At 34.7% G+C, this 64,054-nt stretch overlaps 3 protein-coding genes and 2 pseudogenes across 5 annotated transcripts; all 5 read right to left on the bottom strand.

Moving 5' to 3' along the window:
- Positions 1 to 5,726: 5,726 nt before the first annotated feature.
- Positions 5,727 to 10,434, bottom strand: LOC143550753 (WAT1-related protein At3g28050-like). The gene is made up of 8 exons (XM_077041348.1): positions 10,357 to 10,434; positions 9,015 to 9,228; positions 8,452 to 8,514; positions 8,242 to 8,358; positions 7,318 to 7,552; positions 7,082 to 7,240; positions 6,081 to 6,232; positions 5,727 to 5,982 (listed from the first exon to the last, which is right to left on the bottom strand). Exons 2-8 carry the CDS (start codon positions 9,212 to 9,214, stop codon positions 5,847 to 5,849), a joined length of 1,062 nt encoding a protein of 353 aa, XP_076897463.1. The 5' UTR covers positions 9,215 to 9,228; positions 10,357 to 10,434; the 3' UTR covers positions 5,727 to 5,846.
- A 10,869-nt stretch (positions 10,435 to 21,303) lies between these two features.
- Positions 21,304 to 28,186, bottom strand: LOC143550746 (WAT1-related protein At5g40240-like; annotated as a pseudogene). The gene is made up of 8 exons (XR_013138379.1): positions 27,764 to 28,186; positions 27,673 to 27,690; positions 24,318 to 24,368; positions 24,033 to 24,149; positions 22,761 to 22,995; positions 22,360 to 22,518; positions 21,963 to 22,114; positions 21,304 to 21,721 (listed from the first exon to the last, which is right to left on the bottom strand). The product of XR_013138379.1 is annotated as a WAT1-related protein At5g40240-like (transcript).
- Positions 28,187 to 32,144: 3,958 nt separating this feature from the next.
- LOC143550744 (WAT1-related protein At5g40240-like) lies at positions 32,145 to 34,723 on the bottom strand. The gene is made up of 7 exons (XM_077041342.1): positions 34,337 to 34,723; positions 34,193 to 34,258; positions 33,880 to 33,996; positions 33,186 to 33,420; positions 32,875 to 33,033; positions 32,635 to 32,786; positions 32,145 to 32,404 (listed from the first exon to the last, which is right to left on the bottom strand). Exons 1-7 carry the CDS (start codon positions 34,549 to 34,551, stop codon positions 32,230 to 32,232), a joined length of 1,119 nt encoding a protein of 372 aa, XP_076897457.1. The 5' UTR covers positions 34,552 to 34,723; the 3' UTR covers positions 32,145 to 32,229.
- Positions 34,724 to 39,786: 5,063 nt separating this feature from the next.
- LOC143550735 (uncharacterized) lies at positions 39,787 to 50,427 on the bottom strand. The gene is made up of 15 exons (XM_077041333.1): positions 50,000 to 50,427; positions 45,053 to 45,118; positions 44,774 to 44,890; positions 44,308 to 44,542; positions 43,711 to 43,869; positions 43,485 to 43,636; positions 43,187 to 43,347; positions 42,436 to 42,464; positions 42,110 to 42,327; positions 41,977 to 42,042; positions 41,764 to 41,880; positions 40,650 to 40,884; positions 40,391 to 40,549; positions 40,147 to 40,298; positions 39,787 to 40,060 (listed from the first exon to the last, which is right to left on the bottom strand). Exons 1-15 carry the CDS (start codon positions 50,200 to 50,202, stop codon positions 39,895 to 39,897), a joined length of 2,235 nt encoding a protein of 744 aa, XP_076897448.1. The 5' UTR covers positions 50,203 to 50,427; the 3' UTR covers positions 39,787 to 39,894.
- Positions 50,428 to 54,266: 3,839 nt separating this feature from the next.
- Positions 54,267 to 57,944, bottom strand: LOC143550743 (WAT1-related protein At5g40240-like; annotated as a pseudogene). The gene is made up of 7 exons (XR_013138378.1): positions 57,535 to 57,944; positions 57,225 to 57,290; positions 56,919 to 57,035; positions 55,273 to 55,508; positions 54,872 to 55,030; positions 54,647 to 54,798; positions 54,267 to 54,538 (listed from the first exon to the last, which is right to left on the bottom strand). The product of XR_013138378.1 is annotated as a WAT1-related protein At5g40240-like (transcript).
- Positions 57,945 to 64,054: the final 6,110 nt, after the last annotated feature.

Raw genomic sequence — 64,054 nt, 5'->3', positions numbered from 1 at the left:
TACGTTATAGAAACTCTTGAAAACTCATCTTGTATGATTATATATACCATCATCAATTTTGACTATTTTTTTTTAAGATTCTCTAAGAATGGAATTTTGGTGTTTATATATTAGTTCTTTTTTCTTAACTTCATGGACAATCAAATGATCAATCACTTTCCTTGTACATCTTTTATTTCTTTTAACAACAAACCTTTACAAACACATTTAAAAAAACATAAAAAAACAATTATATATATATACAAATATAGAGCATATATAGAATGAAAACTCATACGGGTAGAAACTCTTGAAAACTCATCAATTTTTGACTATTTTTTAAAGATTCTCTAAGAATGGCTTTTTGGTGTTTATATGTTAGTTTTTTTTCTTAACCTCCTGGACAATCAAATGATCAATCACTTTTCTTGTACATCTTTTATACATATATATATATAAAGGAAGGTTATCCTAAAAATAAGTAGTTTTCTAAGAAAACTAGTAATAAATCATAGTCACTGGATCATGTTAATCAATGGTTGAGATTTAAAATTACAAATAACCGATAGTTTCATATAATTACTCTTTCATCATTATAACCGACATAGTTTCCTAGAATTGTTCTTTCATCATCATTTGTAATGCCAAATGTCAAAATTTTGTTGGTTCTTACCATTTTTAGGAAACTCCTTATTCTTATTTGAACCCTTTCTATATATATACTAGTTTTAATCCCCCGTATTACGTGGGTTGTTTTATATTATTTGTTTTTAATATATTTATTTTTTTATTTTTATTTTTTTATTGTATGAAAGTTAATAATATACTTATGGTTTGATGATAAATTGTTTCACAAATAAATGAGACGTTATAACCCGGTTTAAAATCTATATGGGTTTGATGAGACCCAATACCCGTTTATTTTTTTTACTATAAAATTGGTTTTTTAATTATAAATTATATATATCTTTTTTTAAATAAATCATATATTAATTTTTAGTATATCCCTACTTTATAGGATTTTTATATCAAATATTTTGTGAGATTAGTTTTTAATTTAATGAGATGTTATAACATGTTTAAAAAATATCTGGGTTTGATAAGACCCATACTCGTGAATTCGGGTAAAATGCATGAGAAATCTCCATTTTAAAATCAAGCAAATCTGGTGACTCCAAAAAAAGAAGGAGCGACCACGTCGTGACACATAAGATTTTTATGTTTTCGTTTATATATATTATAGATTTTATGTGTTCATATGCATGCTATATTATAATAAAATATTTTCTACTTCATGTTCATCATGATGCACTACAATATCGTGAAGTAAAAGAAACATAGTTTTTAATATAACCAATATATATTACGTATTTATATATTTTCTATTAGTTTTTAAATCCATGTATTACATTAGATTTGTCAAACTATAAAAATAAATAAGTTCTGTCATTTGAAAAAGAAAATATACAAACGTATATATATTGATATCTATATTATGTGTATAAATGTTTTTTTTGTTAAATTATATAATTGGTCAATATTAACGGGAAAGCCTGCCAAAATGCACGTTTAATGTGTGAAATCTGTCAAATTGCTCCATCAAAATGTAAAATTATGATAATATAGTTTTAGTAATCAGATTTAACAAGTTAACCATTATATAAACTTTTCTATAGACTAAACATAAGGTTAAAACCGACCCGTGTTTCGAGTATCGAAGGAAAAAGAAAAAAAAAAGAATCCTGCATAGAAAATTGGTTAAAGGCTAGGCTTCCCAAAGTACCATATTTTGTGCCAAATTGCTCCATCAAAATGTTAAATTATGGCCATGATAATGTAGTTATTATAAACAAATGTAACACAATTATTAAATTGTGATACATTATGACAAATAATTGCCCAAACACCTCTTAAGGATTTCATTAAGAAAGAAAAATTTTTTTGATCTCCAACAATTGACTTCAAATACAAACCAGAAACAAATATTATGCAAGGTAGAAGTTATTGGCTTTATTTTTATTAATTGTAAGTTCAAACACACGAATTGAAGCATTGTCTCGTCGTTTTGGTGCACCATTTCAAACTAAGCTTTATATCAATCGACTCGTATCCTCCTTCCAATCAAAAGCTCAAAACATTAGTTAAAATTCGGAAAAAGTATAACACCGTTAAGTCCCTTTTAACAGGGGACCACTGGGGGCTAACTTTTTTAAATTTGGAGAGCCGGTGGCGATAAAATAAATAGGATAATAATTATTATCGACCAATACGATTCAATATGGATTATTAAAATAACCTTAATTTTTCTTATATGTTAATTTAATAAATTTATTTTTTTGCTTAATTCTAGTATTGTATTGTAACGAACACAACCGTTTCCAACCAAGTTCGCGTCGAATCATTGCAGGGAAAGAGGGACTTTCCCGCGCAATGGGGGGATGCTAGTAGTTGATGTTACTATTATTATTATTATTATTATTATTATTATTATTATTATCTTTATCTTTGTCAAAAATGGTATTTAAAAATGGACATAACATTGGAGAGGGAATGAGTATGATATATTGGTTGAAATCTGGTATGACAACTGATGTGGCACGTTGGATGCGTTTGAAAATGGCTTCGCTAGGGACGCTCTTGCACCGATAGAATTCAAACTATTACATAGGATAATCAGTACGAAGTTTGGATCTGACTTCTCTCTACGTACACATCATCCTCGTCTTTGTAATACTGCAACAATATTGGTGATCTTGGCATTGAAGATGAATCCGATTTCATAACTTCATCGTTTATTGCAACTTCTTTTGCTTTGCCCAACATAACTATGTAGAACCCAATTGATATTATTGTGCCTCCAATCGCACACTAAGTATATAAATGTAGAAGTTATGGCACACCTACAAATAATAACTATGATTAGTTATTGACCAAATGTTCATAATACCTTCCAAGATAGAGGTGTCTCCAAAGAACATAACACCCATGACAACTTCTATAGAATCGAAAATGGTTTAAACATGGCCACAAATAACGGCCATTTCAAGCACAATGCCCATGTGTGCACAACATTTTTCAAGCATGAACTAAGCACGCCCTAACCACTCGAGAAACCAAAACAAAACCTTGTTTGGATACCACGAGATCAATTTCATAACTATGGAAAATCGACTTCATTTGAGCACTCACTGAACACAAAATCGAGGCTAAGGCTCACTATTAAGAAGTAAAAGAATACCACTAACTCCTTCATGACTTGTGTCTACACGTTATATTAAAATTTTAACCGCCTTATTTACACCAAGATATGCACAAACCGGCCAAAACCCGAACATAACCCAAAAACCAAAACTTGAAACACTCATGTTAAATTATATTTGGTTATAGATGAGTATGGTATTAGGTGATACCCGAGTGACTACTTGAGACTGTCCGGTACTTGTTACTGTCATGGAAACCGCATATTATGATATATTAGATAATCTTAATAAATCTTTTAAGTTTATTTCAATATTTAATATTTTAAGTCGAGTGTTGAGGCTAGTTTAAGATCAGGTTTTAGGTAATGAAAATTGAACAGGTAATTTTTAACCACACAATATAGCAAACTGTGATACACTGATACCCGATACGCTTGTTTTAAGGCCACCGAGAGCCCGCTTTTGGTTGTGAAGTACCAAGGGAAAATGATGACGAATTGGACCGCGAAGACCATGGACCCCTAATAAGATAAAGTCTTTAAAAATTTGTTTTGAGAATAGTTACAGCTTACCTAAGGTGTGACACCTAGTTGCTTATGGGACAAACAAATATTGACAATAAAAGCATGTTGAGACAATGAGACTAATATATAGAACACTAAGTATGTTGTAAAATATAATGCTAAATGTGAAGAACTAGAACACATAATGTGATATCAAGCGGAGTGACAACATTGCCCTCATTAGAGTGAATCAAAGACGTCGAAAAACACCAAAAAAAGATAAGCAAGATTCAGACTCTAAATGATTTCAATTTTTTTGATCGTTGGGAACGATTACAAGAAAAGGAATGGATAATACCTCGTAACTAACAACTAACCACCATCAAGCACATAATTCATTTATACATATTGCTTCAAATGTAGTACAAAAGCAGTTATTTAACCGCCCATGTTCTCTCTTTCACTGCATTTAATTATCTTTCATGCATAATGTACAAGTGCAGTATGTGATCATCGCAGTATATTTATTGGTTCTAAAAAAGAATGCATCCCGACTGCATCCCAACATACGTTGTCGTGTGTACTTCCATTAACATTCGTCACTAATGAATCAACTCGTGTAAAGTAACCTAGCACGTATAGGAGTTTTACTTGATATCTTTATATTTAGAGTTTGAACAACAAACCATATAATAAAACTAAACTAATAATAAAAAAAAACACCTATTTTAATAAATATCTTTTTTCATCAACACATTTTTTTTTAATAAACTCATTTATTCCCTCACTGGTAACCCATGTGAAAGAATTAGATTGAGCAATTGGGCCAAACTTAAAAAAGTTATTTTCTTTTTTGATTGATATTTTTTTTGAACGGCCAACTAAGTAACGTCGTGTATCCCGTACGCAGCCCCATTCGCTAAAGGTAGCCTGAGCCGGCCACTAGTCCAGACGGACGGAGCCCCTAGCGGTCCACCTGTTGAGGGATTCACCGAATAAAACCCGACCCCCACGCCCGCCAAACGACACAACAGCGAGGAGCCGGTAAAACCGGGTGAGATCAGGACTCGAACCCTGGCAAGCCAGGGTCATCCCTCATATCTCCCATATAAGTTGGTGGTAGTGAGGTTTGATCCCCCTACCTCTCACTTGTAAAGTGAGTGCTCTACCATTGAGCCACAACCAACTTTTATATATATATATGTATTTGATATTGATAGGCATTATTGGAAAAGAATTGTGATTTTTTCAAAAAAAAAATATTCAATGTGATTGAGATTTGTGGGGTAACCTTCAAAGGACTATGAAATGGCGCAGTCAAAAAACTTGCGGCTCACTTGATAAAATCTCGAACAAAAGTAGTTAAAAAAACTTGATTTGAAACAACTTGAGTTGAGTTGGCTCATTTTGTAACCGAGCCAAACTCGTCCCAAACTCGGCTCGGGTCTTGGCTTGATCTTTGTTTAACTTCAAATAAAGCTCAAGCCTAGTTGAGCTGCCTCATTTAATTTCGAGCTTGAGCTCAAACTCACCCTGACTCAACTCGTGAACAGCCCTCGGCGTACATTAGATGGGGCATTTGATATTCGGACAACATGAGGATGTTAATGTATGCCTTTTTTTGCTACGTGAATTAGGGGTGTTCATCGGTTCAGATATTTGTTATCTAGCATGTTTGGATCATTGTTCCAGACATTAGTGTCTGATCAGACAGTAGTGTCTGATCAAATACTTTACAAATAATAAACTTACAAATATGGACATAATAACAAAAAAAAAGCATAGTTATTAGGTTAAACTGAACTATCCAAGTTCAAAACAAAAAAAAATGTATATACCAAATTCACAATCCAGTTTTTTTTTTTTTTTGTGGGGTTGGGGGGGGGGAGGTGGTGGTTATGGACACGGTTCGGTTTTTGGATTTTTTGCACACTGCACCACAGCCCTACCCCGGGTTAAAATGATTCGGCTTAGAAAAAAAAATGTACGCATCCGTTCTTAGACAGACGCACTCCGTTCCTAAAATAATATCAATCTTTTTTTCTTTACAAATCAATTAATACACAAATTTAAACTTCTGGATACATAAATATATTTTAAGGGTTTATTTCAGGAACTTATAAATATAGGAAGAAGGTAGTTTGACCAAAATCTTGACTCGAATTCACTTTCGAAGCAGAGGGGTGTTTTCAGTTAACGATTCGAGTCTCGAAACATCGTTTATCATCAAATTACTATCCTTGGATTGCCCATATAAAACTGTATAAACTCCTAGAGCAATTATGACCGCTCCGATCACACTGTAACAAAGTCAAGATCGAATCTTGGTCAACCTTGGTCAACGTTCATTAAGTCAAAGCGTTTAATATTTTATAAATAATTAAACTTTATAGTTTACCTGCCTAAATGAAGAACATCACCAAGAAACAAGATACCCATGATTACTGCAATCACCATTGAGATCGGTTTGAACATGGAGACGAAAACCGGGCCTTTTTTGCTTAGACACCATGTTATAAGACTGTTGCGGACCGCTGTGCCAAATACTGCCTACAATGTAGCTGAATGTTAAATAAGTGTTTAAGAAAAAAATATGAACTTTTATGACTATATCTAACTTTAATCAAATTTTTATTTTTCGATTATAAAATTTTGCAATAATCACATTTAGAGGTGTAAGCGAGTCGAGCCAGGCCGAGCCCGACTAGGCTTGTTTAACTTCTGAGAGCTCGAGCTCAGCTCGTGAGTAGTTTTTCAAGCTGGAGCCTGGAGCTCTACTGGTTTGTTATTTATTAATTAACATATATACATTTACAATTATATTTTAATATATTTTAATTATAATTTTTATACATAACGTAATGTAATATATATTATTTAGTTATTTTTAACATAATTTCATATATAATAATTATTATATGAATATACATCGAATAAGTCAGATAAATATTATACAGATAATAGACTTGTTTAGGCTCGCGAACCAGCTCAAGTTTGGCTCGTTTGTCATGTATTAATTGATATCTATAGATTTATAATAACCTTTATATATATAATAATATACATTTTAGTTATATATTATAATAATTATTATACAAATATATATTTAAGATATTTAATATGAATTATACAAATAATAGGCTCGTTATGCTCGCAAGCTAGCTCGAGCTTGGCTTGTTTGTTATATATGATATATCTAGAGATTTATAGTTAGATTTTACATATATTTTAAATTATATTTATATACTACATAATTCATAACATTTAGTTATGTTTAACATAGTTTTATATATAATGTTATAATAATTATTACAGATATATGCATTTAATAAAAAAATACAAATATTAGGCTCGTTTAGGCTCACGAGCCAGCTCTTTGTAAGTTCATGGTTTTCTTACCGCAAAAACAATGGATACCCACTCTGTGCGATCATCCAATATCCAAACGTCTAAATTCCGTTCATAAAGGAGAGTAAAAATTGCACATTGAACCGTCCCGAATAAGCAAAACAAGAAAACGACTGTAACTTTATCCGGATACTCCTTAACCGTTGCTGTCTGGATAAGAGAAACAATAAGATTTTATTTTATTTTATTTTTTTAAAAGGTGGTCACAAATTTAATAAAAACATTACCTGAAAAACATTCCATGATGAAGAGCAAATGCAAGTGATTGTAATAAGCAAACCGCCGAGTATCCAATTCGACTGCGGTGATGAAAGTAAATTCCTGCTTAAATCATGGTCAAGAATCTTATTGAATAGAGGTGGCCCTTGATAAAGAGTCATCACGAATGCTCCGGTTATAGCTACTATAGTTCCTAATGCCTTTGCTTGACTTGTTGACTTTCTTATGTCAAACTTCTCAATCCTAAATGCGTAAATTCACAGTCAGATAATATTGTCTTTTATAAAAGACTCACAAACGAACCCAACGTGCAGTGAGCAGTCTGTGAACCGTTCCGGGGGTATTCATTTACGTTCGTTTAAATAATAAACGAACGAACATGAACATAAATATTTGTTTATTAAGTTAAATGAATGGCCATGACACATGTCCCATTCGTTCATTTATGCTCGTGAACGTTCGTTTATGTTCGTTCATTTAAATTTATACATGCTCATTCGTTTGTGCTATTTATGATCGTTAGTTTACATTTGTTTATTTCGTCAGTTTACGTTTGTGTAAATTCATAATTTAAGTTCGTTTAAATTCGTCAGTTTACGTTTGCTAATATATTCATTTAAAATTTTATGGCCCGTTACAATTTAGTCTAGTTTTATAACCTTTTAGGCCCAATACATTGTTTTTTTCTCATTACTTTTAACTAGTTTTAGCTCAGTTATATTCATTCATCTATGATCAGTTATGTCCGTTCATTTATACTGTTAACGAACAGACGTAAACGAACACGAACATGTTCATTTTCTTAACGCAGAAACACAAACATGAAAAGTTTGATAACTTATTCGTGTTCGATCGTTTGTTCAGTTAACGACTTAACGTTAAACAAACGAACACGAACATCCTAGAACAAGTGTCTAAAAATAAATATTTACCTAAAGATGATAGCAAACAGGAATGTAAAAGCCGGAATCAAGTTTCCCAACGAAGCAGCTAACGTTGGAGAACTATAGTTGATACCGGCATATGCGCATACCTGCAAAACACAAATCCTGCACATCTATTATATGAATATAACACACTAGCATAATAACAATGTTTGTTATCAATATATATATATATCTACTAAAGAACTAATAACTTACCCTAAAAGCCCAAGGCCAAAGAATTTAGAAAGAACAGATAAAGTGAGAGCGGGTCGATTACTTCTGCAAAAACCGATAATGACAAAGTACTTAACATGTTGTGTGCAGGGACTAAAGTTGTAAACTATGAAGACATAATGGCAAAAGACGTCCTTTCTATTTAATCATTTTTTCAGTGGACGCCCTTTAGCAAAAGAAATGACAGAAAACATCCTTTGACCCTAACCCAGTTAACTTTTTCCGTTAAATATGGTCATGTGCCCCGCACATGGGGGTATTTTGGTCATTTTACTATTGCAAATTAAAATAATATTAACTCTGAACCATTCACTGACCTAAAGATGATTAATTTTCAAGAGTAAAATGACCAAAATACCCTCATGTGTCTGCACATGACCAGATGTAATGAGAAAAGTTAACTGGGTTAGGATCAAAGGACATAATGTGATAGAGTTATGTTTTCTGCCATTTCTATTGCTAAAGGACGTCCACTGAAAAAACGATTAAACATAAAGGACGTCTTTTGCCATTTTGTCCTATGATGATGTTTATAGATGATGAACCTGTAACTGTGAATGATGAAATTTGGAAGGAGAAGAACGGTGCCAAGGGCGTTATAGTAAACTACATAGACGAGATTGCTTAGCCCGTTGTTCATGGCGGCTTTGCCTAACGTAATCATCCCAACTTCACCACATTCTACCACCATCATTGCAGCAAATGGCAAAACTTTTTCTAAAAAAGAGTTCATACTCACTCCCATTTTTCCAGTTTAAACTGTTACAAAATAAAATTAAAAAAAATATATAAAAAAAACCACAAATGCAAGATTTGTTTATTTACTGAACACCAACTTATACGACCCATATGACCAGTTTAGGCATTTCATATAAATATGCGGCCCGTATGACAAATTAGTTGGCATGAATAATGTTCTAGTGGTGTTTCTTTAGGGGATCATGTGATCTTCATACACCACCCCCATGCTGACTGGACATGCCTATACGGGCCGTATAGGCTACGCATGACTGACAAGTGGACGGAGGGGAAAAAACAGTTTTTTGCAACCTATACGAACTGTATAGGTATTTACTTGCTCGTATAGCAGTATAGCACCTGGTAGTTGGTACACCATAAAACCTATACGGATCATATAGGGCTATACGACCGTATACAAATTACTTAGCCAAGAATGTTATGCAAATTTAAATTCAATTTATCCTATTATACTATTCAAACTTTCAATACTTTACTCTCATCTTCAAGTCTTTATGTAAATATATCCTCGAATGATAACTTTCAGAATAAAGATAACAAAACATATTATAAAAGTGTCTAAAAAATTTTAATTTTTTTTGTCTTTACGGCCCGTATAGAGAGGCACCAGAAACAATGACGGAGAACGTCTTACACAAACTAACACAACTCAGATGCTATATGGCCCGTATAGTCTTATACGAGCCGTATAGGCAAAAAGTGGTGTGTGAAGATCCGTACTGGTGTATGAGGATCCTAAGCCTTCTTTAGTTAAGCACATCTAAGAATCTAACCACTATGGGGATAATAATAATAATAATAATAATAATAATAATAACAACAACAACAACTAATTTAAAAAGAATGAAAAAGATAGTGATATCTTTTCTGGATAATAATAATAAATTCCACTGTAATTAAAAAATCCCAAAAAGAATACAGATTGAAACAATTAATTCTTTTCAAGATTCAGAAATCAAACTCTAATTCCAGCTACCAAGATCCAAACTTTATCATCAAATTGCTACACAAACAACTTAAAATCAATAAACAAAAACTACCCATGAAAAAAATTTGATCTTTATTGTTAAATATCATCAAGATTGATACATACAAGCAATATATATAGATATATATGTAATAAAGAACCTGCACAAGAATCCAGAGTGACTTTGATCTCCAAGAGTTTAACTTGGTATGTATGAACTGCAAAATTTGATTAATATATCACCAAAAGATGTGAGTGGTGATATAAACCACAGTTCTAAAGATAATATAGTACTTAGTACTGACCCAGTGACAGTTACAGCAAAATACATGTTCACAAACTGTGGGCCCCGTTTATGCTTTTCGGTGGGAGGTCACATGTTTAATCCTTGGTCATGCAGTGTTGTAAGAATCGCTAGTAGCTAGTCGAGTGGTGGGATGAGAACTAGCAATAAATTGGGATTAATCGGATCGTACTTTAATGTATAATTTTCAATTTTATATATACAGACACGCATTCTTATATGTAATTTTCAGTTTTATAAATACATAAAAACATTTTGGACAGAAATTTGCTTGAATCTCGCCGGAAACCGTTGGTTTTTTATTGAAACTTGTCGGAAACCGTTAATTGTGGTCGGAATCTTGCCGGAAACCGCTCATTTTTGTCAGAATCTCGCCGTAAACCGTCGATTTGGCCGGATTTGATCATTGACCGATTAATTTGTCAATTAGCCCAAAATTAATTAGTGAAGTGAGGACTAGCGATTAATCGGGGATTAATCGACTCATAGTTGGGATTTTTGCAACACTGGTTAGAGGTGTACAAAATCGTTTTTTTTTTTTCAAAACAAATCGGTTTGGAAACGGAACCGGTTTGGGTTTTGTATGTTCAAAACCGGTTTCACCCAAACCGGTTTAAGCAGAGAACTAGTCATACTGATCCGGACCGGTTCGGTTCGATTTTAAACCGGTTTTAGAAACGAACCGGTCTAGTTTCCGGTTAGCTGGTGTTTTGTGCACCTCTAGTCATGGTGTTAGTTAAGAAGAATCGTGTTTATGAGTAATGTGGTTTGTCATTAAAGAAAAGTAAACCGTACCCGTGTGATAATTTCTTTCTTTTTTAATAATGACAGTGTTTGAGAAAGTAACACGTAAAAATTGTGTCTAAAATCTAAATGTGCCATTCTCTCTTTCGTAGAGGAATGGTATTATTTTAATGAAGGTGGGCCCTCACAACTTTTGTTAAGAGAGTTGTGTTTAATACCTTAGTAGCACCCTTTAACTTAACTTTAGTTACAATTTAATACCTCAATTAATAAAATGACATTATTAGAACGATTTTTTTTCATGAGGAAGAGAGGATGTGATGCGAAGAAGAGATGGGAAGATTCGTGTCTTATGGAAGGATGATCTCGAAAGGAGGGGATAAATGTATTTTTGGAATGCTTTAGGAGGGACAGATGATGTGAACTCGTTTTTTAGTCCCTCTATCGTAGAAGCTCTAAGAGTAAATAACGAGTGTTATGCGCACATTTCTAAAACTATATGATGAATTGTTGCATCATAAGCATATTAAAACCCTAACTTCGTATGCACATTCGACATATGGTCAACTATAATAGGTCACCAACTAATTTGTCCTCTAATAATGTTTAGTAATCGGAGTAGAAGAAGATTGGACGCTCAGACCAAGCTAAAATCAATGAAATCGTAATACAAGAAGCGGGCAATCTTAAATGTGTAAAGTTAAATAGTAAGTACGTCGTGTGACTGAAAATGCCTGTGGTGTGATTGCGGCTAAATCGATGGCATGCAAATGACTACATGAGTTATGGAGTTGTAGACTTGTAGGTATTGCTAGAAGATAGATTAAAGAACATCTATTGTATAATACTTATTTAAAATCCTAAGGAAATTAAAGTATGATATTTATGTTTCTCACATGTCAAGCTAACATGTATTGGTTTCTATCAAAAGGACAATTGAAGTGACAAGACAGTTGTTTTCATCAATTACTTAAAGACAACGTACGACTTGAAAGGGACAATTATTTGACTTGATAATTAGTTTTGGAGTTAATGGCCATTTTCGTCCCTGTGGTTTTCTACTTTCGCCACTTCAGTCCAAAATTTGTATTTTTGTCAATTTAGTCCTCATAGTTTTAAATATTAGCCAATTACGTCCTATCCGTCTAACGACATCCAGATATGCCGTTAGTTTAAGGGTATTTTTGTCTTTCTCCCTTTTATTTTGAGTTATTGGTCATTTTCGTCCCCGTGGTTTGATACTTTTGCCAATTCAGTCCAAAGTTTGAAATTTTGTCAATTCAAGTCAGTTTTTTTTCTATAACCCTAGAGAGCGTTATCCAAGCCCAAAACAAGTCTGCATTTACTCTGTCGACAACAGTAATCATACCCCCTCCTCTCGTATTTAGTTTCTAGACGGTTCCTAAACTCTCCCCCATGGTGGAATTCAATGGTAAAGTGGTCAAAGCAATTCTGTGAAACCGAATTATACGGAAAAAACTAAAAATCGTTTCTTTGATGAATGCATAATATTTAGGGTTTAGAGATTAACATATCATAACGAAATCTGGGTCGTAATCAACTATTATACATTAATCAACAAAACAATTTTTAGTTTTTTCTATATAATTCGGTTTCAGGGAAACCTTGACCACTTTACCATTGAATTCCACCATGGAGAAGATTTTAGGAAATGTCTAAAAACTAAATATAGGGGGGGTATGAATACTGTTGTCACCAGAGTAAATGCATACCAGTATTTGAGGTTGCTCGATGGTTTTGGGCTTGAATTATGCTCTTCAGGGTTATAATCAAAAAACATAAAAAATAAAAAAAACTGAATTAAACTGAACATTAAATTGAAAAATTTTCAAACTTTGGACTGAATTGGCAAAGATATCAAACCACAGGGACTAAAATGACTATTAACTCAAAATTAAAAGGAGAAAGACAAAAATACCCTTAAACTAACGGCATAGCTGGATGCCGTTAGACGGATGGGACGTAATTGGCTAATATTTAAAACTATGAGGACTAAATTGACAAAATTAAAAATTTTGGACCGAAGTGGCGAAAGTAGCAAACTACAGGGACGAAAATGGCCATTAACTCTTAGTTTTGTGATCACAAGGTTATTAGTTTAAATATATTAAGGTAAAATATCCATCTCCAACCTAACACTATATACATATTTAATCGTTTACAAACACCAAATAAGCATACCATTTCTTAAATTCAGTAAAGACTTCTTGATTTTGAACCCAAAGATAAATACTGCTTAAGTTCTTGTCCGAATTCGGATACTTAGGTTGTACTCCTATGGAGTTAAACGTGGAGGTTACTTAAAAACAAAGTTGATTTATTAAAAATTGGTTGGACTTGGGAGATTGATGTTTTTACTTTAACTAGGCCATATATTTCACTTACTATATATGCATAGTCTAAACTCTAAAGTCAGTTTATATATGCATGCTTCTTTCAAATTTGTTTTTGCAAAGGTGTTGTGTTTAAACTTGGGGATTCGTTTGAGTTAAGAACATTTGTTGATGCTAATTGGGGTCGATGACATTCGGTTAGAAGATGTGTTTTCCTTGGAAATTTTTACGTTTCATGAAAGTGTAAGAAACTGTAGAGTGTTTCAAGGTCAATTGTTGAAGCAAACTAGCATGCTTTGTGTGGTGTCCTCTATGAAGTGATATGGATCTCAAGTATTATGATAGATCATAGATTGATCTGTCATTACCGTGGATATCTATAGTGATAATAGCGTTGCTATTCTTATTTTAAATAATATAATTTTTCATGAACGTACAAAACACTTTGATATCAGTTTAGGTTTTTTTATTAGAGAAAATTATGGTATGTGTTGTGAAATTTTTAAAGGTTGATACTAATGAGCAACTCGCGGATACTTTTACAAAATCTTTGGGAACTAATCAACATAACTTTTATGGTGATTTGTTTAAACCACTTGGATTGAGGGGGATATTACCATGGATAATTGAACTTGTTAAGTATTGAAGAGACTTAAATTATTGTGTGATTAGCGATATTGGGCTGATGTTTGAGATGTAGAGTTTTGAGCTAATGTGAAGCTTCTAAATCCATTAGAAGATATTGGGCTCAAAGGACTAGATGGGCTTAAAGAGGCTGAAGAATATGGGCTATGAGTGTTCTTGTTTAGATTTTTTTATTTTTTATTTTTTTAACAATCAATTTTATTGAAAACCAAAGACTAGCAAGAAACTAACCAACCAAAACACCCGAGGTGTTCTTGTTTAGATGTTTTAGTAGTTTTTGATTTGTAGTTTAGCGACAGTCTATGAAGTTTGAATAGATTTTGTATTGTATGATTTGGAATCTGAATATGATTTGCTCTTAATGTTGCTTTGATTTTCGTGTTATTCAAATCTCAAAAGCTACCATTGGTTAAACAGGGTGACATGTTCAACTGGGTTCAGTTCAAGACGGGTTGCTTAAAAAACGAGTATGGGACGCCATGGGTGAAAGTGGATTGTCGAATACAAACATAAATAAACCAGAATGCTGGTCTAACCATAACACTAATCAATAATCATCAACAGTCTTATAACTATCAAAAATAGGTGACCCGAATCAATAGTTATCCCCAAATAAATAACAAATTCGTGTGTAAAAATATAATATTGAGATTTTTTAAAGCCACCATAAGGTATCGAAGCCTTCGAAATAAACTTGCCATTTCAAGTGTTGTTGAAGACGCAACGACGAGTCTACTATGTACAAGTTAAGTTAAATGTATATAATCAATATGATTTGAGTAGTTTTACCGTCTAAGTTATAGGTTTTACATCTCCCTTTATCTTAATTCTGCAATATAATTAGTAAAATAGTATAAGAAATTGAGCCATAGAGATGAAGATTGCATGATGATATGTTATATTGTTTCACAAAATAACATGACATAGCATCAACGTTTCAACATTGATATGTCACTTTCCATTCTTTATTTTCAGTAGAGCCCATTCTCACCCCTTGAAAATAGTATGTAGCCCAAATAAGCATACAAAGTCTTTGGGTCATGATTACCCCCTCTAGTACAACAATACAATACCAAACATACTGAAAATATAATTCATATAAACTAACGTTTACAGTTAGAATTTCATGAGTCTATTTTAGTTATGTATAGAAGTTATTCAAAAAGATATTTAACTTTTATAGTTTAAGAGAATGAAAATAAACGAAGTTTGACTACCTCTAACATCAGTCTAGTCAATTGAAACGTGTCACATAGTTGTAAGAAATCTTTGATGTGCGAGTTTGGATCTTCGCCGGGTAAGCCATTGAATTGACAGCCATTTTGGATTAGTTGAATGATATTGGTCTTTCTGGTCCGGCCATGTAGACTTCAGTATCAATTCTTGTTTTAGCTTCGGTCGTGATTGACGGTTCCTCCATGTTATCTGCTCAAGTCTTCTTCTACTTCCTTTTAGATTTGTGTAGCTCTCGTTCGAGTGCAACAAACGGCAATAACAATTCACTAGACCTAGATCGAAGCATAAACAAACCCTAAATAACATGTAAACCAAACAATTAACCTAGATTTAACAATTACGCACGTACAAACATGAAGCAAGTAAAACAAAAATATAAAACTAAACTAAATAACTTAATGTGGCATTCGTCATCTTTGAATTCGTATTTGTATTTGTTTACCCGACTTGTTTTATAATCGGAATCGTTATTGTTAATATAAGTGCATTTATTAGTATTTGTTTATGGTTTATTTATTTGTTCATGTGATGGTATAGCCTCAACCGCATACTTAATCTCATGTATTTAGACTCAAAACCACATTTAATCAAACTCTAAGGGTCAAATATGCCAAAAACTAAACTTTTTTGTGAAACTTTGTCCGTCACGCTACACGAAGGATTCTTTGTTTATGTCTTGCGATACACAACAATATAGGGGTTCAGCCCATTCACAAAGCCAAATCATAGGTATGACCGTACCACTCCCTAGGATTGGACCCGGAGCACGCATCGTGACTACATTAGTCGCAAACAGAATTAGACTGACACGACTGTGTTTAAGAGTTGGCACCCTTGGCCGCCAAGAGTTCAACAAGCCACATTCGTGCTTACCAGTTTGCATACTTGGGTTGGCATTATTTCATGAAGAGACCATGTTCGTCACCTGGCACACATGGCCGTGCTTACCAAAACGCACGCTTGGGCCAATAAGATTTGAAGCATTAGGTAGCCCACGACCATGTACCCTAATTAACATTCTTGAACTTGACCATGAATTAAATAAGGCTTCTTCCCATACAAGTACTCGAGGAGCATCGGTAATGGCACCGCCATGCTCCTTTGTCGACACGGTCATGCTCAGTCAATTATGGACCTATAAATAAACGGTAATTGTATTTATGACATCCACTCCCACACCCTCGTGCCACTGTTTGGTTACGTTTTTAACTGTTCTAGAGAGTAATTTTCCATCACCGAGCATCAAGAAATATTCTACCCACTTTTCTCTTGGTTTTGGTTTCATAACTATGTTTATACCAAGTGTTAGTGTCATTCTTATGAACCTTAGAGGCTAAAGTCTTGTATCACTAGTTTAGTGAAGATGAACTTTAGTGATTCAATGCTTTAACTAATTAGTAAAATGGTGCATTTTTTTATTTTTTATTTATTATTATTATTATTATTATTATTATTTTTTGCAATTTTTTAAAGCCATGATTATTCTTCATGAATATGAGTGCTTAAATCGTTTCAACTAAAATTTAAGCTAGTGTGTGTTTATAATATTGTGTTCGTGGCAAACATACCATTTTTGGGTTTGTATGATCTATATGCAACTATAGATAATTGAGTTTCAGTTATTTGATTTAGACATTATTTCAAAAGTTTATTTGTCTAAGTTTGTAGAAATATTTCTTTTGTTCTTTCATTCTCATTGATTAGATATGCTAATGGTGGCAACTTGGTAGAGTTGGTTTCTTTGTTAACAACAGACGAATTGTGGTGCGGTTTAGCTTCTGGTCCACATTTTGATCGTTTAGATAACTCATCTGATACGAACCTAATAGTTAATCAAATGGCCAAGAAAACAAAACGAACCTTCATAGAACTTTGAGGGAAACCAGACTTACAATAATTCATTTTCTTCGTATCTAATTCATAGAACTAAATTACCTTATAAAGATCTACAAGCGAAAGAAGAGAACTAACATGACCATATTAACCAACCCACAACTTAGGCTATGTGTAGTGGAGGGGCTACAAAATGGGGGTGTTTTGCGTCATGTGGCGCCTAGTCAGCAAAGTGTGAGTTTTTGTTTTACGGGTGTAATGGTGTTGTATCCCAATATATATATATGTGTGTGTGTGTATAGAAAAAAGTTCAAATAAAAAACAATTGTTTTGTGAGAAGTATGAAAAAACTTTAAAATAAAGCACACCACCTAAATAGGACACTATACCAGGTAGAGGTGCACAAACCGGTTTTTTTAAAAAAACCGGTTCGGTTATTAACCGGACCGGTTTTTTTTGGCCCGGAAAAAAACCGGTTCGGTTAATAACCGGACCGGTTAATAACCGGTTTTTTTCTGTCAAAACCCTAACCGGTCTAACCGGTTAGGACCGGTTTAGAAACCGGTTTTTTTTATTAACCGGTTTTTTTTTTTTTTTTTTTTTTAAATTTCGCGGTTTCAAATACGAATATTTGTTTTTTATATTTTGTATTTATGAAGACCATTATTTTTTCACAGTATAAACAAACCTGTAACTACAAGGCAAACCGGTAACTACAAGGCAAAACGGACTGACCGAAGCCATTCTTTGCTTTCGTTGTTAGGGTTCTTTGCTTGGAAGATGAGTATGAGTGTGTGTTGGTGAATGTGTTTTCAACAAACCAAAGATTAAAAACACATAACTTTCATTTATAGTTTTTACATTAAAAATACAAACATTAAATCGTTATCGCATATTCGTAACTCAAAAATACAAACATTAAATAATTAACACTGAAGAAATCTCTGCCAAGAACTGTTGTTCATGATTTAACTCAAAAATACAAACATTAAATCGTGAGCTAGCAGATGCTCCTGTTGTTCCCAATCGCAGTTTGTTCATGATTTGCCTCCATGTTTGCTGTTTCTTTAACTAAATTAGAAAAATCCAAATCAACAAGTAAATAAGAGCACATATTAGGAAAAAGAATGCTTAGACACGATTACATGAACAACTTGCTGTTTCTTACTCATGATTTGCCTCCATGTTTGCTGTTTCTTTAACTAATTTTCTTCGCTACCCGATCCCGAGCTATTTCTTAGGTAATCGTCGTACGCGGCTTCTTCATCGGTCATTGGTTGAGTGTGTCCTTCATTGACCTCGTCTTCATACAAGAGCGTATAATCGAGTATGAAATAAACGAGTACGAGTATGAAATAAACGACTACGAAATAAGAGCGTATAGAGTGGTAATGTGGTATAATTGAGTGTGAGATAACAAAATAATCGCGTATGAAATAAACGTTTAGAGCTAGTAGAGTTGTATAATCGAGTGTGAGCTAACCTACCCAACCTAAACTATATATAGTTGTTTGTGGGGGTAAAATGTTAAAAAAAACGGCTAGAAATCATGAAAAAACGGGCAAAAAAGGACCCAAACGGTCATATGGCCGTTTTATAACGGTCAAAAACCGGTTAACCTAGGTTAACCGGTTTTTGACCGTTAACCGGTTAACCGGTTTTTTAATAACCGGTTTTTAAATTTAACCAGTTTTTTTACTAACCGGTTCAATAACCGGTTTTTCTCCACGAATGAGTAACCGAAGTACTAACCGGCGGTTCAATAACCGGTCTAACCGGTTTTTTATAACCGGTTTTTCTATTAACCGGTTTTCGGTTAAACCGACCAAACCGGTTCTATAACCGGTTTTTTTGAACACCTCTAATACCAGGTAAATAGGAAACTATATGATTTTTAAAAACTACCAATCTCAACCACTAGATCCTAGAACCAAGGGCTTAGATTTAATCTTATGTTTCTCACAAAACTATTGTTTTTTACGTTAACCATACCTGATATGTATATATATCACCCACACACTTACTAATATAAAACTATTAAACCCAAAACCTACATTGGCAACAAATTCCCGTCGCCTAGGGGGACGGTGTTCTCACCCCTTGTCGCCTTCTTTGCCGCCCAGTACAGATAGCCTTAGTACTCAACACGCCCACTATCCTAATTAATTAATTAAGTAAAAACAAATAACATATAACAATAATTGAAAGATCCAACTCCATGCACGACAATGTTGTTGTGGCACATATCATCCTGGCGTTACCCGGTTTCTATTCCATGTACCCCGATGACAAAGAATACTGTGAGGTCTATATAACTGTACACCAACATGTCGAATCTCTCTTGTCGGTGGGGCACACATAAATTCCTTTGTCCTTCATTATTCTTTTGCTTTTGTTTGTGTTTATTGGATTCTCTTTTCCAACACTATGTTTCATAACGTTTTACAACAGTAAAAGAGATGCCTTTGGATAAACTATCTCAGAAAACAAGATGACAAAAAGTAAATGGTTCAGTCATGGGACAAATAATCTGATAATTCTGATACTCCAACTTAAAATCGAATTAATTTGGTGGTTCGTCCGGATATTAAATCAGATAAAACTCAGAAGATACAAGAATTTCATATGTTTTTTTTTGAATTCGTGAACAAGAACAAAATGACGATATGTCGCATTTGCATGTAAGGTTTAGACACTACCTTTGCATGTTTTCATTTTGAAAAATTAAGTAGGATTAAAATTTGCTATAATTTGACCACAGAATTCAAATATGAAATTCCAAAAACTCAATTTCTAATGAAATTTCATAGGTTAGAAACTACCTCGACCATAGCTAGAGGCTATCCCTGACCCCAACAAGGGGACGCTACCCCTTGTTCCCCTAACCCTAAGATCATAATAAACTTAAACAAGTATGCATCTCGCACCACCTGACTTGTTTGGCGAATATAATGATACAGATTGGTCAAAAACTTAATCAAATTACACTAAAATATCTAACATCCCTGATATGTAATTCTTAATTATCCCTAATACAAGAACACGTTGTCTTAAATTTAACACGTAAATGTTCGTATCCCTCACCGAGTATTTTGATGCATTGCCACCCACTATGTTTCGTTTCTCACTGAATTCTCACACTTTTTATATGACTCTGGTACCAAAATATTCGTGTTTAACGATCTAAGACTATGCCCATTGGTGATCCAATGCCTACAAGATCGGACAAAAAAAAAATTAAAAAAGCCATGAGAAGATTGCAACCACGATCAAGATTGCAACCATGTTTGAAGATAATGGAATCCAAGTGTCACACTTGGGTTGGTTGGTTTTTATTTATTTTTTTGATTTTTCTCTTAACATAATTAATTTTAATTATAATTTGATTTTTCTTAAATAACTTATAATATTTAAAATTTTAAAAAAATTTAAAAACACAATCTTGTTTAGTTTTTTTTTTGTGAACATTCCGGTATAAATTTTATTAAAAACGGAGTTCGTTTCAAAATTTGCATTTTTAATACAAATTAAATATTAACATTATCTTCGTTACCACATGTCACGGTTTTACTAATTGCTTGGATTTTGTTTAGATAACATTATCTGGCGTTATCAACTAGATATCTAAATATTATCTTTGTTTCCACGTGTCACCATGTTACCGGATGCTTAGATTTTGTTTATCCCACATTTTATTATTTATTTTTAATTCATAACAATTATTTATATATATATTTTGGTTTTTGTTTTATAACTTATTATCTTTGACTTTTTAAAAAAATCTAATTACTTAATTATATTTATATAGTTAATCAAAACTAATTATATATTGAATTTATTTAATAAAAAAAGGATGAGATTGGGTTGTTAATGGGAGTAAAAGATTGGAGTGGGTTAAATTTTGTAGATTGAAGAGAGAGAAATTAATTTTATAATGTAGGATTGAGATTCTGAGATTGTGAATGGGAGTAGTCTAAGTTGTATCAAATTAGATAATGGAAAGTAGTTTTGGATAGGACAACACATAACAACAAGAATTAAACAATTAGAAATAACTACCTAGAAACAAGTAATGGACTCTAATGACCTATTAACAATCTTGACCTTACCTACACTCATGTTTTCAATTCGAACCGAAATTAACAGCAATATAAGGATCCAACTACAATCGAGAGGCAAGTAAGCGGGCAACAAGCTACGCCACCACCCCTTAAATAAACATATTCGTCAGTGAATTAACATTCCGATTCATTTTTGGATGAAAGGAGATGGTCCGTTTGGTCTGATGATCTTGGTTCATCTGAAATGTCTAAATTATCCCCGATGACCACCAGTATATTTTTCTTCTCTTTAGTCTGGCCCCATATCACCATGTAAAATCCAACAGCAATTATCATGGCTCCAATGACACTGCATACACATGCAAGTTCAAAAATTCAAGAACAATCTATGGTCGTCAACACGTTTCGTTTATCGATGAAGCAACACACTAGAACGGCGTTGACGAATGACGAGTATAATAGCTTTCCATGAGAAAATTTATCATTGTCATACATGCAAGTTTACGTACTTTTCTCGTTTTGATTTTTCTATCGCATAATCTTCAAAACAAGTTATGCTCAAATTTTATGATGAAATATTAACCATTTACCTTCCTTGATAAATCGAATTGCCAAGAAATGTGACACCCATGATCACCCCTAAAACAATTGAGAGAGGCAAGAACATGGATGCGAAAACTGGACCTTTCTTCCACAAACACCAAATTAAAATACTTCTACGAACCACAACATTATAAACCCCCTGCAAATAGAAAAAGTTAATCTACCACCACAAAGCCTAACAGATAAAGATCTTCAGGTAGTCTCTATCACTAACCTATTCCGGTATTGAATCAACTTTATAAAAACATCCAAACGATTTACAATGAAGTGACAGATAAGCGTGCAACAAGCTACGCCACAACCCCTTTTGGATAGCAAACCCAATCATACTAAAAATAATGAAGTTGCCTAACTTGAAAAACCGGTCTAGTTTACTAAACTTACCCCAATAATAATGGCCGTCACCATAATTCCACGTTGAAGAATCCATGCGCTTCAATCTCGTCCTACAAAAGGGAAAAGAGCTATGCATTGGATTGTCCCAAAGAGGTTGTAGAAAAAGACAATGGTTTGTTGATCCGGGTACTCTCTAGCGGTTGCTGTCTGGATATGTAGATTAAGAGCTAGTTAATTACATTTACACATTAGCACATATAAAACTTATACCATTGTATATAATACAATACAATTATTCCCATAGGAAATGTGTTACATATAATATTAAGACATTAGGTACATTATGAAGTACTCAATTAGAAGAATGTGAAAGTATTTTCTATTTTGTTGCACTTAAGCTATGGGGAAAATAATAGTTTAGGGTTTTGTGTAATGGAGTAAGATCTTACTTGTAATACTACCCATACGCAACCGAAGATCCCACCTGTAGCAATAATTAGACCCCCAAATGTCCATTTCGACTGTTGTAAGAAATAAAGCTGATTAGATGAACCGGGAGAATCAGTCGTATGATAAAGTGCGGGGCCTTGATAAAATGTAAACACCATTGCTCCTGATACTGTCGTCATGGTATCAATTAGTTTTGCTACACTGCTTGAACTTCTTATGTCTATTTTCTCCATCCTAAAATACAAATATATTTTACTAGTTTAAGATAGAAGTAATATCAATGAATAACAAACCGCTGCAATTATTTTTCCGCTCTAAGTTATTAAATAGTAACTAAGAGGAAACATCTGACTGATATTTGATAACTTGTTATATTCAAATTCGGCTTAAAGCATGGACTTGCCCAAGAAAGGTTTAGCACTTTGAGGCTAATCTGGACCACATTCCCGTCGTTTTCAAATCGGGTTAAAAGCATGGACTTGTGAAAATTTTAAGGAACTCAGGTTTGGATTACGTGCACAACTTTCTATATATACACTATTATATATGGTAGTGATTTTAGTGATATTGAAATTAACTTATTGATCAAATTAATTGTAATATGAATCTAAATAAGTCGGGTGCAGAGTGCACACTTATTTGATCTCGTTATAATTTATAATCATATTGGTATTTAGGTGTGAGCCCCTAAGCAATGGGGTTTCTAAGGGGGCAACACCTCCTTGGCAGGGGTACGGGGCAACCTGGCAGGCCCAAGGAGCAGAGCCATGGTTGGAGTGTCCGTTATTTGACATTAATTGCTTTTTAGAAAATGCATTGAAAATTTAATTTGTTAAATTTTCGTATCTATTCTAATGCCACAAATGGAGGAACGTTTTTTATTGTATTTGAAATTCAAATACTTAACTGTCGATAATTGCTATAGCAGTTATTGGCCCTAACCCTAAAAAACTATCGTTTGATCAAACGATGATTTCTCTGGTTCACAAATCTCTATCAAATCCATACTAGAAATCTTGCTATAGCTTTCATCTGGGAACCACAAATAGTTTTCATCTGAAAGTGATTCATGACTCTCAGATTTTTAAGGATACCTGTTTGTGCAATTTCCCTAACAATAAATTATATATTATGTGTACACTCTCATATATACAATACAGTAAACCATCTTGATTAACAAAAACTTAAGTGGTTCTAAAACTACAAGTACCAACTCCTAACCTCAAGTCCAATAAAGTTGCATCACGCTAGTTATTAATGTTTAGTAATACCTGAAAATTACCGCAATCAAGAATATAACCCCAGGAAACGAGTTTGAAATGACACTAGCCATGGTTGGAGAGCTGTAGTCAATTCCTACATACCAAAGTTCCTCACCACAACAAATCCTACACAATCCATATATATGTGTAAATGTAATTAGAAAGAGATACCATGTTTGTAACTGAGAGACAAGTGTGGCAAAGTTTAATTTATGCTATATATAATGTATAATGTTATGTTGTTAACCCATCCGTATGACGCAATCCGTCCACATTGTCAAATCAACTGCTTACCCGAAAAGACCAAGGACAAAGAATCTAAACAAAAGGCGAAGAGTGAGCGCACTACAAGAAATTCAGTCTGATATGACGAAGATTTCACCCCCTATAGCAACGATTTGTCGTCGCCACACCCTTTAGCGACGACAAGTCATAAGGCTTATCGTCGCCTAAGTGATGTCGCTATAGGTCTGTAAGTCGTTGTTATAGGGTCGTCGCTATAGAAGTAAGCTATTGCGACGACTTGTCGTCTTTATAGGGTTTCGTCACAAACATTTTTGAGTAATAAAAATAAAGATTTATAAAATTAATATTCACCTATAGCAACGACATGTCGTCGTAATAGGTTTTTTAATAATAAAATAAATTTGTTGTTTAACACAACATGTCGTCACTAAACTGTGCACTTTATTTTATTTATTTATTTTTACAGGTTTATTAACGAATAATAGTAATAATAAAACGGTAAATAAATAACCATTTAAAATTAAAAAATTGTAAAACTACATAATTCAAATAAGAACAATCAATTGTTCAAAAAAAAATACCACAATCAAATTATTTGAAGTGTTTATAATATATTGGTCAAATAAACCAAACTAAAAATTAAGAATGATCTTCACTTTCGGATCTTGACTCGATGACGCATGCTTTTCGTTTCACCATCCTAAGAGTCTCCCTTTATATGGCATTTCCTATATGAGAGTAAAAAAGGTTTATGTTTTAAGTTTGTGTATATATATCTTGTGATCTCTCAAATAACAATAAACGTACCTGTATGGTGAAAGTAGCGGAAACATGAAAAAATTGGTCTATGAGAATCTTGTATTCCTTTGTATTCCTTCAGTAAGTAATATTTTGCAAATAAAAATCAAACACACAAATAACATTAGTAAAATGTATAATTAAAATATGAGTAGATGACAAGTATCATTGATTTTGCAAATCTAACGTATTTGAAAAATAATTTTTTTTTTTTTTTTTGTATCAATAAAAAGATATAATTTACTATAAAACGATTACAATAAAGTGGCAGGCAAACGGGCAACAAGCTGCGCCGCAACCCCCTTTTGAACAGCAAAGCCAATCCTGCTAAAAACGAAGCTTTGGGACCTAGAAGCTGAAGAGGTTCCGTGTACGACGCGCTGAACCCTACTCAAAAATTTCACAGCCTCTGGAGCCAGAAAACCAAATGTATCAAAGGCAAATGGTAGAAAAACATGTTGATTATCTAAACAAGCTTTCTCGTGTTTAACAACTTTGCCCGATTCAGCCTTCAACGCAGCCTGACCCACAACAAACCCACGGTCCCTGAGCCCAACAAGAGGAGACACTTCTGTAAGATCCACACAGGCGTGTTTCCCCCCTGCCCACCCGAACACAAGAATATCAGCTGGTCGTAAAGTAGACCTCCCTTCAATAGGATCTGTGAGAAAGTTAACAGGGGCCTCCTTTTTAGCAGAAATCCCTGCCCGTTTAAGAACATCACACAGAACATCCCTAACCAGATCATGTCTGTATTTAAAGCCAGGCAATTCTTTGCAATGCACCGCATGGTCAATTTGGGGAAACATACCAGATAAGCGTACTCTCAGATTTCCTTGCTTCCTTAACCGACTAAACCTTATGATAAGATCACCTGGAGGAACGAACCGTGCATTAATAAAAATGGTTGTGAAAAAGAAACCCATCATAAGAAGCCCAATAGTTTCATAACCCATTCTTTGAGATGCTAGAGCTGAAAAGAATTTATATTTTAATTTAAGAACATGATTTGCAGAGCTGATATCTACCATAGTGTCATCTCAACATCCAATATTATTCTACACAAAAAGATATGTATAAAAGAAACACTTCATACTCTAAAACATATAACATGCACAAGAACATATTATACCAAAAGTTTAAGGTGGCAAAACAGACGGTTGATTTGAAACACTTTTGGTCCACAATAATTACTATTTTACAATATATGCAGATATATTATTACAATAAAAATCTAATTCTTTACATAAACAATTTTCAAGGTTTTATGCATTAGAAATTACACTTTAGTTGATCAGTAACCTTTTGGCACATTTGACCTATTTTCTTTTAACCAACTTATAACTTTGCATGTTTAACCCATTAGAAAAAAACATAACCTGAATCGACTGATTTAAAAATGTTTCCAAACCAACAAACTGAACCAAAATCGTATTAAGTAAATGGGTTGGAATTAGTCTGGTTACCTTAGCAGGAACTGGTGTTGCTGCGGTTTGGTTGGATGCGACGGTTATATCATTTCCAATGTAAGTTTCACGGGGAGATGTGTTATAATTGGAAGTTGTTTCCATATTTAAGACACTCCCGACAAGGTGTGGTGCAAGAAACGTGGTCAGATGACCATCCTTTTGAAATGCATAATTCCTTCATCTTAATGTGACCTCAATAAGTTCTTCTCTAGCAGCCTGATCTCACAATCTTAAAAAAAGAAGACATTACTAGCACTCTGATTATGAGATACTATATACAACATTGTTGGATTTAGTTTGACACATAAACGATTATATTATAGGCAAGCAACAAACCTGTACAAGTTAACTAGTTAACTGATACAAACTTGGTAGAATATGAACATCTGTGCCAATCATTTTCTTGGTGTCAGATAAGAGTTCATGTCTTCCATCCAAACTGTAATAGCCTAGTTAAACATGCGAATACCATTTATGTGCCCAATAAAATATTCAATATCAAAATAAATGCATACTCACGCCCCGAAACCACTTCTTCAACATTTTAATCATCAACAACATTCGAGCACCCTAATTTTCTGACAAACTTCCAATTTCACACAGATTTAACCTATGGTTGGATCGACGGAGGCTGTCGGCTGCGGCAGTGGCAAACTGAGATCTTAGTCAGATCTGTTCGGAGTGATGCGTATGTTTATGTTTGTGAGCTGTGGAGTTGTGTTTAGGCATGAAATAGGATAAAATTTGGGGAAACCCTATATACGTCGCTGCCATAGGTATAACAAAATTAAAAAATAAAGCACAATTAAACTAATAACAAAATATTATAAACTATAGAGATGAAAACTCAATCACAATATAGTTGGTGGATTTACAGCATGGTTTTACTCAAAAGTTAAATTAAAAGGGAAAAATAACGATTAGTCGTCGCTATAGGATTTTCGTTTGGCGCTATCATTTTGGGTCTCCCGCTCAACCCTATGTCAACGATTAGTCGTTGCTATAGGCTACGTCGTGGACAAATTCTGTCATGCTCTTTGGCAATGACAAGTCGTCTCTATAGGTGATCTATAGCAACGACAAATGTCGTCGCTATAGGGTTCGTCATATCGGATGAAATTTCTTGTAGTGTGCGCGGAGGACGATCAACAGGTCTGTACACGGCAATGCAATATACTCCGTATACATTTTCTTCATGGCATAAATAAAGTTAAAATTGTTGCAAACCTGAGGATATGAAAAATGAAAAACGGAAGAAGAATCAATGTCCCCAGAGCACTATGGTAAATAACATAGACGATACTGTCCAAACCATCATTCATCGCTAATTTGACTATGGTTAACGACACCATATCCAAGGATGTTATCGTCAACATTGCAACAAACGGAACGACATCATCCATCCATGACCATGCATCAGTTCTTCCCGTGCTCATATTTTATGTCACAGCTAAACCTGAGAAGCCAATATATAAATTCAAGTCTTCCAATTGATATTTAAACATATATTTCTTCATATCGATAAATATACATCACCTAACTCAAATTTGGATTTTAGTGAAAAAGTTACTGATAGATTGCTCAAAAACTTCCAATAGTACACTTTTGTAACTTTGAAATAAAAACATAGAAAATGACCTGGTACTAAAGCAATAATAACATAAAAACATAGAAAATGACCAAACTATTATTATGTTTTTTTTTTTTTCAAAAACTCACACCATTAAACCTATGATAACATAATCTTTGGGCTTGTTGGACACAATTAGTATCACTACTAGAAAACTAACTTTGCAGTTTCCTACAAAAAAAGTTAACGAAAAGATATTGGTCCAAACTTCGTACCAGCTTCCTAGAAAAATGATTTTCGAAAGGTTGCAGATGTTTGATTTCCGACTATTCATTGGTGACATTCCTTCCTAAAATGTTTTTATCGGTTACCGATAGAAAGCTTGATCGGAAATCTTATCTCAAACGTTAAATTCAATCGATCATTTGTCGTAAACTAATATGATCATAACATATGGAAATTATGGAATTTTGATGATGCGTCTGTACAATAGGTATATTAAAAAAGCAGTTATTAATTTATTTTTATAAACATCACCTCTATGTCTGTTATATTAGTAAACAAGTTATTTAGTTGTCATCGACCACAAAAATTAAACTAACTAACCAAATTAACTAAATGTGACATTCGCCATTTTTGAATTCGTATTTGTATTTGTTTACCAAAACCCGTTTTGTAATTTGGATCTTAATTTATATTAATAAAAGTGCATTTATTAGCAATTTGTTTATGGTTTATTTATTTATTAATGTTATGTGATGGTATAGCCTCAACCACAAATTTAATCTCATGTATTTAGACTCAAACCCTCATTTAATCAAAGTCCACGGGTCAAATCTACCAAAAACAAAACTTTCTGTGAAACTTTGTCCGTCGCGCTACACAAAGGATTCTTTATTTGTGCCTCGTAATTTGCAACAATATTAGCGTTTCAGCCCATTCTTAATTGGGCCGCGCTACATAGCTATGACAGTACCACTCCCTAGGATTGGACCCCACCCAAAGCCCACATCGTGACTACACGAGTCACGAACATAATCGCTCAACCGTGAAGCATTAGTTGACCCACAACCATGTACCCTAATTAAAATGCTTGAACATGACCACGACTGGAAAAAGACTTCAATCCATACAAGTACTCTAGGAGCATCGGTAATGAAAACACCTTGCTCCTTTGTCGACACGTTTATGACATCCGACCTTTCAAAAACAAAAAAGTAATTATGGCATCCACTCCCACACCCTCATTTCACTGTTTGGTTACGGTTTTAACTGTTCGAGAGAGCAATTTTCCATCACCGAGCATCAAGAAATATTCTACCCACTTTTCACTTGGTTTTGCTTTTAGAAGAACTATGTTTATACCAAGTGTTAGTGTCATTCTTATGAACCTTAGATTCTTGCATCACTTTAGTGAAGATGAAGTTTGTTTCTATGTTCTAACTAATTAGTAAAATGGTGCATTTAACAAAAGACTATTTGTGGTGCAGTTTAGCTTCTGGTCCACATTTTATCATTTGGATAACTCATCTAACACGAACCTAATAGCTAATCAAATGGCCCAAGAAAATAAAACGAAACTTGATAGAAATTTGGGGAAACCAGACTTCCAATAATTCATTTTCTTCATATCTAACTCAAAGAACTAAATTGCCTTATAAAGACGTACAAACAAAAGAAGAGAACTAACATGACCATACTAAACAACCCACTACTTAGTACCCAACATGCCCACTAACTTAATTAATTAATTAAGTAAAAACAAATAACATGTAAAAGTAATTGAAAGATCCAACTCCATGAACATCAATATTGTTGTGGCACATATCATCATCACGTTACCCGGGTGCTAAACGCGAAACAATCACAACGCGGGCATAGTGAACTTCCTTCTCCATTAAAGATCACTAACACCCGACACTTGTTTCTCCATTAGAGTCACTCTAGTGCTTTCTAACTGGTTTTAGTGATCTTTAAGGGTGAAGGAACTTCCGCAAATGGTATTCACGGATCCGTGAATTGGGTGAATTGTTAAATTCCCCATTTCTTACAAAAAAAAACCCCGGTTTCTATTCAACGAACCCTGATAACGTCGTTACTTGTCAAATGTTTAGAATGGCAAAAATTTATTGAATGAGCAAGAACATGTAGATTCACCTAAAAGTTTGTAGAATGGCGAAAATTATTGAATGAAAAATGAATACTATGTTGTCTATAATTGTACACCAACATATCGAATCTCGATCTCTTGTCGGTTGGGCACACATAAATTCCTTTTGTCCTTCATTATTCTTTTGCTTTTGTTTGTGTTTGTTGGATTCTATTTTCTAACACTATTATGAATCATAACGTTTCACAACTGTTAAACTAGATATGCCTTTGGATGAACTATCTCAGAAAACAAGATGACAAAGAGTCAGTGGCTCAGTCATGGGACAAAAATTCATATCCTTATTTGGGATTTGTAAATGATTACACCATTGTGATAATCTTTCAAATCAAATTAATTAGGTGATTCGTCCGGATATTCAATCAGATAAAACTCATAAAAGAAGATTCATATGTTTTTTTTAATTCACGAACAAGAGTTTTCGACCAAAATGATGATATGTCGCATTTGCGTATAAGGTTTAGAAACTACCTTTGCCTATTTCCATTTTGAAAAATAAAGTAGCATTAAATTCGCTACATTTTGACCATGAATTTCAAATGTGAAATTCCGAAAATTCAACTTCTAATAAAATTTCATAGGTTAGAAACTACCTCGACCATAGCTAGCGGCTACCCCCTTGTTCCCCTGACCGTAAGATCATAGTAAACTTAAACAAGTGTGCATCTCACACCTCCTAACTTGTTTGACGAATATTATGATATAGATGGTCAACAAGTCAATCAAATTACATTAAAATATCTAGCATCCCTGATATGCAACTTTTAATTATCCCTAATACAAGAGCACGATGTCTTAACCGTAGCACGTAAATGTTCGTATCCCTCACCCTTAAATAGGGTGATTAAAGGTTGTGTCATTCTTGATGCATCGCCAACCATTATGTTGTTTTGTTACTTAATGAATTCTCACACTTGGTCTTATGAATCTGGTACCAAATATTCGTGTTTAACTATCTAAGTTGTATCAACTAAGGTTTCACCCGGCGCTTTGGCACGTTGGTAAAACCCAAGTGTTGTGGTTCTCGGACGTTGAAGCGTTAAGTAGACGCGAATTTAATCAGTTTCGGTGTTGTGCATTATGATATCGTAACTTAAAACCAAAAATAAAATAAGAAAATATAAAAATTGAGGTGGACTAAGGGGTGGCGTCGGTCGGTAAACCCCAGACGTTGCGAAGACCCTACCGTTGTTGATTCCGGGCGTCGAGATAGTGAGTGTACTCAAATTCGACCAGTTCCCGTCACGTTCGTTACAATACCAGAGTTAAAACAAAAAAACCATTGACTTTCGGTTGGTTTTCATTACGTGTGTTACAGTATCGGATTTAAAACAAAATGGTGGCGAGTCTTCGTGAATTCTATCAGTTTCCGTCACGTTTGCTAGGATACTGGAACTAAAAAAAACAAAAATGGCATTCGTTAGTTTTCGTTACGGTACCAGAGCGAAAAAACGGATAATATAATATTGAGGTGCACGAAGGGGGTTGTGTATGTCGGTAAATTCGGGCGTTGAGTCGATGAGTCTAGGCGGAATCAGTCGGTTTCCATCACATTTGTAATTGTGCCGGAAATCAATCAAACCTTAAAGAACCACAAAAATTTCGTTTGGTCGGCTTCTGATATTTCATTACGATCCTAGAACTAAAAAAACATAAACAAAAACAAAAACAAAAACAAAATGCAATTGACAAGTATGGTGCCGCCAAGTGACCCAATCACGGCTTAGCTGCACCAAACTTAAAATCAATTGTTATAGATAATAATAGAAAGTATTTTGGATAGGACAACACATACAACTAGAATAAAAACAAATAGTTAAGTAAATATCTAGAAACAAGTAATGGACTCAAAAGACATTAAAGACATGTTAACAACCTTGCCCTTACACTCATGTTTTCAATTCGAACCTAAATGGAACTTACCATATCTAAATAGATATGTTCGTCAACAAATTAACATTCCGATTCATTTTTGGATGAAAGGAGATGGTCAGTTTGGTGTGATGAACTTGGTTCATCTGAAATGTCCAAATTATTCACTGTGACCGCCAATATATTTTTCTTCTCTTTGGCTTGGCCCCATATCACCATGTAAAATCCAACAGCAATTATAATGGCTCCAATGACACTGCATACACAAGTTCAAAAATTCAAGAACAATGAATGATTGTGAACACGTTTCTTTTATCGACGAGGCAACACACTAGAAAGGCGTTGACGAAGGGCAATATAATAGCTTTACATGAAAAAAATCATCAAAAATTTACGTACTTTTCTCGTTTTGATTTTTTACATCGCATAATCTTCAAAATAGTCATCGGTTAGTTCAAATATTGTGATGAAATATTAACCGTTTACCTTCCTAGATGAATCGACTCGCCTAGAAATGTGACACCCATGATCACCCCTAAAACAATTGAGAGGGGCGAGAACATGGATGTGAAAACCGGACCTTTCTTCCACAAACACCAAGTCAAGACACTTCTACGAACCACGACGGAATAAACCCCCTTCAAATAGTATAAGTAAATTTACCACCACTAAGACATATAGATGTGTTGCCTAACTTGAAAAAGAGGTCTAGTTTACTGAACTTACCCCTATAATAATGGCTGTCACCATAATTCCACGTTGAAGAATCCATGCGCTTCGATCTCTTCCTAGGAAAGGGAAAAGAGCTATGCATTGAATTGTCCCAAAAAGGTTGTAGAAAAAAACAATGGTTTGTTGATCCGGGTACTCTCTAGCTGTTGCTGTCTAGATGTGTAGATCAAGAACTAGTCAATTAATATTTACATCGACGAATAATTATAACTTATAGCATCGTATATAACACAACACAATCATTCATATAAGAAATTTGTTACATGTAAATAGTTCACGTTTTGTGTAATAGAGTGAGATCTTACTTGTAATACTAACCATACGCAAGCGAAGGTCCCACCTGTAGCAATAATTAGACCTCCAAGTGTCCATTTTGACGGTTGAAAGAAAAAAAGCTGATTAGGCGAACTGGGAGAACCAGTCGTATGAATAAGTGTCGGCTCTTGATAGAATGTATACACCATTGCTCCTGATACCGCCGTCGTGGTACCAATTAGTTTTGCTACACTGCTTGAACTTCTTAGGTCTATTTTCTCCATCCTTGAATACAAATATATGTTACTAGTTTATAAGATAGAAGTTATATTAATGAATAACAAAGTGATGCAATTATTAAATAGTAACTAAGGTCAATAATTGTATTTAGGTAACATATGTTTTTTATTTGATAACTTGTTATATTCAAATTTGATAAGGTATGGCACTTTGAGGCTGATCCTGACCACATTCACGTCGCTTCCGAATTGGGTTAAGACATAATTAAAAGCATGGACTTGAGAAATTTATCAGGAAATCGAAAATCGGGTTAGATTACGTGTGTATAGTTTTCTATACACTATTACATATACATATATTATGTGTACACTCTGATCATATATGCAATACAATAAACCATATTCTTGATTTAACAATGACTTTAGTAGTTCGAAAACTACAAGTATCAACTTCTAACCTCAAGTCCAATAAAGTTGCATCACGCTCGTTAATATTTAGTAATACCTGAACAATACCGCAATCAAGAATATAACCCCAGGAGACAAGTTTCCAATGACACTTGCCATGGTTGGAGAGCTGTAGTCAACACCTACATACCAAAGTTCCTCAGCAAAACAAATCCTACACGATCCATATATATGTGTAAATGTGTAATGTAATCAGAAGAAGAGACTATGTTTGTAAATGAGACACAATTAGTGTTACAATGTTTAATTTAGTTATGTTGTCCGAAGGTAAATATATTCAAAATCTGTATGACTCAAACGCGTTCTGATATGTTACACAATTCGTCCACATTGACAAATCAAATGCTTACCCGAAAAGACCAAGGACGAAGAATCTGAACAAAATACGGAGAGTGAGTGGAGGACGATCAACATTTCTGTACAAGGAAAAATGCAATATAATTCGTATGTATTTTCTTCACGACAAAAGAAAAATAATTAAAATTGCCGCGAACCTGAGGACATGAAAACTGAAAAATGGAAGAAGAATCAATGTCCCCAGAGCACCATGGTAAATAACATAGATGATACTGTCTAAACCATCATTCATCGCTGATTTGACTATGGTTAACGCCGCCATATCCAAAGATGTTATCATCAACATTGCAACAAACGGAACGACATCGTCCATCCATGACCATGTACTTGTAGCAGTTCTACTCGTGCTCATCTTTCTCACTGTCAGAGCTAACAATGAGAAGGCAATACATAGATTCAAGTTTTCAAATTGATATTTAAATATTTATTTCTTCAACTAACTAAAATTTGGATTTTAGTGAAAAAGTTACTGATAACATGCTCAAAAATTTCCAATAGTAAACTTTAGTAACTTTGAAATAAATATAATAGAAAATGACCTGGTACTATTATAAATATTGACCAAATTATTATTATTATTATTATGTCTTTTTCAAAATCTTACACCATTAAATCTATGACAACATAGTCTTTGGGCTTGTTGGACACAATTAATATCAGTACTAGAAAACTAACTTTGCAGTTTCCTACAAAAAAAAAATTAAACTAACAAGTTATTTAGTTGTTATTGACCAGTTTTTGATGATTAGCTCACAAATTCACTGTAAATAAGTCTTAATGGAGTCACACAAGAGAAAAAAGAAAAAAGGGAAGTGGATTTGGAAATTTTCTGTTAGGCCCCGTTTGTTTTTTTAGAGATTTAAGTCTGAATCTGAATACCACATCTGAATGTTAAGAGGTGGTTCAAATGTCTGAAATCTGAATCATTAAGAGGTGGAGGCTAGAGACGAACCTCTAGTCGTCGGAGATGGAGCCTAGTCTCCGGGTTAGAAGTTAATGGAGGCCGGAGACAAACGTATGTTTTTTTTGGGTTAAGAGGTTTTCAGACCCACTAAAAGCTCTTACTGGTTCAGATGCTATTAAGACGCTGAACCTTTTAATGCCAGAAAAAAACAAACAGCCCCACGTCTGATTACGTCTGACCGAATCAGACGTTTTCCTCTATTCAGATTAAAGAGGCAAAAACAAACATGCCTTTAGATAATCTACTTGAGAAACTCTAAAAAGTAAAAACATCTAAATGTGTGCATAGTAAGAGCATTCCCAGCCTATTTCCTACCATATATCCATATATATCATATAATTACACTAAAAAGCACTGTATTTTCTCTCTTCTGTTTAATTAAATAATATTTTTTATACATTTATCATTATCTTTTATCTCTCTTTCACCCACAACCACTTTTATAAAATATTAAAATATTATACGGTATAAACAATGAAACCTCAAATTTAACTTTCACGTATAACATTTTATCTCTCCTCTACTCACAACCACTCGTAACCATACTATATAATTTACAAAACCCTCTCACACATATAGGAAATAGGCTGAGAATGCTTTAAGTTGTCAATTTGTCATATCAGAAAACACTCGTCTTTCAAGTAAATATCAAACCTCACCAATACATAAACTTGAGAACGCTGCCACAAGATCAACACATTTTATCTTTATTTGTAATTGTCAATAATTTTATTTTTAAAATCTAAAACTTAAGACATTAAAGCTCATAACTAAAGTCTTCAAGTTACTAATAATATGTAAGTTTAAAATAAAATTGAAAATTTAAAAATTTTAGTATACCAAAGATATTGTAGAGCACTCACTTTACAAGTAAGAGGTAGGAGGATCAAACCTCACTACCACCAACTTATATGGGAGATATGAGGGATGACCCTGGCTTGCCAGGGTTCGAGTCCTGATCTCACCCGGTTTTACCGACTCCTCGCTGTCGTGCTGTTTGGCGGGCTTGGGGGTCGGGTTTTATCCGATGAATCCCACAACAAGTGGACCGCTAGGGGCTCCGTTCGTCCGGATTAATGGCCGGCTCAGGCTACCTTTAACAAATGGAGACCGCGTACGAAATACCCGGCGTCACTTAGTTGGTCGTTTAAAAAAAATATCAAAGATATCATGATTCTCTCTCTATGTATATATATATTTCCATGGTCCCATCACATGCCACTACTCATCAACTAATCTTTTTCCTCATTTATGGCCAAAAACCCAAAATAATATTGGGTGTCACAAAAGTAACTCCACAACACAAAAAGAAACATTTAAAAGCAGGGCCACGTGGCCTCCAAAACCAGCCAGAAAAATGGACAGTTGCCTATACTCTTATTCCCGCATGGGTCACATGGTTCTTTCTCTCTTCGCTCTTACTTTACATGTGACGTTTAGGGTCGTTAATTATATCAGGTTGATGGGTTAGCAGGTGGAAATATACAACCCAAACTTGATGCCAAAAATTTTAACCCTAACCCACCGATACAGAAAATGACTCATTTGAGTCATTTACCAAAATAATAATAATATTAATAATAATAATAAAATATTTGTTAAAATATATAGGATAGCTGGTTTGAGGGATAATGAGTTTGTAGCTGGGCAAGCAATGAAAAGGGCTGAAACGAAGAAGGTGGAGAAACATGCTAAAGCCTGCGAAGAGAACCAACATGTTTTTGTCCCTCTGGCTTTTGATACCTTTGGTTCCTTGGCACCGGAAGCTATGCGTTTCCTAACCAGGGTCCAAAGGGTTGTGCATAGCAATGTGTCGACTCTAAAGGGGCAGGGGTATGTCTTTAGCAGGTTAGGGTTTGCAATTCAGAAATGGGTGGCGGCGCAGCTTGTTGCCCGCCTACCTGCTATGTTGATGTAATATCTATGTTTCTTATTAAATATATACAAACCATTAAAAAAAATTAAATTAATGAAATTTGATTGGAATTTGCAAATCGTATATTCAAAAAAAAAAAAAAGGAAAACGGAGAAGACAAAAATATAATTATCAAAGTTTAAATTTAATTACTTAAGCAGGTCACCCAATTTATATGTGTCAATCTAAACTCGACTCGTTTTTTAAACGGGTCATGTTAGTCAATCTGAACCTAACCCGTTTTTAAATGGATTGAATCTGTAAACCTTCGCCCCATGTCGGGTTTGAACCCAGGATTAAAGACCTTGATTCGTTCCTTCACCCAAATGTTATTTAAACTGACACATGTGAAAATCAAACATGCGTCTCCACTAAGAAAAGGCATGTCTCTCACCGCTAAGACTAACTTCTCTGGACAAATCAATGTAAAATTAAGTCAGGATGACTTAACTGAAAACTAAAAGAAAAAGAATAGCCTAAAAGTAGAATTTTTTGTTTTGTTTTCTATCATTGCCGGTCCCAAAAGAAGATATCATTGTTGATGATTGGATTTTCCTCATTTTGCTTTCAAATACCTTATCTACAAATGCTTGGTTCTAATTTAACTACTCCTTATCCTTTAATATTCCCTTTTCATATAATAATTATTTTTAAAAATTTAAGATATTAAACGTTTTGACTGTAAGTTTATTTTCCTTAGTGATGATTAGTATATTTCTTATTTGAATACGGTATATTTTACATCTAAACCCATAAAAACGACTTAATCGTAACATCATATTTACGTTCTTCACACACACGTATATATGATCAAAACTAAATGAGTTACGTTCACAAATGATCAGTAGACATCTGAATGTGAAACGTTTTATGTATGCATATCTTTTTAGTGCAGAAGGCCAAAAAGCATTTACGTTAGTATAATCATAATTCATACACGTTATTTCCATCACCATACAAACAAGGCCCATTTGTTAGGAAATAATTAAAAAAACAACACGACGAAAGAAAAGAGTCATTCTTTATTTGCATTGTAAGTTTGGAATTTGAATCAAATACAAATTATTTTTACCGTGAGAAATGTACAGCTATAGTAATTATGTTAACACTAACGTAATTATTATTACATTATAATTTTTGAACTATTGTAAATATTATTACACTTACACTATATTATTATTTTTTATAACATTATTACTCTAGTTCAAAATTGCAATTATTTAGTTATTTGTATGTTTAGTACATTAATTTCGTTTGTACCAGATCCTACCCCGTAACATGAATATCTTTCAAAATTTGCTAAAGGTATATTTGTACCTTTTAAAATCGATCATCATTGTTCTTGCAATTTTTTACATTCAAAACTTACGAATTCGGGGACACCGTTTTAATTAATAAGGAATTTTTGGACGAAATATGACTGACTGTTTACATCCCAAAAACTCTACAACTAAATCTATCGATGTTGTTACACCTTAAGTAATTTGCAATCTGACTATTATTTTGATTTACCTGATACGTTTGAAACCACGAGGTCGAAAGCCAAAGCCTTATTCATTTTCTACAAGACACATGGCCATAACCAAATTATTCATACGAATGTTAAACATTCTATGAGAGCTTTGTGTGTGCGCCTCAACGGTTATGCATACTTTTACATCCAAAACCACAATTGTAGAACAAAAAACTTATAATCTACATCATGTTTAAATAGTCAAGTAAAAAAAATGAAACTTCTTAAAGGAGCACCAAAGTTTCTTATGATTATTCAATAATAGTTTATCCCTTTATAATATAGCTAGGGAGAGGCCGGGTAGCCCTCGGACCATCTGTATTACTAGCCTTGACAACGTCGGCTAACTGCTTAGCGATGTCTTTTAGTTTCTGACAGAGTGACAATACTCATCCATGGACGAACATGCACTGACGGTAGGGTTGTGAACTAATGTTTGAGGCGCAGCCGCATGAGAACCTTTAATTTTTTGTTGATGAAAGCACTTTGGATTTGAGCCACACTTTCTAGGCGGTTGTGTCATTTTCTAAAATACAAACAAGGTCATCAAATAATGCATCATATATCCACTCTCATACTGTACGTAAACGAGTTTACGATAATCACAAGAGGGCTGGGTATTATATTTAATCACAAGAGGGGTTTCTGTGGTTAGTATTGATGAATAAGGGAACAATGGGAGTGTAGGAGAGATCAGAATTGTAAACCACTTATTCGCCACTAGCAATTGCAATTTAACTCTTTTTCACCACTATCGATGGCAATTTAACTCTTATTCATCACTAGCGATGACAATTAACTCTTATTCGCCATTAACAATGACGATTAACTCTTATACGCCACTATCAATGACAATTAACTCTTATTCTGACATAAAACTTTTCATTCTCTTATTACTATCTTATTCGCCAATACTAACTCCCAAAACCCCTCTTGTGATTAAAAATAATATCCAACACCCCTTGTAATCATATGTTTGAAATAAACCCCACATCTAAAAAAAAATTTTCAAAAAGTTTCTTATGATTATTCAATAATAGGCCATCCATTTATATAGGGAGTAGAGGAGATACAAATCCTAACCCTATTATTACAAGTTACAACCCTTTAAATATGGTCTATGGAGAAGTTATAAATCATATATGCAAATCAATATTATGTAACTATAAATAATAATATCTCATAATATATCTTCCATTACTTCTCTCGTTCAAATTAACATGATCATCGATTATGTGGAAACCATTAGTATAATGCTTGCACACTAATGGATAATTGCATTTATAGTAGTCTAAGATCCTGATTAATTTCTAGATGAAAGGAGATGGACAGTTTGGTCAGTAGATGATCCAGGTTCATTCGAAACATCCATTTCGTCATTCATGACCACTAGTGTCTTGTTCTTATCTTTGATCTGCCCCCACATCACCGTGTAAAACCCGACAACAACTATCATGGCTCCAATGACACTGTGCGTACACGAATTTAAAACGTTCAAGAACAAGCCATGTCCCAATATTAGTAAATGTTTATATTCGTGTGTTTAGCCATTTACCTTCCTAAATGAAGTGAATCACCAAGAACCGTGACACCCATGATTACTGCGAGAACTATTGAGAGGGGCGAAAACATGGTCACGAAAACCGGACCTTTCTTCCTCAAGCACCAAGTCAAAATAATATTACGAACCACGGTGGAATAAACCGCCTTTAAATAGAACAAGTCAATGATCTACTTATACCAAGATAGATGTGTAATGTGTTACCTAACTAAAAGCTGGTCTAATTTACTCAACTTACCCCCAAAACAATAGCAGTCACCCCAATTCCACGTCGAAGCACCCAAGCGTCTTGCTTTCGTACCAAGACCGGAGAAATGGCTATACATTGGATTGTCCCAAAGAAGCAGTAGAAAAAAACAATGGTTTGTTGATCCGGATACTCTCTAGCTGTTGTTGTCTAATATGTAGTGTAGATCAACAAATATTTAGTTGATTACATATTAAGATGAAAGTATCAATATTATTAATAATAATAGTAGTAATTGAGATAGATTTACATGTAATACATTCCATATGCAACAGAAGGTGATGCTGGTAAAAGTAATCAGACTCCCAAGTATCCATTTGGATGGTTGTGACAAAAATGGCTGATTGGGTGAATTGTAAGAAAGGATCTTATGATAAATTTCCGGGCTTTGATAGAATGTGAACACCATTGCTCCCAATATTGCTATCATGGTACCCAATATTTTTGCTACACAACTTGAACTTTTTAGGTCTATTTTCTCAGTCCTAGAACATAAATGGAATTAACTTATATTGATAACTAATGTAATTATTTACATGTTAATTAAGATTTCACAAAGTTTTATTGTTATGAAAACTTTTGTAACTTGTTAAGTGAGTTAATTCAAGGAGCGAGTTAGAGAACTCGGTTAATTACTACGTAATTTTTTATAAAGTGAAACTCGTTTTTAGGGTTATAGATGACAATCTTATATATCCATAAAAGGAAAAAAAAATGGTTTGATTTTGGTAAAAATAAGTTTTATATAGACTTGTAAGGGTCATTTCAAATTATAATTAGACAGTGTTAGTTTGAGTCGATTCAAATTAGAAAATGAGTAAAAAGGAGCAACTATTATAAAGCTTCTTAATTTAAGAGGGTCCTAAATGGATAATCAACTCCATTGATCATTGTTTGTCTCCACCACTTACTCGTCGTCATCTCGCCACCTCTATCATTGCTAATGCCACTGACACATTCTCGTACTCTACCACTATCACAAGCACCAGCTTAACCGACCCCCACTACCACCATTGCCTCCATTTCCGCACCGCCACACAAAACCACGTCGTAGTAGTAGTCGCCTCCACCACCACATCCATATCCACCATCATTACTAGACTCCATTAAAAATATCGCAGTTGAACCTATTTTGACATTCTTTACGAAAACAACACTTATCACCCCCTCTCCCCCCACCCACAAAAAAAAAATATAAAAATAATATAAAGTTTGGCCAAAATCCGTATTCACCCAAACCAAATAGATGCTTTTTCGAAATCACTTCGTTTTGAGCAAAATTCATTTTTTTTAAACCCATGCACACTAACCAGACCTGTTTTACCCGTCACCCAATTGTAGTTTGCTAGGTTAGTTAGCATTACCTGAAAAATACCGCAATCATGAATGTAACCCCAGGAGACAAGTTCAAGATGGCACTTGCCATGGTTGGAGAGCTGTAGTCAACACCTACATACCAAAGTACTTGAAAAAGGCAAATCCTACATAAAATTATATACGTTAAGTAATTAGAACTTTAGAAGGGAATATGTTTATAAATGTAACTCAAGTGTTACAAAATGGACTCAAGCGCTTACCCGAGAAGGCCAAGGATGAAGAATCTTAACAGAATACGGAATGTGAGCATAGGACGACCAACCTTTCTATACACAAGCTACCATTTAATAACATAATCGGTATTTATTCATGCCATAAGAAAGAGACACAAACCTGAGGAAGTGAAAAATGAGAAAAGGAAGAAGGATGAACGTGCCTAGAGCGTTATGGTAAACAACATAAACGATACTGTCCATACCATCGTTCATAGCGGCTTTGGTTATGGTTAACATAGCGATATCAAAACATGTTACCGTCAACATTGCAACAAACGGAACCACATCATCCATCCATGACCATGTATGATCAGTTTGTCTCATGTTAATTTTTTTTCAAAAACTCTCCAAAGTTCGCAAGAATCTCACAACCCAATATATGTAAAGATCAGAATACGAACAATTTTGAGTGAGCCGACAAAGGGAGATGATAGAATCATATACCGAAAGAACATATAGAAAGAATAATCCACCTGCCAAAATGCTCCTTATTCACACAACTTGATTACCCTTATCACAATTATTTTTTTTTTTGCATCTCACTAAGGACTACATACTACATAGGTGATCATATTGATTTACATTAATTTATACCTTTTATAAAAATATCTACAATTACGAAGGTGTTTGATCTTGTTACGAGTGAGGTCCTTTAAAACGAAGAATAGTCATGTTGGTGGTTAAGAATATGAACTAGTCGGTGCTTGTTTATGTTTGTTCGCTTAATTTTTTAACGAGCGAAATGACTGAAAATTAATAACTTATAGAAGCGAACATAAAGGAACACTAATTGATCATAATTGAAGAAAATGAACGTCTTCTCTTGTTTGTTCACTAGTCTATTAGACTATTAATTACCCTAGGCTTGATTTCATGGTGCAATGATGCTGATTGTACCGTTATGCAATAGTTATTTAAAAAACTAATAATAATAAACTGAATTTAGAAAACCTATAGAAGACCTTTCGGGGGGGGGGGGGGGGGGGGCATTTTCTCATTTTTTTTTGTACTAGTTTTTATGCTTTTAATTGTTATTATTAGTTAACTCTTCCAAGTGCGGATGGTTTTTCCTGCGTGTTTCACATCATTATCACACCATAATACAACCACATATCGTTCACACAATCGGCTAAACACTTTACCTATAAAACCGAAAAATTTGGGTGTAAGGTTGCTTTGGTCTTGCCAAACTAGCATCCTGATTCATTTCTAGATGAAAGGAGAGGGGCAGATGATCCAGGTTCATCTGAAACGTCCAAATCGTCTTCCACGACCGCTAGTGCATTGTTCTTCTCTTTGGTTTGTCCCCATATCACCGCATAAAACCCAACAACAACTATTATGGCTCCAATGACACTGCATATATGAATTTAAATATTCAAGAACAAGATCAATTTCTTTTAACAATGAACCAAGAACAAACGCGTTTGGATGAGTGTAAGCAGTTAACCACACCCATCCTAAATGTTTGTACGTGTTTTTTAACCACCAACCTTCCTAAATGAAGTGAATCACCAAGAAATGTGATAGCCAAGATCACCGCGATAACGATTTTGAGGGGAGAGAACATGGCCACAAAAGCTGGACCTTTCTTCCGCAAGCACCAAATCAAAATAGTATTACGAAATGCAGTAGTATAAACTGCCTTCAAATAGAACAAGTCAATCTAAAAAGAGGTGTTCCATAACTTGTAAAAGTCATCGAGTTAACTTAACATACCCCTAAAAGAACAGCAGTCAACCTAATTCCTGGTTGAAGCTCCCAAGCACTTCGATTTCGTTCTAGGAAAGGAGAAATGACTATGCATTGGAGTGTCCCAAAGAGGCAAAAGAAAAAGATAATCGTCTGTTGATCCGGGTACTCTTTAATTGTAGCTGCCTGGTAAATCAAGAAACAATTAATTACATATTTACATCATCATATATAGGGTTGTAGGGTTTGGATCAAATACAAATGAAATTAACGTGCTAAACGTGATAATTAAGTAGAGGAATTATATATGCAAGTAGAATAATTATGTAATTACTCTGATAATTACTCTATGATGTAATTACATAATTACTCTACTTGTATATATAATTACCATACTTGATTCTCACGTTTAGCACGTTAATTTCATTTGTATGTTAACCTTCCCCATCATATGTATACCATTTATTGTTGTACTTACATACTATAGATTATTTACACACAATAACATAAAAATGGAAGTCCGGTATATATGATATCATGTAAAAGGAATTCAGAAGAATTTGAAGCTGTGAAATCGTGTGAGAACTAGTATAAGGTTTTATATATAATCGTACAAGATCTTACTTGTAACACAATCCATATGCAAGCGAAGACAACACTAATAACAAGAATAATACTCCCTAATATCCAGTTCGATGGTTGAGCCAATAGACGCTGATTGGATGAATCGGGAGAAAGGATTGAGTGAAAAATTTTTGGGCCTTGATATAATGTAAACACCATTGTTCCCAATATTGCTGCCATGGTACCAAATATTTTTGCTACACTGCTTGAACTTCTTATGTCTATTTTCTCCATCCTAGAACACAAATAGAAATAGTTAATAAAGAGTATTTTTTTAGGGTAACAAACTATTACATGCTTGTAATCACTAAATAGTAACAAGGTATTAATATGGTTTCATTTATGTTTCTTAAGTTTTCATTTCAGTTATGAATTTTTTTTATAACTTGTTAAGCTAAGGGCATAAATGAAAGAATTTAAGAACTTAGTTACTATTTAGTTAACTAATCATGTCCATTAGTGCTACCTGAAAAGTACTGCAAACAAGAATGTAACCCCAGGAAGCACGTCCGCGATAGCACTTGCCGTGATTGGAGAGCTGTAGTCAACACCGATGTACCAAAGTACCTCAAAAAGACAAAGCCTACATACAATCCGTATACGCAAAGTAATTAGGAGAGATTAATATGTATGTTTGTAAATGAGAAAGTTTAATTTATGTTTTACATAATGTATATATGTTCAAATTGCATATAATGTTAACCGTTGTCACATCTAGTGTTTCACCACGGACTCAATCGCTTACCCCACAGTGCCAAGGATGAAGCATCTGAATAGAATGAGCAAAGTGAGCGGAGGACGATCAGCCTTTCTGTACAAGAGCAATATCATATCATTACTAAAAAGCATACATTTTACTATGAAAAGAATGTAATTAGATAAGAGTGTTGTATTCTCTTAATAATTGAACAGTACTTTTAACCAACTAACTAACTCACTAACTAGTGCAACCAACTCTACATTACTATTAATCTATCATTCCTCGTTCACGTTTACCTTGAAACAAACTAAGAGAACAAATGTGAAACCTTAAAATTAATACACAACAAACTATTACTTGGAAAATAAAAAAGAAGTCCCATAAGTGTAAGTGAAACCGTCGAGCCTTGCATACATGATCTAGTGATACACATCCTAACAGGTTAATTAATTAAAGCGAAACCTTTTAGGACCCAAAACCAAACCGACCAAATAATTGGCCGGTTATCGAGAAAACAATTGGTATTTTGTAACCAATACAAACTATACGTTAGGAACCGGTTACGTGGCTTATAATGGGAACCGGTTAACCAAAACCGGTTTTTATGAATGGTTAGATAACCGGTAAACCACCTAACGTCGTAAAAAAAAACAAAAAATAAACTAACCGTTTTTATAGCTATTAGAGTTGTCCTTTGTGACCATTCCCCCCTCTAGGTTGGAATTGGAAGGTACCTACTAGGTGGAATTCAACATGGAAAATATTTCAAAGTGCATTACGACAAAGAGACTTTAGATGGGTTCCATAATCGTCTTGCTACTAGGGATAATGTAACTGTTTTCCTCCTGTGTGTTGGCAAGCTAGTACAAGTTTAACCGAATTGGTTGAAATCTTTAAACCACGACTACATATTTATCGGGAGTTTGTTATCCAGAAGCTCGAATTTAGATATTTTCAAGACATGTCATTGTTAGTCGCTGGTACTTGTGCCACCGCATTAAACCCGTGCTTAAATTTACAGGGGCTTGAAAGTTGAAACTTTCATTGATAGATAGTTAAGGTTTGGGAATTGAACAATTAAGGCATTTTGTTGCAACTAAAGTAAAGCAACATTTTGACACTTGTTTAAAAAACATGTTTGATCCCTACTTACATAAACATGGTTCTACAACAAACTTAGAAGATTCAATGGGTTCTTCATCAAGTAAAAGCTCAATTAAGAACATGAACCTAAATTTATATAATGATCATGAGAAACATAATGAGCGAATGGCAAATGGGCGCCATCCCAAGTAGTGGGCTCTAGAGGCAATAGTGTTAACAATTTTTTATCCACTATTCGTAGATTTGGAAGAACTAGATATTTTGTCTTGGTGGAAAGAAAGGGAATCCTAGTATCTTATTTTTGTCACTATGGCATGCGATATACTAACCATTCAAGCTTCTACGTTAGCTTTGGAGTTTACTTTTTTACTTTAGCGGCAAAATCTTATCTATATGAAGAACAAGACTTACCCTGATGGCCTAATGTTGATAGAAAGTTGGAAACATGCACTTGCTTAAAAGACTACATCAAGGAGATGGAAAGCGTAGAATGTATTTCTAGTATCGAAGGCGAACTCCTTGTGGAAGAACAAATGCACAAGGTGGTTATGTTGGATATAATCTGGATATTTCGGGTCAGTTCGGGTCGAGTACGGGTCAAGTCAGTCAAGAGTCAGCAGTTAATGGTCAAGTGGAGTTGAGTCAAGCTAGAATAAAGGGTTTTCATTAACCCACGTTTGGAATTTGTTTTGAAAGAGTCTTGTTATTTTATTTTATTTGTTTTGTTATTATTAAAGTAGATTGGTCAATGGTTGTTTAGTTTAACCGGTTTCCTAGGAGAATATGGAGTTAGTTGGTGAATTGGTCTTTTAGTACGTTGCATGTTAGTTTATTGAATAAAGTGTGTGTTTGTAGAGTACTTTCACTGCACTTTTCCATCTTTTCTTTCTTCTTTCATTATTATTTTCTAGTTCATATATTCTCTGCCTATATTATACACATACATACTTGTGTTGTGTGTGTTTTAACTTGGGCCTGATCCAACATTTGGTATCAAAACCTAGGGTTCGTGTGAAGACGGAGAGACTTGCGGAGAAGACGATCGGTTCTTTGTGAACCGAAGAAGGAAGAAGAACGGTTCTGTTGAACCGAGAAAATCGATCTCTGTGATCGAAGATACGGTGAAGATGAAGATTCTTTGTGAATCAGGAAGAATCGATTCTGTGTGAGTCGAAGTTGCTACTGTGTGCGCGAACAATCTGTGCGAATCAAGAAAGACGTGTTCTGGGTGAACAAGTTCTGTACCGATAGAAGATACCAAGAAAGAATCTGTGTGATTCGTCGATCTGTGTGAAGAAGTCAGAAGCCGTGTGAAGTTTGTAAGAAGTTGGTCAAGAAAGTTTTGTTTCTGTGTGAAACAAACCTAAGAAAAAAGGTTGTGTAATTGTTTTAAAGATTTTGAGCAACGCGCGAAAGGACGAGATGACAGAGAAAGGTGGTTCAAGTGCGATCGTTCCAGCGAGTAGCCAGAGTAACATTCCGTTACAATGTCTGAAGTTATCAGCAACCAACTATACGAGTTGGTCAATCATGGTGGAATCGATCCTACAAGCATACGGTTTGTGGGAAACGATTGACCCCGTAACAGGAGCGTCCGTTGACGATAAGAAGAATTTGATGGCAAGAGCGTTTGTGTTTCAAACTTTACCCCAAGATGTGTTACTCCAAGTTTCTAAGCACAAAAGCGCAAAAGACGTGTGGGAGGCACTTCGTGTACGGTATTTGGGAGCCGACAGAGTTCAAAAGGCGAGGCTTCATACTCTTAGAACCGAGCTAGAGTTGTTGAAGATGAAAGAAAATGAGACACGGTTGATGAGTTTTCGGGCAAACTAAGTGAGATTGCCACAAAGTTTAAGAGTCTTGGGTCTAACTTGGAGGATGAGGTTGTGGTAAGAAAGTTGTTAACTTCTGTTCCTAAAAAGGTTTTGCAGATTGTTGCTTCGATTGAGCAATATTCGGAGTTAGAAAACATGTCCCTTGAAGAAGCTGTGGGTAGGTTGAAGGCCTATGTAGAGAGGATTCAAGTTCGTGATGAGGAAGATGATGATCAAGGAAAGTTGTTGCTGACAAAAGAGGAGTGGGAAGAGATAACAAGGCGTGGTGATTTTGATAGACATGGACGAGGTCGCGGTCAAGGTAGAGGTCGGGGAGGTGTTGGTAGAGGTCGAGGTGTCCGGTTCCAACCTAATGAAGATCGATAGGAACAAGGTATGAGTCGAGATAAAAAGCACATTAAATGCTACAATTGTCAAGAGTATGGGCATTAAGCGTGGGAGTGTCCGAAGAATGAACCGAAGGAAGAAGCTCTCAATTTAGCCCAAGATAATGATGATGCGTTTGCTTTATTATGAAGATAATAACAAATCGAAACATAAAGATTAAGGGGGTGATTGTTGGATATAATCTGGATGTTTCGGGTCGGTTCGGGTCGAGTACGGGTCAAGTCAGTCAAGAGTCAGCAGTTAATGGTCAAGTGGAGTTGAGTCAAGCTAGAATAAAGGGTTTTCATTAACCCACGTTTGGAATTTGTTTTGAAAGAGTTGTTATTTTATTTTATTTGTTTTGTTATTATTAAAGTTGATTGGTCAATGGTTGTTTGGTTTAACCGGTTTCCTAGGAGAATATGGAGTTAGTTGGTGAATTGGTCTTTTAGTACGTTGCATGTTAGCCTATATATAAAGGCATGTTAGTTTATTGGATAAAGTGTGTGTTTGCAGAGTACTTTCACTGCACTTTTCCATCTTTTCTTTCTTCTTTCATTATTATTTTCTAGTTCATATATTCTCTGCATATATTATACACATACATACTTGTGTTGTGTGTGTTTTAACTTGGGCCTGAACCAACAGGTTATCAACTGAATCGATTTTATAGGTTTATGTTTTTAGTAACGGTTTAAACCGGTTATTACCATAACCGGTTTTGACTGGATTGATTAATAACCAGTTCGATTATTAACCGACCGTTTTAACCGGTGCGATCCATCCGTTAGGTTCAACCAAAAACAAGGCCCAGCATTATGGCCTTGAATACTGTATCAAAGCACGAGTGTAGGACACATGGGATCATCTTCAAAATGACATGCATGGCCCCTGGTTGTTAACCTGATCACCTGGATGAAATTAGAAAATTGATGGGCCAAACTGAAAATTTTATACATAAAATTTGTATATATGTGTGTATATTAGAAAATGTACACATAAATTAATTTCGATTATTCCTGATTAATCGCTAATACCTACTCAATCGCTCGACTAGCGCCTAGTGATTTCTACAACACTCGCTCTGGATACAGATCTTTGCGGTGGTTGTTTGCATACATTTATTGCAACCCGTAATAATACAAAAAAGGAAAAGAAAACTTGGATCCAATGTTAACATGTATGAACATAAGTGTTTGAGTAGAAAAACTAAAGCAGATAGATCACAGAAACTTAAATGCAGAAATTAGATCTTACTACGAGTACTGCTTCAAAGCAAAAATAAAGAAACCTTAGATCCTCCGAAAAAGAATTTTCGTACCGAAAACTGATCAGAAAATTTCAGCTACAAGAATTCTCTAAGGTGAAAACGAGGCCGAAACAGGTCTAAGGCGAACAACCCAGGTCTCGGTTTACCAAGAAGATTGCAAGAAGATTACGTGCTACAGGTTATTTCCGATTATGAGAAATTACTCCTACCAGCAAGTGGCGAACCGAGTAACCATTTTGAGGCTAAGTCGAACCAAGTGTGGGTAAATGCCAGTTCATTCTATATTGTTCGTTAATTATCGTTTATCAGTCTTGAATTCTAACATCACTAAAAAAACAGGTATTTGCTACGGCCAATATAATTGGTAAATTCATAGTGGCATAACAAGAAATTAACAAAATTGACAGGAACACAAACCTTAGGATATGAATGATGTAAAGTGGAAGAAGAATCAATGTTCCCAAAGTGTTATGGTAAACAACATAGACAATAGTGCCCATACCATCATTCATGGCTGCTTTGACTGTGGTCAAAGCAGTCATATCCAAACATGTTAGCACCAACATTCCAACAAATGGAAGAACATCTTCCACCCATGACCATGAATCAGATCTACTCATGTTTCACAGCTAAAAGTAAGAAGCTGAATATATAGATTCAAGTCTTCTAAGTTCTAGCTAGAAAACAGACATTTATGTTTTGTTTTGTTTTGTTTTGTTGTCATGTGTTTCAGCATCTGGTTGTTTATTTATTCTGCTGAGGGTGTTTTCTAGTGGCTAAAAGTACGGCTACACATACCTATAACTTGGATTTTAGTGAAGATGAAATTAATGATACGGTGTGACAGTGTTCTTAAATGTGAAAATAAAGGGAAAACATGAAGATATATATAAGAAAAATTAGTGAAATGAATATTGACTGGTATATTTCTTTTTTTTTTCATGAAATATTAGCTTTGTACCCCTCAATAAGACATGTCAATGGTCATCTTTGGACTCATTTGTCACAATTTATGCCCACACTAATAGTAACTTAATTAACATTTGATAAGGAACAACAAATTTATTAATGAAATCACTAGCGAATATATAAATATATGGGAGTGTCGAAAACGATTGGAAAAAACGTCAATGAATCTAAACAAGATTAGTTCGTACATTTAATTTCTTAGTTGTCATTTGATGTATCAATGGTTAGAATCTCCTATAAATAAAGGTTCTTCGTATACTGCTTTCTCCTAACGTAGAACGCGACAAAGTATTTTTATCCTACATTATTATGGTGGAAATTGTCGGGTTGATGATTTATGTGTAATATTGTGCAGGAATAGGGAGAATGACAGCCCCGACCCGATCACCTACGTTGATGACATATTATTAGAATCTCTTTTAAAGCAAGTTATAACTTAATCCCATGCTAGAATATATCAATTTTTAAATTCGTTTTTCCTTTTAATCAGTTATCACTTATGTCACGCGTGATATCTTGCGTCACGTCACGTAATGCACACACCAATGGTTCGCATGACTCTTTCATAAATCAATCCCTTTCTTCTTTAACAATTTCACTTGTCATGTGTGTGTCACATAATGCATGTATCTATTGTTGTGTGGTCCTTGTATAGATCAATTCTCTTCTACTCAGATTAAACCATTATATATGTTACTATGGGCATCCGTAGTAATTCCATAATAAAAAAAGAAAAACATCTCATCACGTCATTGCCACGTAATTAGTGGGCTTTTTCCATTTAGCTGCCTAGTGATTTCACTCATCACATTAACATAAATAATGGGTATGTTAAATTAAAATATTATAAGATATCAGAAAAAATTGTGGAAAATCATAATTGATCATTCCAAATAAATGAACGGGGTTTTGGTGTGTATTGATGTGTAGGCGTTATTCAGGTGCCACATAGGTGGACCAACGCCCCACTACGCATGCTCAAAGAGTTAGGGATCTTGCACCGTGCTAATGTGAAATGTCTGCTATTACAAGTTACCAATGTACAAATAAGCTTGTGGAACAAACGTGATCCACAAATACTAAGCATATTAGAGCTCATATAGGTTTCAAAACCTTTAACAAAGTTTCTTTTTTTTTTTTTTTTTTTTTTGAGTTGAGAGTTGACATTACTATGGCCTCCGGACTATAAATGTGTGTTAAGGTCGTAGGTGTAAAATACTTTATACCATTTTCAAGCTCCAAGATATTTGCATTTATACATTAACTGGTTTTGACTAAATTCATTTAATTCTTTGCATTTACATACCTAACACCCTAGCTACATTTTAAGGCATCTAGGAACAGGGAAAAAAACTAAATATATAAAGACAAGAAAAAAAAGGCAATGGCAAACAGAGCATCATCATACGATCAACATAAATGCCATCCAACGTAGATAGAGCTAAAGAAGCTATAATGGACAAGGACAAATATTAAAAAGCAAATGGTAAAGAGAGCATCAATAATCAACGGCTAACATTACTGTTATTGTTATTGTTAGCAGAGTGACCTTACGCATTGGGAGCCTCAGAACAACGATGAGGAACGAGCGTTATTGATGGTGTGTGTTGATACCATTCAGCGTCATCTCCAAGAATAGTGAAAAATTTTTGGCTGATAGCGAAAATAAATTTGGACCTTAAATTAGTTTAATAATTAGGTTTAAATATTATATATATATATATATATATATATATATATATATATATATATATATATATTTACATTTTTTTTCCTATCGAGGTGTCGAGCTAGGGTCGGTCGACCACCTGGCCCTGCCTCATAGCCGGCCTTGATACCGTCAATGATCAAGTGACCGGTCACAATCTTATGTTTTTAAACATTCGTGACAATTTTTGTACTTGTATAGGTATGTAAACGCACCGTTCCATTTACCAGTAATGATGAAAGGAGGGTATCCAAAATAATGTCAGAAAGTTTAACATGATCTACCGACACACCATGATGAACCAACCTGTTGAATGAACCGACATCGAAGAAGTTATGAATTCCACAATTATAGTCCGTGTATGGTTCACCCTAACATGCATTAATGTAGATAAAGAGAAATGTTCATCGTTTAAAAACATTGAGAAAAACACATACCATCTTATATGTACGTTTATTGGTTCCAACTAAATTCTTACTAGGGGTGTTCAACGAATCGGATAACGGGTTATTCAGTTATTCGGTTCGTATTATTCGGATTTGAATATTATAGAACCCTATCCGAAATCCGATCCGATCCAAATTGAATTCGGATGAACTCAGATCGGATTTGGATAATCCGAATAATCCGTATAACAAGTATACAAACTTAATTTTTATTAAATAAACATAAAAAACTAGAGAATAAAAATAAAACACTACAAGAACAAGGAAGTTAGGTAGTTTTAGAGAGTATAACAACGAAGTGTTACGACATTTTTGCCCATAGAGTGTTAGGTAATTGATTGAGCGAATAATGAAGTTATAGTTATAAGGTTATTGTAAATGTTAATGGACTTGGCTATATACCCTAATAACATGTTATATATTCGGATTATTCGGATATCCGAACTATCCAGAATTTTTTAAAATCCATATTCGAATCCGATCCAAATCCGAATTAGTTATTCAGATCAATCCTATCTGAATAATAATTCGGATCAGATTATTCGGGTTTCGGTTTCGGTTCGGATTTCGGATTTCTTGAATACCCCTAATTCTTATTGTATTCGAAACTCGAAATATTAGATGCACCTATATTTGTCTATCCCGAACAAAGTTCTTGCCCCCAAGTGGATCGAGTGCAAGCATATATACACGTTTAGTTTATTCTTTAATTCTTTGTAGCATTACTTTTCCTGTTCATTACTTCTTGTTAGAACCATGTGAATGAGATGATGTAGATACTTTGTACCACATGGATAAAGACATAATTAAAAAGCAAGGGTAATCATAGCTTTAACAATCAACATGCCACCCCACGTAGAAAAAGAGCTACAGACAATGAAAGAAAAAAGCAATGGAAAAGAGAGCATGGATAATCAACATCACACCCAATATATATAAAGAAAACAACTTATAGTATCAAAACTATCTTACCTTTGCCCTTCAATCATGCAACCAAATAGCTGTTACAACGCTAATTATTAATAGGCAATGATTATTCATACACCCTTTTTGGTTATTCACACACTCTTTCAACACACATTTAAACCTTATATACACCCTATAAAAGGTGTATGAATAACACATCCCTTATTAATATCATGTCATCAAGAAGTTGAGAATTGTACCGAGTAAAACACTATGTATATAATTTATACATTTTATCTGATTCAGACGATTTTTGGATATTTTCATTTTCGCCCTTTCATCTTTAACTTTGTCTTATAAAATTGATTTTTTTGACATGGAATTCGATGGATGTTACACCATGCTAAACCCATTTTCTAGAAACTTAATTAGTGTTAGGTTAAAAAAAATCCTCATAATAATGGTGAAAAATACATGATAGAAAATAGAAGAGTCTATCCAAATAATTTGTGCAAAAAAAAATAACAAGTATCCTTCTTGAGTTGTCTAGACACAAATCCGTGATCAAATTCCTTGTTAATTATATTAATAGCCTTAACAAAGTTAACCATACAAAACATCCCCTTCTAATGAATTTCGTACCTATACTCGCGTTATAAAGTCATATTTAACTAAAAATTTTCATACTGGAATTGCCGTAGTCATAGTTTCTCTATAAACCAACATTAACGGATGCATGCGGTCTAAGCAAGCTAACATTCAGATTCATTTCTAGATGAAAGGAGAGGGGCAGAAGATCCAGGTTCATACGAAACGTCCAAATCGTCTTCCATGACCACCAATATCTTGTTCTTATCTTTGGTTTGCCCCCCCCCCCCCCATATCACCATGTAAAACCCGACGACAACTATAATGGCTCCAATGACTCTGCATATATGTAAATTGAAAGATTCAAGAACAAGACTGGATAAGCATAAGTGCATATATAACCATGCCCATAACTAAATATCTAGAAGTGCTTATTAAACCACTTACCTTCCTAAATGAACTGAATCCCCAAGAAATGTGACACCCAAGATCATTGCAATAACGATAGATACGGGTGAGAACATGGCCACAAAATTTGGACCCTTCTTCCCTAAGCACCAAGTCACAGCATGGTTGCGAATCACAACAGAATATACTGCCTTTAGACGAACCATGTCAATTTACAACGTTATGTTGCATAACTTCAAAATTCGTCGGATTAATGCAACTTACCCCAAAAACAACCGCAGTTACCCCAATTCTATGTGGAAGCACCCAAGCACGTGGATTTCGTTCCAAGAAAGGAGAAAGGGCTATGCATTGGATTGTCCCGAAGAGGATGAAGAAAAAGACAATGGTTTGTTGATCCGGGAACTCTTTAATTGTCGCAGTCTAGTAAATCAAGAAATATTAAATTAAATATTTGTATCACATATACCATTGTATATAACATGACATGAACACTTTCAAACAATCTCTAGAAAATGAAAGTATGCTATATATGATATTATGTGAAGTATGTTGTACCTAATTCCAAGAATTTGAAGGTATGACATATATATTTTTAGTTTTTTATAATTAACCAAGCTATCTATAATATAATAGTTGAGAACTAGACCGCATCGAGATCTTACTTGTAAAACACACCATATGCAAGCGAAGATAACACTGATAGGAATAATTAGACCCCCCAAATATCCATTTCGATGGTTGTGATAATAGAGGCTGATCGGGTGAATTGGTAGAAAGGATCGTATGAAAAATTTCCGGGCCTTGATATAATGTGAACACCATTGTTCCCAATATTGCAGTCATGGTACCCAATATTTTTGCTAAACTGCTTGAACTTCTTATGTCTATTTTCTCCATCCTATAACACAAATAGAATTAGTTCAAGAAAGAAGTAATTTATGAGAGTAACAAATTATTCAATGCTAAATTTTACTAAATAATAGCTAAGTTATGTAATTATTTCATTTATGTTTCTTAAGTGGGCCTTTTTTTGTTTAGCTAAGTAACGTAAATGAAATAGGCATAGAACTTAAGTTATACAAAATAATTAACCAAAACTTAAAGCATGTTTATAGAATAGTAACTTTAAGTAAAGTTTGAAACAATTTTGTTATTAATTACTTTTCTTTTAACGGTTTCTCGATTATACGACTTGATTTCAACCGTTCCAATTCTTATCGAACTCAAGACCTCCTCATGGAGAAAACGTCCTAAGAGAAACCCCCTTACCACAAGAGCAAAGGACTAATGGCAATTGTTATTAACTAGGTACTTGATTAAACAAATTGTGAAAAGAACATCATTACAATGAAAATATATATAATTTGAGTTAGCGTTACAAATGAGTGATTATTTCCCTAACAACCATAAAAAAACTAGTTACAAAATAGTTAGATAAGCAATTTTATATTTTTAGTTAAAACATGAGTAAAGTATTCATTTTATTAATTAATATTAATAAAATTTATTGAAATAGTTAAATATGAAATATTCATTTTATAAAATTGTCCTTGAAATTTGATCACAATTGTCACTTTCATCGAAATAGGTTAAATGACTTATACCCCTGGCTTAACATTAAAAAATTAATAGGGTTAGTGAAATGACCGAAAATAGCAAAATATTATGAAACCTTGGTCCAGCTGAAAAAAAATTGTACTAAATTTGTGTAACTAAGCAAATCTCATGAACGAAAAGTTGAAAATGGCACTATATTCTTGCTTTAGAATTTTACAAAAAAATAAAAAATGTAGAAAGTCCAAAAACGAAAGTAAATATTTTTAAATAAGTTTTGGTTAGTTATTTGTAAGTATAAAATCGTAATGAAGGGCACAAAGATAAACTTGTTGATGTTTTCTAAATAACATTTATAGTTCAACAGACTTAATGAAACAATTTCAGATAGGGTTATTGGATTTTAATAATCTAAATTTTTGTCCATTGGCCATAATTAATCGCAACTCAAGAAATAATTAATTACAGACAGTCCCAACATTGAACGTATTTCCTCCATCAATCTCATATGTATATTCTTCTACTTACACAAAAACGCTAGCATGGTTACATTTCAATTACTATAGAACTGTTGGAGAAAAATTCACTAAAAGTTGAGACTGTCCGTAAAATATTTCCTAAGTTAGGATTAATCTTAGCCAATAGATGAAAGTTGGGTTATTAAAATCCAGTAACCTTTTCAAATATAGTTAGATTACCATTGTTAAGCATTTATTTCTCTATGGTTTGAAATATAGTGAGACATGTTCGCTACCTGAAAAGTACTGCAATCAAGAATGTAATCCCAGGAATCAAGTTCGAGATGGCACTTATCATTGTTGGAGAGCTGTAGTCAATATCTATATACCCAAGTACCTCACAAAGAGAAAGCCTACATACAATCCATATATGTAAAGTAATTAGATGTCACTGTAAGAAAAATTATCTGAGAAGACGAAAATTTTGCCCCCTACAACGACGACATGTAGTCGATTAGACAAAAGTTATTTCATTTATGTTGTTCAAATGCATATATATTCAAAATTGTATGTAATGCACCTCTTGTGACAGAATGTTATACCCTATAATACCAAGGATGAAGAATCTGAATAGAATGCGCGTAGTGAGTGGCGGACGATCAACCTTTCTGTACATGGGAAATGTAATATCACAAGTTAATTATTGTTACAACCAAAAGTATGGTCCGTAGTTAATAACATTTTGTATTTTTTACTCGAAATGTGGTTATTCGTTATAGAGTGGAGTTTACGTCGAGATGGAATGCAAACAAGCAACAAGCTGCGCTACTAGCCATTTTTGAAACAAAAATGAATTGGTATTTTCTTTGTGGCATAACAAAGAACAAACATTGAACGTGGAGAATGACGGACCTGATGATATGAACGATGAAAAATGGGAAAAGAATCAATGTCCCAAGAGCGTTATGGTAAACAACGTAGACGATACTATGCATACCGTCATTCATTGCTGCTTTGACTATGGTTAAAACAGCCATATCCAAACATGATAACATTAACTTGACTACAAATGGAAGCACATCATCCATCCACAACCATGCATGATCAGTTCTTATGAGCATGCTCATAATTTTCACTGTCACACCGAAAAATAACAAGAGTATATATATAAGTCTTCTTACCAAAGCTGCATGATGTTTAATCATACGTTTTTTATCATCTAAAGAGTGTTTTCAGCCATTAAAAGTATGACCTCAACTACTCAAAATTTGGATTTTAGTGAAATTGAAGTTATTGATATATTGTTCTAAAATTTCGAATAATAAAGTATATATTGATGATGGCCTAAGATGAAAAAAGAATTGTTGTTGAAAAACCAACATTTGATTATGACAAATAATACAATTAATGATGAAATAATCCGGCAAATAGGTACTTGGAATGCGGAACACACTTGAAAATGTTGGATTTAATTGTCGGTTCGGGTCAAGTCAACATGGACCGACCCGAATGTGACCCGGTATGAGTTACACCGAGGGTAACGAAATATAAACCCACTTAAATGTTAATTGGGCTCGACACAATCAATTAGATGGAACGGATGATGGATAAAAGCTTTGTTTTGTTATTTGGACTTAAAGCCCAATGGGGTTTAATTGTTAAACCCTAATATCATTCCTATAAATAGATAAATATTATTTTAATTATGATGACACCTTAAAGACAACAAACCCTAAAAGCCACCTCCATTCCGGCGCCGAATTTCGGCAGTCGTTTTTCCGGCGACCAATTCCGGCCACCGGAATTTCATCCATATCATCTTCTCCGGCTACGTAGTTGCATATCACCACCATAGTCCCCTGTTTAACTACCGGTGATGCTTCCTGTCTTACTCCGTACGTCAGAAGCCTCATTCCGGCCAGCCCACTTTTCCGGCGAACCCTTTCCGGCGACCTATAGCTGCCGTGAGCTGCTGCCGTTAGTTGATTGGATATCCGCCGGCCACCGTAGCTGCCGGATCTGATCTGTTTCACATCCTGCCGCCGTCACATCACTTGCCGGAATATCCGCCGCCCCCGCCGGATCTTTGGTTGTGTCTTATCTTCTAGCTCTTTTCGTTAAGCTCTCGGTGTCTTCCCGGTTTGTGTATAACCGAGGTATATCGATAAACTTAACTATGGTTGTTTATTATATTTTATCGTGCTCGTGTAACGTTGTAATCGGATCCGGGTTTTGGGTTTCGGTTTTTGGTTCGTGTTAATCGTTTATTTATCCTCTGCGTTTTATATAGTTCGTTAATATATCTTTGTATATTAATATTGATTAATATCTATTAAACGAAATTATTAACTAAACGGGTTAAAAAGTTTGACCGTTTTCGTTCCGAACCACCGTTGAAACCCAACAGTGGTATCAGAGCCGCGGTTACAACGTACGAGTCGATCCCGGTTCGTTTAAAACCGGATCTACATCTTAAACTTTAAATCGTTTAAAGTTTTGATCTAAATTTATTTTCGGGTGATTTTAGATTTGGTCAAAGTTTTGCTTATTTTATTTGACCAAGTTAAAACGACCCGAAATTTTATTTATTTTTGAATATGTAAATCCGGCCCCGACCGATGTGTTGTTTGGTTGTGTTAGATTGTTGAGCGTGTTTTTTGGCCATATGGATGGTTCAAAAGTTGTTAACGGTTATTATTTATTTTTCGATTTTCTTTTGGCCATAAAGATGGTTCAAATATGTAATAGGGCAAGTTATTGTTAGTTTATAAATTTGTAATAAAGAAGACGCGAAGATAACCGATGTCACACCCCAAAACACGGCCTAGGAGTATGACACATATGTTGGTACCATATTTGTAAATAAATCAGAGTTGCATTAATTTGCGGAAGACTTATAAAACTTTATGGATCAAAAGTATAGCATTTATATATACATTCAAAAGACGGGATTATAAAACACCCGTTAGAGTTGTTAACAAAACATTACTTGTTTATATTTACAAACCACCATTTTAATATGTTAAGTTTATACAAAATAAATCCGAGCCATCGGATATTCAAAGCACTTCGTCACTCCAAGTGCTAACTTTGTTCACCTGCAAAATGTAAATAAAATACGTCAGCAACGAATGCTGGTGAACACACTGGCGCTAAAATAATTTCTTTTACGTTATCACCCCTCGAGACTGCGCCTGCCTCGGCCCATTGTGGCTTAGGAATAACAAAGTCAAACAACACATTATAAACTCGAGCCTCTACTCTAGGTCACCTCAGCAAACACCGCAGAGTTCGACTTAGTTAAGTACCCGTAAATATACACATAAGGTCGTACTTCCTGCAGGAGAGCGTCCTACGACCAAGGGTGGTGCGCGTGCCCACCGCGTAGTACCACCTATGTAAGGATCCAGACACACGTATACCACAGCCTGAGGGCTAGGTTCATACCCTTATTTATAACGGTTTTAGGAACACGTAGTTCCTTGTAAACAATTTCACATAACATGTTTGACTCGTTTGAAAACAAGTTTATAAAAGTTTGGGGGCGTATTCACCTTGTCTCATTGGGATCGGCTTCACTCACCGTCCGAGGGTCTTTCCCTTATTTATCTCACACCTATAGTACGAGTATAAACATTTGTTAGTCGGATATACAATCCGGCTTAAGACCTTTAGTCTTATTTTATAACTCAACCTCGATGAACCTTTAGTTCATTTTCTTTTACTTGAAATCCTTTAGTTTAAAAGTAATTATAAACCTTTAGTTTATATAAAAACCCGACGTTTCTTCTTCTCTAAGAAACGTATTCTTTTTCTTTTATTATTTAAGAATACTCATTATTGCTTAAATAATAATTTCATAACAAAGAATATACATATATACTTACACACATATATACGTATTTAATAACATCCATCATTCATTCTTTCATTCATTTGTTTGTTATGTTTTCTTTTCTTTTCTTTTATCGAGGTATCGAGTATAACCTCGACTTAAGGCTTAACCTTTAATATAATGTTGTATTATATTCATTTGTCGTTACGCCTAACCTTGTTGGCGTATTGGAAACCTAGGAACTCAAGCAGCACTCCGACGCCTCTTCACTTCTCGATCAACTTTTGGTATGCCAACGACAACACCAATCTTTTAACACTCGACAACACGCTTTACGAGATTCATCGCCATAACAAACGCCTTCTTGGTATGTGGGTGGAGGGTGGCACGCACCTCGAGGAAATGTCGGTACACAAACAAGGGATCGGGACACGTTTATCGAGGTAAAACGAAAGTATGATTGTGGGAATGTAGTGAGATGTTAGAGAGAGAAAGCAAAGCTGAGTTTTGGTGTGTGAAATGGAGAACCCGGACCTTGCTATTTATTGACATGAAACTGGGTCCCATCGCGGTACGCGACCGCCTTCAAGGCACCCGTCGCGTACCGCGACGTAGCCTTGGTGACGCACACAGTAGGCTTGCCATGTGTCGTCACGTGGCAGACGATGTGCCACGTGTTGTCATGTGGCGGGCATCGTGCCACGTGTGGACACGTGGCGTGCCACGCGTCTCGCTGTCAGACACCCCATCACGGTACGCGATGGATTTCTCTTCCGATCCATTGCGTAGCTCGATGGGTCAGAAAAACAGAATTTTCAAATTTAACCCTCGAGTTTGGATTTTGACAATTTTAGTCCCTTGACTTTGGAAAGTTGACTTTTTGAACTCGAAATTTTCTCGATGTTACAACCGAGGACGAGCTCAAGGATTTCTTGGAGTTAGTGGGAGTTCGGGCAAGATGACGGGATGCACGAAGAAGTCCATCCTTGTTGTTGTTTTGTGTTGTGAACCCCTTGACCCGATCGGTCTTCCTAATTGGCTCTAGCGAGACTGATCACCTTTTGGCCATAAGGATTTACATATTATTATTTGCTATTGTGGTTGCTTGGATTGTTTATAATAGGATTATTATATCACCGACCTAATACCAAATAAATTTGAAAATAAACATTTTATTAACCAATTATGTTTTGCAAATTAAAAACGTTTTTGATTTCCAAAACTAATAACTTAATAGATTTCTATTAACTTAAAATTGGTTAGCTGTATCACGACAAACTTAGTTTTTATAGGTTATTTAAAACTAAGTGTCTTGAGAGATGAAAGGGTTCATCAAATCGTCCCGATAATAAATACAGTAAAATTTGACTTTTACTCTATTTGGTAATTTTAAAATTAATCCCAATTTAAAACCAATAGTTTATGTTAATCCTACTACAAGTCACACTTGAGACATACTGCGAAATTTCGAGTGTTTGGAGCTACAGCACCGCACTTGTTTTCTAGCCTATCACATCAAGGTGAAAGCGTTTCGTTGACACATTCGGCCCTTTACACGTCACTATACTTGGACAACTATTACTTTACTCTCCTGTTACGTGCTAAAGCTGTCTGGAGACTTAAAGTGGGCAAAAAGAGGCTAAACGTATCTATACAGACAATCGTTGTCTCTATAGGCCTCAAACCGAGAGTTGTGCTATATTCACAATTGGCAATCATTGTCAGTCTGCCTAACCACTTATTAATGTTGTGTGCTACAACTGCCTTTAATAACTGGAAGCCGGATTCTCATGCTCCTATTTCATTAATGTTATTGGGTCATTAATAATGAGACTACAACGTCGAAAATACTAATTAAATTTACTTTTGCTTAATTAATCAGATGTCGTCAAACGAAAACTCACCCTACGCCCTTAAGACTATCCTTAAGAAGGATAAACTAAACGGTACCAACTTCATCAAATGGCACCGCAACTTGAGACTTGTTCTCACCATGGCAAAGCGCCTGTATGTTCTCGATGGACCTGTTCCAACCGAGCCTGAAAACAACACAGCCACTGCTCGAAAATTTCTTGAGAAGAATAAGGATGACTCGGCTGATGTCTCCTGCATTATGCTAGCCACCATGACTTCTAAGCTTGCTAAAGGCTTGGAAGACTTTGTTGTCTATGAGATGCTTGAACAACTCAAGGGCATGTTCCAGAAACAAGCCCGTCAAGAACGTTTTGACACCATGAAACAACTCATTAGTTGCAAGATGGCAGAAGGGTCTCCCGTCAGTGCTCTTAAGATGAAGGGGCACATCGATCAGCTCAAGAACTTGATTATCCTCTGCCCGATGAGATGGCAGCTGATTTCATTCTCAACTCTCTCCCCAACTCTTACGACCAGTTCGTAATGAATTTCAACATGAACGGCTGGGTGAAGACAGTGCCGGAGCTTCACAACATGCTCAAGACGGCTGAGATGAACATTCCTTCTAGGATCAATCAAGTTCTAATGATCCGATCTGCTGGTGTCAAGAAGCCTAATCCCAAGAACCGGGGATATAAGGGTAAAGGCAAGAATAATGTTACCATTGCTGCCCCTCGTGCCACCAATGCTAACAAAGGGGTTCCAAAGATACCACCAGCGCCCCCTGAGGAGCGCCAATGCTACCGATGCATCCAAATGGGATACTGGACGCGAAACTGTCCCGAATACCTTGCTGAGATCAAGATGAAGAGAGCCAATGGTGAAGGCTCTTCTCGAGGTATTTCCATGTACGTTATTAAACTTTTCACTGTCTCTAGCAACACATGGGTATTTAATACCGGATGTGGTTTCCACATCATTAATGTCTTGCAGGAGCCTGAGAAGTGGAGGAAACTGAATAAAGGCAGCTAGAACTCATCGTTGGCAACTAGAGTATTTCAATTTACTTGTCCATCTAGCCTAGTTTTTCTTTTGAATAATTATTTGTATGCTCCTGGTTTGACCAGCAACATCGTTTCAGTTTCTAAACTGTTTGAACAATGTTTTAAGTACGTGTTTTAATGGCATAGCTATTTCTGCTTACTTAAATGACATCTTTTATTTCGAGGCTAAACCTTGAAATGATATATATTAGATTGATGTTCAAACTAATAATAACGTATATATAACCTTTCAAAACGTATCAGATCTGGCATCAATGATACATTTCTATGGCATTGCCTACTTGGCCACATAAGCAAGGCAAGAGTTAAAAGACTCCAATCCGAAGGGATTCTTGAATCCACAGGACCAGACTCTTTTGACAATTGTGAGTCTTGCTTAGCTGGCAAACTCGCCAAGGACTCCTTCACTTTTAAAAGTGAATGAGCAAGAGTTCTGTTAGAACTCATACATACTTATGTGTGTGGACCTTTCAGAACCATGTCTAGACACTATGAAAGATACTTTGTTTCTTTTATCGACGATTATAGTCGATACGCTTATGTGTATCTCATGAAACACAAGCATGAAACTTTCGAAAGGTTCAAAGAGTTTCAAAAAAAAAGTGGAAAAACCAACTTGGTAAAACCATTAAGATACTTTGATCAGATCGAGGTGGAGAGTATCTCAGCTTAGAGTTCA

This window comes from Bidens hawaiensis, unplaced genomic scaffold, assembly GCF_021521415.1.
Source record: "Bidens hawaiensis isolate Kalapana, Puna unplaced genomic scaffold, B.hawaiensis_p1.1 tig00016156_1, whole genome shotgun sequence".
Classification (NCBI taxonomy): domain Eukaryota; kingdom Viridiplantae; phylum Streptophyta; class Magnoliopsida; order Asterales; family Asteraceae; genus Bidens; species Bidens hawaiensis.
This window is presented reverse-complemented; position numbering and strand designations above follow the sequence as displayed.

Coding starts and splice junctions, on each gene's coding strand:
- LOC143550753 (XM_077041348.1), bottom strand. CDS start 9,214: ATGGGAGTGAGTATGAACTCTTTTTTAGAAAAAGTTTTGCCATTTGCT. Junction 8,515..9,014: donor TTCATCATTCACAGTTACAG/GTTCATCATCTA, acceptor CGGTTTTTGCAG/AAGTAATCGACCCGCTCTCA. Junction 5,983..6,080: donor GATGTTCTTCATTTAGGCAG/GTAAACTATAAA, acceptor ACTTTGTTACAG/TGTGATCGGAGCGGTCATAA.
- LOC143550744 (XM_077041342.1), bottom strand. CDS start 34,551: ATGAGCACGAGTAGAACTGCTACAAGTACATGGTCATGGATGGACGAT. Junction 34,259..34,336: donor TTCAGTTTTCATGTCCTCAG/GTTCGCGGCAAT, acceptor TTCCTTGTACAG/AAATGTTGATCGTCCTCCAC. Junction 33,997..34,192: donor TTCGTCCTTGGTCTTTTCGG/GTAAGCATTTGA, acceptor TGGATCGTGTAG/GATTTGTTTTGCTGAGGAAC.
- LOC143550735 (XM_077041333.1), bottom strand. CDS start 50,202: ATGAGTAGATCTGATTCATGGTCATGGGTGGAAGATGTTCTTCCATTT. Junction 42,043..42,109: donor CTCATTTTTCACTTCCTCAG/GTTTGTGTCTCT, acceptor GCTTGTGTATAG/AAAGGTTGGTCGTCCTATGC. Junction 40,550..40,649: donor GCATATGGAATGTATTACAT/GTAAATCTATCT, acceptor ACTACATATTAG/ACAACAACAGCTAGAGAGTA.